General features: G+C 43.3%; 7 protein-coding genes across 9 annotated transcripts in view; 3 read left to right on the forward strand and 4 right to left on the reverse strand.

Annotated features, from left to right (window-relative positions):
• Positions 1-10,537: 10,537 nt before the first annotated feature.
• Positions 10,538-15,812, reverse strand: LOC123626550 (putative beta-defensin 108A). The gene is made up of 2 exons (XM_045535613.1): positions 15,580-15,812; positions 10,538-10,824 (listed from the first exon to the last, which is right to left on the reverse strand). Exons 1-2 carry the CDS (start codon positions 15,665-15,667, stop codon positions 10,661-10,663), a joined length of 252 nt encoding a protein of 83 aa, XP_045391569.1. The 5' UTR covers positions 15,668-15,812; the 3' UTR covers positions 10,538-10,660.
• Positions 15,813-19,000: 3,188 nt separating this feature from the next.
• LOC123626551 (putative protein FAM90A5P) lies at positions 19,001-23,031 on the reverse strand. Its single transcript, XM_045535614.1, has 3 exons — positions 22,974-23,031; positions 21,902-22,080; positions 19,001-21,170 (listed from the first exon to the last, which is right to left on the reverse strand). Exons 2-3 carry the CDS (start codon positions 22,028-22,030, stop codon positions 20,220-20,222), a joined length of 1,080 nt encoding a protein of 359 aa, XP_045391570.1. The 5' UTR covers positions 22,031-22,080; positions 22,974-23,031; the 3' UTR covers positions 19,001-20,219.
• Positions 23,032-25,206: 2,175 nt separating this feature from the next.
• On the reverse strand, positions 25,207-33,864 carry LOC123626552 (putative protein FAM90A13P). 3 transcript variants are annotated; one of them, XM_045535617.1, is made up of 5 exons: positions 33,780-33,864; positions 28,264-28,442; positions 27,608-27,807; positions 27,041-27,149; positions 25,207-26,396 (listed from the first exon to the last, which is right to left on the reverse strand). In XM_045535617.1, exons 2-5 carry the CDS (start codon positions 28,390-28,392, stop codon positions 25,446-25,448), a joined length of 1,389 nt encoding a protein of 462 aa, XP_045391573.1. In that variant the 5' UTR covers positions 28,393-28,442; positions 33,780-33,864; the 3' UTR covers positions 25,207-25,445. The 3 variants fall into 3 exon arrangements, with proteins under 3 accessions (XP_045391573.1, XP_045391572.1, XP_045391574.1); XM_045535616.1 differs by lacking the exon at positions 33,780-33,864 and adding an exon at positions 31,564-31,644; XM_045535618.1 differs by lacking the exon at positions 33,780-33,864 and having other exon boundaries at positions 28,264-29,925.
• Positions 33,865-43,871: 10,007 nt separating this feature from the next.
• DEFB109B (defensin beta 109B) lies at positions 43,872-47,219 on the forward strand. The gene is made up of 2 exons (XM_045535619.1): positions 43,872-44,082; positions 46,897-47,219. Exons 1-2 carry the CDS (start codon positions 44,028-44,030, stop codon positions 47,100-47,102), a joined length of 261 nt encoding a protein of 86 aa, XP_045391575.1. The 5' UTR covers positions 43,872-44,027; the 3' UTR covers positions 47,103-47,219.
• An 8,151-nt stretch (positions 47,220-55,370) lies between these two features.
• On the forward strand, positions 55,371-59,593 carry LOC123626439 (ubiquitin carboxyl-terminal hydrolase 17-like protein 6). The gene is made up of 3 exons (XM_045535383.1): positions 55,371-55,398; positions 55,509-56,870; positions 59,181-59,593. Exons 1-3 carry the CDS (start codon positions 55,371-55,373, stop codon positions 59,591-59,593), a joined length of 1,803 nt encoding a protein of 600 aa, XP_045391339.1.
• A 2,108-nt stretch (positions 59,594-61,701) lies between these two features.
• Positions 61,702-63,813, reverse strand: LOC123626440 (proline-rich protein 23D1-like). The gene is made up of 4 exons (XM_045535384.1): positions 63,737-63,813; positions 62,924-62,985; positions 62,637-62,704; positions 61,702-62,408 (listed from the first exon to the last, which is right to left on the reverse strand). The coding sequence occupies exons 1-4, from the start codon at positions 63,811-63,813 to the stop codon at positions 61,779-61,781; spliced, it is 837 nt and encodes a 278-aa protein (XP_045391340.1). The 3' UTR covers positions 61,702-61,778.
• A 5,019-nt stretch (positions 63,814-68,832) lies between these two features.
• LOC123626442 (ubiquitin carboxyl-terminal hydrolase 17-like protein 6) overlaps positions 68,833-69,509 on the forward strand; it is a 5,884-nt gene continuing 5,207 nt past the window's right edge. Inside the window, exon 1 of the mRNA XM_045535385.1 lies at positions 68,833-69,509. This exon is cut by the window's right edge and continues 833 nt beyond it. Coding sequence (XP_045391341.1) covers positions 68,833-69,509 — 677 coding nt within the window.

The raw sequence follows: 69,509 nt of genomic DNA on the forward strand, positions 1-69,509 counted from the left end.
GCTGTCGAAGTTGGCTCACTTCACTTCCCTTAACAATCCACATGGTAATTCTTCTTTCAAATGTTTACTGTTTTATCTTTTTTACCTCCTTTCCCCCACATCATTTAGATAGGGCTAAAGTGAGGGTTTCAGGAAAAAAGATTGTGTGGGAACTCAGTTGTGGCGCTAGTCTAATGCCCAAGTAGAGGTATAAGTTATGCTGTTGGATAATTTATTACAAGCTTGGAGTTCAGAAGAGAGGTCTGGCAGGAGAATTTAAAAGGACAGGGCAAGCTGAGACCCCCAAGGAGTGGATGGAGAGACAGAAGAGGACCAGGAACGGTGCCCCGGGGCTCTTTGATGCAAAGAGTTATGGGAAGAGATAAGGAAGCAGCAAAGGAAACTGAGGAGGTAGCTCCAGTGAGATGGGCTGAGAATCAAGTGAATGTGGTACCTGGAAGCCACGTGAAGACAGTGCATTATGAAGAAGGCACGACCATTCATGTCAAACGCTGACGACAGGGCAAGCAAGGTTGCAGTGAGAAATGCCCACTGGATCTGGCAACGTGGAGATTATTGGTTACTTTGACAAAAGCACTATCAGTAGTAGGGTGTAAAAAACAGGGAGAATGACTGATTGGGATGTATTTATGAGACAACGAGAGGAGAGGAATTGGAGACAGAGAGTATGGATAACTATTTTAAGGTGCTCTGCTGCAAAACGGAGCAAAGAAATGAGGTGACAGCTGGCACTGGAACAAAAGCAAGGAAGTATTCTTTCTTCAGATCAGAGAAACAACAGTATATTTGTATGTTGATGGTTACAATCCAGTAGGAAGAAAACTGGCAGTATAGTGAACTGTAGCGGAGAAATTCTTAAGTACACAGAGGAGATGGAATATAGTGTACACATTTAAAATATTTTTAACAATTTTCTTTGAATCTCTGGAATATCTGTTGTGATGTCAACCTGAGAGGTCATTCCTGAGATGCTTATTTTAAATATGCTCTTGTTTTTTTCCTAAGTGTCACCAGATTATTAGAGAGTGTATTAGTCTTTCAAAATGCAGCTTTTTGTTTTGTTGATCTGTTGTATATTTTTCTTTCTCACTTGTTTCATTATTTCATATTTTTGTATTTATCATTTTCTTCCCTTTATCTTCTTTAGGTTTACTTTGCTGCTTTCTTCTAAAGTCCCAAGAGGCATGCCTAGCCCATTAACTTTCAGTCATTTCCTTTTTTTGCGTCGTAGTTACGTGTTATTCATTACTGTGTGACAAACCTGTAACACACCATGATCAGCACATCTCGTGTGTTTACTCGTGTTGTTTCACTTGTCTGACGTTCCTTTAATTCTCCTCTCTAGTCCTCAGGTTCACTTTGCAAATAATTTTTTATTTATAACCATATACTGTCATGATTTCTTTTGTAAAGTCTGTTATATTTTGTTTGTTTGTTTGTTTATACTTTGCCCAGTCTCGTAAAAAGAATGAGTTTCCTTCTTCTCAAACTCCTTGTTGCCAAACAGCCATTCTTTAACTTCCCACTTATCTTGCAATAATCATTCTTTTATATATTTGTCTCTTCCCATAAACCTTGCAGACCCGGTGAAAAGCACTTAGCACTAGGTCCACCCGTCTCTCTGACCCAGCACGTGATTATGATAGCAGATGTCGCTAGCTGCAATTCAATCCTGTCACATCTAACTGCCTACAGAGAAATTTCCACGCCTCACCAAGGCATCCCAAGATACAAAGTAAGGATAAAGCAGAATGTGATCTCACTGGGCAGTTAGGTTAATGGTAGTAGAATGGTCTCTTTCCTCTTTTGCCCTGTTATAATCCTGCAGAAGCTGTTGATATTAGGTTTCTGAACCCGTAGGGCTGATTCCAGATCGTGTCTGACCTGCCAGGTAGCTTCTAAACTGCAGGTCCCTAGAGCCAGTTACGGACTTACCTGAGGGTAAGAGAGTCAGGAGGAGGAGGAGAGTGGAGAGAAGCAGACGGAGTCTCATGGCTGCGAGGCCAGTGAGGAGAGGCTTCGCCGCGGTGGAGCCTGAAGTCCCTGAGTATGGCAGGTCCGGGGCTTTTTATGGTGCTGCCTGGACCTGTGGTTTGTTCTTGGTTAGTAGAGCCTGACAAAGAGAGAGTATCTTAGTCTCCCACAGGAAATGTCCAGGGACACAAAAGGACATAAACGTGGCGATAACTCAATGGATGAGAAATCAGTTGGTTATCGCTCTTCCTTTCCCAAAGTCTCAGGGTATCCGCCCCGTCAGCTGCTCTCTTTGCTGTTTTCTCCTTGCACCTACGTCAGTCACACTTTAAGGTGAAGGCATATTTCGACCTCTTTTTAGATTTTGTGACTTTTTAAAATAGATTTTTATTTTTTATGAATGTTGATATTTCAATGAAATGATGGCTTTAAAAAAGACGGCCCACTATTTCTTTGGGTTTAGATGTGGGTGGATCACTGCATCTTCTGATTCACTTACAGCTTTTCTGTTTCACTTTTGCTCATCTTCCCCCTCCACCCAGCCCCCTCCTTGCACCATCAAACCTCACTCAGGCAACCATACCTTTGGCCATTGAAAAAATAGCATCCCGTTTATTTTTTGTTTTATTTTGCCAAATGTTATTTGCATTCATTCTATGCCTTTACCATATTATTTCATTTTTTATTCCCACTCCAACATTATTGATTGCAGGGCAGAAGGAAATATAATTTCTGTAAGATGTTGTGTGTACTGTTTTATATATGTATCTACCAAGGTGTTCTATGTTGAATAATTAGGAAATTGGCATTTTAAATGCTTGATATCAAAATTCTTTATGAATATTTAAATAAATAGAGATTTTTGTAATATTTGGTGAAATTCACTAAGGTTTTAGTTGAATAATATGGTAATTCATTAATATTTTTTCAATTTGTAGGAAAAGAATATAGGATCCAGTTATCTAGACATACATTTTCCATTATATTTTCAAAACTACATTAGATTATGACAATGAAGAATGTCTGCATTTTCTTATGCAGTATTAAGTCTCAGTGTTTCACTTAACATTTTTCTGGAAAAATTTCTCATCTCCCCTTCCCATCATCCCTCTCCCTTCATGCCTCTCTTAATTAGGTCGAATTTGCATCAACGTTTCTGGCTGACTGGTTATTTGATTTTAAATGTTAACTTTCAGTTAATGACCTTTCCTAATTCTCTCTGCTTATTGGTTACTGATTGAAGCATAACAAATTACCCCAACACAAAACGGCTTGAAACAACTTTTCTGTAATTATAGTTTCTGTAATTATTATACAGGAATTATTTCTGTATTGTCATATAGTTTTTGTAGGTTGGGAGTCTCTCACAAGGCTGCAGTCATCTCAAGGCTTGATTTTGAGGGATCTGCCTCCGAGTTCATTCACACGGTGTTGGCAGGATCCAGTTCCTCGTGGCCTGTTGGACTGAAGCCACTCTCAGCTCCTTGGCATGGACCCCACATGGGCCTCTCTCCATAGAGCATTTTACAACATGGTAGCTGGATTTACCAGAGAAAGCAAGTGAGAGAGCAAGGGATAATACGAGAGAGAGAGAGAGAGAGAGAGAGAGGGGGGGGGGGAGAGAGAGAGAGAGAGAGGAGAGAGAGAGAGAGGAGAGAGAGAGAACAAGAGGGAAGTTTTAGTCTCCTAGAACCTTATCACAGGCTGGCGACATCCATCACTTTTTGCTGTCTTTGATTCATGAGAAGCAAGCCAGTTGGTCCAGGCCACGCTCAAGGGGAGGGGACGACACAAGGGCACAAAAACCAGGAGGCAGGGCTCATAGGGAGCTGTGTCAGAAGCTGCAACTCTACAGATTGTATAAATTTTTAGTGGATGTTTTTCCCTCATTAAAAAAATTTCATTAGCAAATGCTAAACAATTCTTGTCTTTTACTTTCTTTCTTTTTAAAAAATATATATTTACTCTTATACCTTTCTTTTGACTAATTACAGAGACTAGGATTTTCAGAACAATTTAAAATATTTTAATTTGTAGGTAGAGAAAATCCTTATTTTAATACTTGCTTCTTTCATCATTGTGCATGGTGCTGATAGTTGGTTTAAAGTATATTTTCAGCAAGGCAACTGTATACACATTATTATTCATATGCATATAATGTGACATAAGATTACATATTTCATATCTCAGTCTTTTATTAGTAAAACAGTCACCTTTGGCTTAATGCTTGGTCTTTAAGAGTTCCTTTCCCTCACCCTGTTTCTCCCTAAATTTGTATCATTTTGTGTTTGTGAGTGGAAGGGGTAGTGTTGGTGATCTTTTGTTAGTGGGAAACTTGGAAATCATGTTTAAGTGGATATACTACAGAAGATAATCATTGTCAGGACTATTCAATTTAGTAGAATAAAATTTTACATTTTACGTCATAATCATAAATATTGTGTAGGAGTGATGTTAGCTTATCTGAACAGTAAACCAGCATAAGAAATATTTTCATTATCATTGTCCTTGTGGTTATTAAGGATGTGTTTTAATTACTTTGTTTTCTTATTTTAGTTTTCATTTTGTTATTAAATTGCAGGTACATTGCTTTATGATAAAATATCCTTGTCTGTGCTATTTCTACTCAGAAGAAACTATCGAGGATCTCGGGAGGGCTCATCTATAGCCAATTCTTCTTTATGTTCTGTGGAAAATAGAAACTAACTTATGTCTTACATTATCAGTGTTTAGAGTTGAACTTAAGTCTTCTAGATTTTACCTAATGAACCATTGTTTTAGTTTATTTTTGGTTTTAATGTGTTTTTCACCTACTTGATCTATCAATTACGATGAAATATAGTCTGCATCATTACTCTTTTTCCATGTATCCACTAGGTGCCCAGACCTGTTTATCTTATAGACATATAGGATAAGGTAGTGGCAACAGCAGCAGCAACAGGAAACAGTGGTACCACAGTGAGAACAGTGTTTCATGTTTTGAATCGTCACACCTTTGTTTTGACACGCAAGTGTTTTAAGTGACTATGTTGTAAACTCACTTGTAATTTCTCTGACAGATTTTAAGTAATCTGGAGAAGCAATGTTCCAGGGTAAAATATAAAGAAAAGTACAAAACTAGGGGAATGAATTTAGTCAGATTCATTTGGGCAATCAGATCTAACACTAATCAAGTCAGAAATTAGACACTTTCGGAAGATGGAGAAGCAAAAACAAGAGAGAAACCATGTGCAAGAATAAGCATGTTAACAATTACGCTGGCGTGTCCAGGAATTACTTTCATGTGCTGCGTGTCTGTGAAGTAAAGGCACCGCATGCCAAAGGGGTGGGTGTGGGTGAGTGGCCTGCACCTCTTCAGAGGTGGGACTTGGGCTTCCCTAGGAAGGCCACAGCGTGATCTTGAGGCAGGACATTGGTCTTCCTCTGGCACCTCTGGTCCTTATCACTGTGCAAAGCCTACAGCAGGGTTTCCAAATCTCAGCACTGTTGACATTTCCTAGGATGTGTAGTAGCATCCCTGGCCTCTACCTGCTAGATGCTGGCAGCACCTTTCTGGTCGTCACAACCCAAAATATGTCCGGACATGTCCATTTATGTGCTAGAGGCAAAACCATCTCCACTGGAAATACATGGTCTACAGTATCTAAATCCTCATCCCAGACTTTTCTTTCTCCCTAGCCATTTGAACTAATAATGCAGGGTTAGGTTGGACTCTAGGATTGTCAGATTGCAGCTGACTTTGAATGAACTCAAGGGAAAGTTTGGGTTATGTGAATATGTCAGGTGCAGAGTCAAATCGGATTCTCTCTGTGCACATTATACTTTGGACCACAAGAGAGAATTATGCAGTTTTTTCTGCATGACTGAGTCTCCTCCAGGTTTTTATCTGCCCTGTAGTTGTGCCAAGCCTCAAAGGGACAGGAAAGTTATGGGGGTGGAAGCTATGCTCACTCTGGAAGGTCGTGTTCTGGGTGGAGGAATACAGCAAATTCTCATAAATGATTTTTAAAACTTATTTTATTTTATATGTATTTGCTGCCTACAACACGATATTTTAAAGTATACATGCTTTGTGGGATGACTAAATCTGGCTAATTAACACGTGCATTACCTCACAGGGATCAGTTTTGTGGTGAGAATGCTCAGAGAGTGGACGTAAAGTATAAATAAAACTGTATTATTGACATTCCAGCAATGTGTTCTTCTCTAATATAAGTATTTGGATACAACTAGTTTAGTTCAAAATGCTACTTTACCTTCTTCCACACATTTTGATATGCTGTGTTTTTATTTTTATTCAATTCAAAATGCTCACTAATTTTGATTTGGAAGTTTGTTGTTTAATTTCCAGATATCTGAGAATTTTAAAAAACATTGGGTATTAATTTCTAGTTTAATTCTATTAAGGTCACAGATCATACTTTGTATGACTTAGATCATTTTTTTTTCAAGACTTGTTTTGTGGCCCAGAACATGGTCTATATTGGTAAATGCACACTTCAATGTTTATTCTGCTGTTGTTATGTGAAGTTTTCTGTAAATATTCGTTAGATTAAGTTGGTTAGTATTTTCCAGGTCTTCTAGCCTCCACTGAACTTATGTGCTTTTATTTTATTCATGACTGAAAGAGAAATGTTAAGTTCTCCAATTGTAAGTGCGTATTTAGCTATTTCTCTTCTCTGTCTCTCTCTCTTTGCTTCGTGTATTTTAAAGGTCTATTGTTAGGTGCACACATATTTGGGACTTTTATATCTTCTTGTTAAATTAACCTTGGTACTATTATGTGATGTCCTTCTACATCCCTGGTAATAATTCATGTTTTTAAGTTTATTTTATCTGATATTAAACTAACAGCTACAACTTTCTTTTGATTAGTATTTACGCGGTATATCTTTTTCATCCATTTACTTTTAACCTAAATATTTTTACATATAAAGTGAATTTCTTATAGATCACAACATAGTTGGGTTTTCCTGTTTATCCACTTACACCATCTACCTTTTAATTGGTGTGTTGGACAACTCATAAGTGAAATGATTATGGATATGGTTGGATTAAAATCTATCATCTTATTAGATACTATGTTTTTCTTCCTTCTGTTTTATTTTAACTTTTTGTCTTTTTAAAGCATGTTGTCTTAAGTCACTAAGTTTTGGGGTAATATGTTATGAAGTAATAGATAATTAATACACAACCCACCTCACATATAGTATAAGAAATCCTACAACTGTAAGCTCCCGATTTCTCCCTCATATATTTGTTGCCATATCTTTTACTTCTACATATGTTTGTTGCTACTATTTTTGACTTAGTAAATTATTTGTAAGATAATTAGAAATTTAAAAGACCTTTTATATTTACTTTCATTTTAGCTATTTCCATAGTTTTTCATTTCTTTATGTAGATAATGTTTTTGTCCAATATTATTATATTTTCTGCTTAAAGAACTTCCTTTCACATTTCTGTATTGAAAACTGATGGTAATGAATTCTTTCAGGTTTTGTTTGTCTGAAAAAATATTTCTCTCTCACTTTTTAAAATAATGTATTCTTTGTATAGAAAATTCTGAGTTGACAGGTTATTATTATTATTTTTTTTGGCACTTTAAAGAGATGTCATTTTTTTGTTTGTTTGTTTGCTTGCTTGCTTGCATAGTTGCTCATGAGTAGCTGACGTAATTATTATCTTTACCTCTCTGTATACAATTTTTTTCTCTGGCTGGTTTTAAGACTTTTTCTGTTCTACTTTGTTTACAGCAGTTTGAATATTACGTGTGTGTGTGTGTGTGTGTGTGTGTGTGTGTGATTTATACTGCTTGGAGCATTTTATATCCAATTTTTCAGATTTTTGAATCTGTGATTTAATGTCTTTCCTTATTCTGGAGAGTTTTCTAGTAATTATCTCTTTAAATATCCCGCCTGCCTTGTTCTCTCTTTCTCCTCCTTTTGAGATTCTAAATACACATGCATTAGACCATTTGATATTGTCCACAAGTCTTGAATACTGTGTTTTTAGCATCTATTTTTTCTCTTTGTATGTCAGCGTGGGATTTTTGATGGAGTGTGCAGGCACTGGTGGTGGCAGGATGCTGGTTTAACCCCCCAGCCGCAGACAATGTGCGTGGGTGCTGGTGGTGGCAGTCAGCAAGTGGGCCTAAGCCCAGGTGCCCCAGTAGTGTGTGTGAGTGACAGCTGCAGTGAGCAGGTGGTTGGACAGCCTGCTCGGATGGTGGTAGTGATTGTGGTGGTTGGGGTGGGCCTGTCCTCAGGCCGTGGGACAGTGCCCAGGGAGGCCAGTCCCCAGGCCCTTTGGAGGTGACAGCAGGTGTGTGGTGGCCCTGCTGCTGGGGGCCAAGGTTGCTGTCGGTAGCAGCAGCCCCAGGCAGGCAGCTCTCAGCCTCTGGAAAGTGCACACTTTGGCTCCTTTTGCACCCTCTGTGGTGCCCTGCACTGCCCCTTCCCCAGGGCACAGGACACTACATGGCTAGAGTGCTGGGGGCCAGGCTGCACTGCTGGTCCAGCCCAAGTGGAGACTCTACAGCTCTCTGAGTGGATGTAGGGGGATGTCAGTGAGCTCCGGGGATGTGGAGATGAAGGGGCTGTTGAGCCCCATAGCAGGACATAGTCTGGTGGGGGCTGGACTATCCAAATGGTGCCAAGCTGCAGCTGTTTGGGTCTCAGGGAGTGTACAGGACACAGTGTGAACTGCCTCTCTGGGACAGTGATGTCACATGGACTCCAGGCAGATCCCTAAACCAGTTTCAGGGCCTTCGAGGGCTGAGGGCCTCTCCCGTGGCTGAGGCTGCAGGGAGTCCGCAGTGGGATGTGGACCACTGGGCACCTCTCACTTGCCTTCCCCATGCTGGGGACTCCCTCCCATCCCTGCGTCGGTCCTGGCTGGGCTGGCTGCTTTGCTTCTCTCAGAGGTTCCCTGTCGCTTCCCTGCTGAATCCCAGTATTCCCTGTTAGGTGCTCTGTTCAATGTGTGGTTGTCTGCTCTCGGTTTTGGTCTTTGCAGAGGAGGTGAGTGCTGGGGCCTTTATTCAGCCACCTTGAAGCTCCCCCAACAATGGAAGAATGAAATTCATTGCGATGGCCTTAATATACTTGTCCTAGCTGCTTCTCTTCCAGGCAGGTGCTTGCCCCAAGGAGTAAATAACATACAGTGCAACAATATATTAAAGGGTCAGTTGGTGATGTAATTTCCCGAGTAGTTCTGAGGAAAATTGGCACTTCTACAAGAGCAGAGGTGGTCGGAATTTGTATAAGTCTCTGAGAGTTTGAGTCCAACATTTTGGACTTTCTGAGAGTTTGAATGGGCCAAAGTGGCACAACTTTACATTCCCTGTTGGCCAGATCAGACAAAGCGGAGCATAAAATCCAGTCAATATCCTTGTAAATATCTCGATTCTATACTCTTTCAATGATCAGGGCAAGGCCTCCGTAACTTTACACAAAAGAAAACTCTTATCAATGAGAGTGTCTTTATAGGAAGCAACTAAAACTATGTCTACATTGAACAAGATGATGACGTGTGGAGGAAAGACTTGGTGGCTGTGGTGGGCAGAATAATGCCCCCTCTCCGCTGTAGCGGTTCACGCTCTGATCCCTGGAACTTGTGACTGTGTCACCGTACGTGCCAAGGGGAATTGAGACCACAGGTGGAACTAAGGCTGCAATCAGCTGACCTTCAAATAGAGAGATTACCTTGGATTATCCAGATGGGCCCAATACAATCATGAGAGTCCTAAGAAAATGAAAGAGGAAGCAGATGAATTGAGAGTCATGGGATGTGAGAAGGACCTAACCCACCGTTGCTGGAATAAAGGTGGAGAAAGGCAACCACAGAGCCTCAGAAGGGAGCTGACTGCCGACTGCTCGATTTTGGCCCCCTGAGGTTCCTGCCAAACTTCTAACCTACAAAACTGACAGATAATAAATTGTTGTTTTAAGCTACCACATTTGTGTTAATTTGTTGCAGTAGCCATAGGAAGGCAAAGCAGTGGTTCATGACACAGAAAAAAATGCTGACGGGTCATGCCCAGTGAAAGTCAGGAACTAGAGAAATTCTCTGCATCTCTGGCAGGAATTCATAGACAGAGCCAGAGCACTGCTTTTGAAGAGGCTGCAGAAGTGGCTCACGCCTGTAATCCAAGCACTTTGGGAGGCCAAAGTGGGAGAATTGCTTGAGGTCAGGAGTTCCAGACCAGCCTGGGCAACACAGTGAGACCCAGTCTCTACAAAACATTAAATAAAAAATGAGCTGGGCATGATGGTGATTGCCTGTAGTCCCAGCTACTCGGGAGGCTGAGGCAGGAGGGAGGATGGCTTAAGCTCAAGAGTTCAAGGCTACAATGAGCTGTGATCATGACACCCTACTCCAGCCTGGGTGACAGAGGGAGATCCTGTCTCAAAGAAAACAAAATAGCTATAATAAAAGTTTCCCCACCCTCCCCCAGGTCATGTTCAACCAGGAGGGCATCCAGACCAGATAGAAGGATGGATTTTGCAGGGAACCAAGCAGTCATCAAGTGATCATATATAATATGAATTTTTAAAACAAGTTTTGTGTTTGCTAGCTTTGCTTTATTGTTTATTGAGGACTCAGAATCCCTGTGGAAAGAAAAGGACAGACAAAGGCAAAGAGGGAGAATATAAAACATCCAAAAGAATAAAAGCCTCCAGCTTCATTTATGGTCAGGTGTAGTACTCTCAATGCCAGGATGGTGCCCCAGGGCCAGGCAGCAGTGTTGCTTATTTAAACATCTCCCAACGTGGATTTCTGTTTCGAGGCAAAACTCCTGGCAGGAGCCATTTGGACGCTCACAGATCTCCTTGAACTCGCCCCTGGCTGGACACAGAAGAGGGTTATTGCACCATCTGTTAGTCTCCCTGGATTTTCATTGAATTACATGGAGGTGGGGTACAGTGTCTGGAAACAATCTTGTGTGGATGTTTTTGGTTGCATTGTTATTTGATTTCTTAAATGAATACTTAATAATCTAGTGTTACACAAGAATTTGAATCTTTTGGTGTTCTTGAAGAATCTGACAATACTGGATGCACCTACGTAACAAAAGGCTGGAGCGGAGAAGCCCCCCCACCCCTCACCCCCACCGCCTTTTAAGTTCCAGGGCATGTACACTCCTGTGTATTTGTCTTACTCCTTATTTTCTTCTGTCACTCATGGCAGAGACTGGTTTGTTTTTAACATCATGTCTTATACTGCTGATTTTCCTAGAGTAGAAGAAAGCTTTTAGAAAAGAATAATATTTCTCTCTTTCTCCCCCTGATTTCTCTCCACATACACATTTATACACAAATATGTATGTTAGGTTATATATATATATATATATATATATATATATATCTTTCAAAAGTAGAACTGAAATATAGATCTAAACAATTATATACTTTAAGGAAATTGTTAGAAAGGACATTTTTCTAGAGAAGGGAAAACTTTTCCTTCATGTTTAACACACAAATACGTCTGTGTCTGTATTTGTTACATCCTGTGGCTTCATCTACTCCTCACCTCTCTGCTGCTGGTTTTGAGGTTGCAGTCTTGCTCTAGACACCACTGCATACGTTAGGAGTGAAACATTCAAGTTCTTCTTAAAGGCTGAACAACTAGTTTAAAACATTGAGTAGTATTGGATTTATGTCCTAAGGTCTCACTGTTCTGAGGATGGGCCACAGTTTCAAAAGTGCTTTAATTCTGAGCAGACTCCAGGTGTGACAAAGTGTACCATTTCCATGACAACTTCTGTAGCTCTTTGCTGACAACAAAAGAGGTATCCAAACCAGCGCTTCTAATTATTTTTCCTATTCTGGAACACAGAGACTGATTCTTCAATAGCTTCAAATCAGTACACAGCATTTATGATACACTCAATAAATGCCTATTGAATTGAACTGAACTGAAATCCAAATGCATTAGGTTGAATTTACCTCTTCAGTTGTCACAAATGAATTAGTTAATGGATGTGAAGATCAAATATGCAACACCCTATTTTTACCTAAAATGTGAATTGGGAAATAATTTTAAGAGTATTTTTATTTTAAATGAATGATCATTCTAAGTGTTGAGCACTTGGTAGAAACCAGCTGAAATCTGAGTTTTTGATCCTTAAGCTTTATATTAATATGTCCTTTTATCTGTAACTAGTCAAGTACTATATATATATATAGGGCCCATTTATCTTGGGCTAAAATTGGCCTTGTGCAGCCAGAAGAGTCACATGAGATTAGTATGCTATAGAGGATGAACTGTTGCCATGTCTTGCACTATGTGGAAAATCACTCTTGAATGTCCCCCTATTGTGGGAATTCTTGCATTCTACTGTGGGTGTAGAATCTGACCTCATTTCTTGATGATGAATTTCTTGAGGGCAGGAATCACATCTTATTCTTCTCTGTATGTATATCTTAGAATCTGACTCAAGTCTTGGCATATAATAGGTATTCAGCAAATGACTGAGAAATAAATGATTGAGATATAGCTATTTCCCATCCCATAACCTGTTTGCAGAAATTAATTACCCTCAGTTCACAAGTCTTGGAATCATATGTGCTATTTTGCTACAGCTGGCTCTGTTGAGCTTAAATTTTCAAATCGCAAAGGAGCTTTGTAAAAATATGGTGTTCTGTTGCTCGTTTATAAGAGTTCAAGTCATATTATGGGCATTTTATTCTTATTAACTTTTTTGTTTTTAATTTGTTCTTTGCTAGTGAACCTTGTATGTTGCATATTGTGGGCATACTGTCATTGCCAGCTATTTGCTTTAGAAACAAATGTTAGAGTTACAATAAACAGTGCACATTATTTTGCTTAGTCACTTACCTTATAGATGAAGAAATGAGACCAAGGGAAAGGAAGACCAAGATCACCTAGTGATCTACTGAGGAAGATGGAAGAGACAGAGCTAAAGCTTGGGGATCCTGAGCTACATTCTATTTCCTCTTCTTCCTCACTCTCTGTATCCTCCTCTCTTCCCCCAGCCTTTCAAAAAAATTGCAGTCCTGCTGCAAATGTCCACCTAAGGACCCCCAGAGAGGACCCCACCTTCCATGCAGACTGCTGTCTTTAGCAGAGTCCTGTATTCTCTTCTCTAGTCTTGTTGCATTCCATTTTGGCTCTATTTTGATTGGGTGACTATGAAAACAAACAAAAATGAATTAGGTTTTCTAAATTTGGAAGTTTTAAAGCTTGATTAAAAGCATCGATTTTTCTGGGGATATGAGTACAAAACATATATTTTAAAATATTTTAAACTTAGTTTTAAAATCCAAGCCATACGTTTAGCAAGGGTGACTACTTAATAAGTACCGAGCAGATGGGTCTTTAGCAATCAGAAGGATAATTATCTTCTAAGTCGAAGTCACCAGTTTTGTGTGCTACTGAGTTAATATAACTGCATGTGGCGTCCCCTTTAACCAGACTTCAGGGAGTCGTACGGCAGAAGCAGCACGACAGAACCCAGGGTGGGATGTGCAGGGAAAGCCAGGAAGGAAAGAGAAGCCTTCACTCTGGTATGGAGCCCACTCTTGAGGGAGGCACTTCACTTTTTAGGGCCTTAATTTTTTCCTCTATACAACAAGAATAAGCAGCTAGGTCATCTTTAAGGCCTTTTAGAATCTTGTCAGTGACTGATTTCACAGCGTCTGCAGTCCTCATAGCTTCTCTGCTAATTGTAACGAGGCTAACTGCTCTTTTGTTTTATGAAAAATACTTATGCATTTGTTTAAAAACTACTCATTCTTCTCTTCACAAAAATGAAAGCATTTTAAGGTAATTTATAAAACGTTCAGTGAGTCTTTCACATATCAGCTCTGTGGTGGGGTAGCTTAGCCCATTCATGGGGGTGTAGCTCCCGATCAGCCTGTCCTTCCTCCCCAAACCCATGTGGAACGTGGAATGGAGGACACACTTCACACACATGCAAAGACTAAACACACACACAACACACACACACGATTACCAAGGGAAAGGTGCAGAGGAAAGCCTGGGACGGACAGCTCAAATACTCTGCATATTCACTGTGGCCATGATTTTCCTTCCACAGCCTGACCTAGGATCCCTAAGACTTTGCCTTAGGCTTTCAAGCCTTGTGTTACTTGTGGGTTTTGGCTTTCTTTTGGTCATATATTATTTCTCTAATAGCTCTAATTAATAAAACCTCTTTTTCATTTTTCATCCTATACCCATGCTGTGTTTTAGGAGCTTGCTAACTTTTCCCTGGACTATACAGCCATCAAAGCGACCAGCCTATGGCTTCTTGGGAGTCAGAGGTCCTGTGTTTTTGTTCTTTGCTTGTTTCCTTGTAAGGGCGCCACATACAGTGGATGCTTAACAAATATCTGAAAAACAGAACTGGTTTTCTACCTCTGTTCTCTCCCCAATTCAATCTCTTCCTTTTACTTCTTCCAGATTAGTTTTCCTGAAGCAAAAGGGGCATCATCTCACAAACCGCCCCTCATCTCTCAGACCTGAGGGCCCAGCTTCCCATTAACACTGCATAGACCTTCAAAAGTTACCAGCACAGATTAAGACAGGAAGGTCTGGATTCACCAAGAATAGGCATGCCTCCCATCATATTTTCTGTTGTGAATGTTGGGTAATGTCTTTTTTCAAACAACATAAAGCACACCCATTGACAGTTCCTGAAAATATAAAAGAATTGTCCACCTTCTCACATATCTGTAACCACTTTCTGACTCCTTCCCAACCCTCAAGTTCCTGAATTCTACGAAAAGATAGGAAGATATTCCACCTGATGTAAGGCAATAAGTTGCTTATTCTTTTTTGGATCTACATATTCAGGAACTCCAGGCAATATCCAGATCTATTTTCGATATCTGGTCACTTCCGTGGGTAAAAGCAAAACGTCCTGCACACACTACCGCAAAGCATGTCTGTGCAAGGTGTCTTACACCTGTTATTCACACATGCATGCTGGATGCAGAATACACTCTGTTGCAGGTTCCTCTCTGGTTCTTCTGTTTAAGTTCTACATTAGAAGACTAGATGTTGAAAAGGAAGAGGGAAAGCCAGGAATTGGGATGGAGCCTTAAGGGACAAAATCAAGCCCAAGGCACCATCAGTATTATGGGGTAATGGTATGAAGACTTCTTAGAGTACAGTAATCTTTTAGAGTACAGTAATCCACCCCACTACCTCCACCAGTCCCTTCTGCCTGAGACCTCTCTGGCTTTGAAGTAGCTCCTACAGCAGTGAATTAGCATAAATCACTTTTTCTGAAAGGAAGTAGTTTTGCAGACAAATATTTAGTAGAATAATACCCTATATTTTTGTTGTCAAGATCTAGAAACTGCTAGTAAACCTAACTAAATTCACATTTAGTGATGGAGTAAAGAGGGTTTTGAGCACTTGAAACACAGTTGCTTTCATTTCATCTAACAAAGTTGCTGTGGAGAACTAATGAATCAGGTGGCTGCAGGAATCTTGGCTGAGGGGTCTTCTAGATTCCCTATGAAACCCCCTTTTAGCTCATAGGTGATGGTGATTTCATTTTGCATATTGGATCCCTGTAAGGTCTCAGGCACTCTACTCTTACCAAGCCTTCTGCAAAGTGTATTTTGTTACCTGGTAGAACTTGGCTCATAAAGAAGAGAATGGTAAAGAAGAGAACAGGAATCCTCATGGCTGCAGAGAGAAGGAGGCCTGGCTTCATTTCCAGGAGTTGGAGAACACTTCCGTCTGCGGCTCTCTAGCGCCAGTGGAATGTTTCTGTCTGGATACTAAGTGCCCGTCTGTGCTCATTAGTGATGCTCGTGGACAGAGCTGCTCTATGTGTGCAGAATGGTTCTTGTGGGAACACTGAGAGTCCTTGTTTTGTTGGACATTCAGTTCATTAGAAGGATGTGGGCGCACAGTTTGACCAGAAAACCTTGTTAAATGGGAACATAAGCTACAAATGTTTTGGCAAAAGATTAGTTTGTGAATAAACATCCATCTACATTAAGTTACAATGAGTTAGGCTATGTCGAGAAACCAGTTGGTTTAAGTAAGGACTAAACATTTTGTTAGCGAATACTTCCCAGACTTAACTAACCCTAATAACAATGAATCACCCTACTCACTCCTGATCTGAACCTCACATCGGGGAGAAACTATACAAAGGCCTTCTATGTGGCAAACCCTGTAGTGAATATTTTCACATTATACAACATGAGAAAACTCACAGAGGAGAGAAACCATATGGCTGTCATGTATGTGGAAAAGCCTTTAGTCAGTGGTCTATCTTTAGATGACATGACACAACTCACCCTGGAGAGAGACTATATGAATGTCATGTGTTTGGGAAAGCCTTCAGTCAACAATCTGGCCTTAGATCACACAAGAGAAATCATACCGGAGAGTAACCATATAAATGCCATCTATGTGGGGAAAGCCTTCACGCAAAGTACTAACTTTAGGCAACACAAGACAATTCACACTCAAGAGAACATTGAGAATCTCTTCTGAAAATATTTTAATGTTAGATGACATGGTATTATAAATGATGAATGTAAGAAATGTTCACAAGGCTCTAGCCATAGTTTTAAAATCTAAACACATCATAGGACTTAATTGAAGAAACACTGTAATCAATATGAAAGATCCTTCAGGTATCCTTATTCCTCAGTCTGTACAAGTAAATTTACATGGAAGGGAATCCAGTATAAATAACATCTATGTAGCAGTAACTTGTTAGTGGTTTGATCATAGGTGACACAAGAGAACCAAAACTGTCAATATAATTAATTTTAAGGTATTGAGCAACAGCTACGACTTAAAAGGCACCAAAGAACATATAGAAGACGGAACCCCTATGTGTGTAATTAATGTTGGAATGCCTTCGTTTATTGTTAAATAAAATGAGAAAAAACCCACTTGGGGGAATAATTGGTCTGTAGATAAGGAGAAACACTATTCTTCCAAGCACCAGGCTTGTTGTGTGCAAGAAAACTCTATGAAGAAATAGTTGGAAAAACAGGAAATATGAAAAGAAAGGCTTTAAAGCAGCAGTGAATCCTCTTGTGAAATACAAAATATGTCATACTGGAGAAGCTATTTAGTGAAAAATCATGAGACATCCATTATTCATAGAGCAAGACTCCTGGCACATGTGAGGTTTCACCGTGCATGAAACTCTCGTAGTGCCACAAAAGGAGAAAGTCCTCACTGGTCACGTATTCCTTAGTTAACACTGAGTTTCTCACACTGAGGAGGTATCAATCATAGAATCAATGTGCAGAAATGGCCTGCTAGATTTCAGGTCAGAAAAATGGGTCAAAGACAGAATGTGGACTCTCAAAATATACCTTTAACACAATTTATCAAATGATTCTGAATTCTGAGAACTTCCAGAATTAAAGCACCGAAAAATCTGAAAACCGAAATTCAGCGACTCCAATTCAGCTCTTGCACTGTCACACCACTGCCGGCAGAGGGCGTGCGGGTCCGCCTTTCTTGACCGCATTGGCGCATGCGCGCTCCGCCCGCGGAAACCCAATGTGGATCCATCCCGAGGGAGAAGCTCCCCGTCCTGAGCCCTGACTGCGTCTGAAGACGACCCGAGGCTTCTGCGGGTGGCTGTAGCGATGGAGGCGTCCGAGGCCAACTGCGGACCCAGGTGCAGAAGACGGGGCGACGAGGCCCGAAGAACCCGGTTGTGAACCGGAAATGCCGCAACTGACTCCAGCAGGAAATGACTGTTCCGGGTCGGCAGGAAACCGGTCGTTCCGCAGGGGCGTGGTCTACACGCAGGCGCGGTGCCCCTCCCTTGTGGCGTTTCCGGGTCAGTTTCTACTTCCGCTTGGTGGATTAAGAGACTTCCGGTTTGTCTCCACGCGATTGTGTGGTGTGCGCGGTGGCTCTGGGCTTTTTCCACCCACTTCAAGTATTGATAAAATGGTTCTCATGTTTTATGGCAACAGCTTATTGTTGTCAGGCCATTTATGTTATTCCCTCTGAACAGCGAGAAACCGGTTGACCCTTAAAGGCCATTTCCGCGCACGGATGGAGAAGAGGCGCTGTCCGCGCAGCCGGTGCGACTGCGGCCCCGGGCTCGGAGGGCGACGGGGGTCGCTGTGGGCGGTGGGGAATGTGCGGTTGCACGTTCCATCTGCCAGACCTCGGCTTCCGTTTCCTTTCCCTGTTCACCGGGGCGGTGGAGAAGGAAAGCACCGGCTCAGCCGCAGGGACTTCACAGGGCCAGGACCTGGGCAGTGAGGGCGGAGGGCAGAAAACTGTCTGAGAAGAGCAAAATTACTGTCTGTTTATATACACACATCTACTGTTTACTTCCGTCTCTTCATTTAGTTCTTTTCTGTGTCACACATGAGATGATTTATCAATTCAAATACGTTTGACGTCAATGTGAATAATAGCTCATAATTTAATTGATTCATTAATTTCTGTATTTGTTGTTATTTCCCATTTGTCTTTATTTTTATTCCCAGAGTATATGAAAAATTATATTAAATTGGAAAAATATGACTTGCTGTAATCCATGTTTTAGTTTTCTCTTTATGAATATTTCATAGTCAATATTGATAATGAAGCTCATAAAATGTATTCTTCTTGGGAGATCTGTGGAAATTGCTTTTATCTAATGAAAAATTAATTTTTCAATATTTCTGGGAACACCTATTAAGGAAGTCTATACTTTCCCATCGACATGAAAACAATAGTAGTGGTTTTCATTACTACCAGGTAATTAAACTTTGATGGCTACAACTACCAGGCAATTGATCTGAGATGTTTAGAAATTAAAGTCTTGGCAACATAGGGAGGCCCCAACTCTACAAAAAAAAAAAAAGTAGGCAGGCATGGCCTCACTGGCCTGTTTTTCCAGATAAGCCAGGATGATGTCTCAGGCCTTGGAGTTGGGGGTTGCAGTGAACTGTGATCTTGCCACTGCACTCAACACTGGGTAAAGAGTCAGACCCTGTTTCCCCGGGAAAAAAAGAAACCAGAGTACCTATTGGATATGTCATATTGGGATGAACTTTATTAACATTGAAAAAGATTTAAAAGCTACAGGTTTACAATCAAATTTAATAACCATGTATACACAATGTCACATTCAATGATTATGCAGTATGAGCAGGTATCTCCAAAAAAAATGTAGACTTCCCAGCCTACTTGATCCCCACAAGACTCTATGGGAATTACTTTGATAACCTACTAAAATACATGAAACAATCTATACACACAGAAGGCATGGAAAAGTAAAAACATCATACCTATCTTAAAAATTTACTCGTATTTCAATCAGTGAAAGTCATGAATGTGATTCATAGATATCCCACAACACCCAAAACCAAACATCTCATGTCTGTTCACAAGGGGTAATACAGCACAACTGTTAAATCATGAAACCCAGTAATAAATCTAGTCCTCTCCAAAGCAGAATCATACAATTCAATACCTAAAATTCAGCAATTCCCGCTAAATTTCATGTACTTTAAACATATGCACATACAAAGTTCCTCCAAATATTCGAAATGTTGAGAACACTTGCAAATGCAAAACAAAGTATTTAGCAGATGTGGCCACATCCAGGAATGGAGCCAGCACTGCCCAGGGGTCCCAGGTGCATATACCCAAACCTGACCTCTTCCTTTCTTCCTCTGGCTAGTGACTGAGTGTGTGTGTGTGTGTGTGTGTGTGTGTGTGTGTGTGTGTGTGTGTGTGTGTGTGTATGTGTTCTCTCAGAGGGGTCAATTGTCCTACTGAGATCATTAGAACAGAACCAGAGACCTCAAGCCCGGCTTGTTCCTCCTCTTGCTACTTCTGGCCCCCCAGCCCAGGCAAGGGACATTGCTGAGGCCAGGCACAGCTTCAGAGATTCAGTTCACAGGAATTATCTAAAAATTCTCCAAATTTAGTCATTCAAATCCCAAATACAAAATCATTTCCCAGTTTGCTCTTCACATTATAATTTACAACTTACTCTTACATGTCAACTCAGTTTATTACACAATTAACTTCATTAAAAAAAGTTTAAAAGCCTCTTAAACAAGTGCCATTTCAACACAATTTGAGTTTCCATAATTCAAGCATGCAGTGTCTGTCTGTGTCCAACATTATCTGGGGTTCCACCATTGGCACAAGCTCCAAGGCTGGAGAAGGTGATTCTCCAGACCCAGGCTGCTCCCTCCACCATCTCCTCCTCAGCCCAACAGTCCCCTCCCAGGCCATGAGGCTGGAAGCTGAGTCTCCCTCCACCTCGTGTCTCACTCTGACTCACTGTCCTCAGAGGAGGCAATACGAAAGTTTTCAAAGAGGACATTCAATGGGACACAGACACACTTATCCTCACACTTCTCTAGGAAGTGTGGTCTCAGAGCAGGAGGGCCTGGCTTCTCAGGAGGGAGGCAAAAGGCAGATGGCAGGAGGCTGGAGATCCACTGTCCATTGTCCAGTCTCCTGAAGGTCATCCTGAGGGGCTGGCCTGGAGCAGAGCTGGGTGACAAGAGACGGGACTCGGTGCAGGCCTGGAGAGGGTTCAGGGGAGCTCTGCGCTGTGGAGGTTGCAACCCAGCGCTGGGTACTTGGGCTGCTTTCTTCTTGGTCGATTCAGGTGACACTTTTGCTTGAAGTCCAGCTGCTCTTGGTGGAGACTGGTCATTGTTCACAGGGCGCAGCTCCGATCTGCCAGTGCTCTTCTGAGGGGTCTGCAAGGGGCTGTGTCTCGGTTTCTTTTGGGGATGCTGGCAAGTCTGGCTGGGCCTCTGGGCAGATCTCTTGCCTGGTGCCCTGATGTTGAGATTGAAGACTTGGCCCAACCTACGTGTGGCAGGCGGTGGGCAGGGCTGTGAGATCAGAGCAGGACACTTGGCTCCTGCCTGGGGCTGCAGGACCTGGCTGAGACCAAGGATTTTTGTGGCATCCTGGGGAGCTGAAAGGGAGACATCATTTTCCCTGTGGTGTGCCAGCTTGTCAAAGATAAGAGAGTCCTGGCCATAGTGGTTTAATGCAGGCTTGGGGGTGTCAGTGAGAGCCACTGCCTGTCCTCTATTTCGTCCACTACTGGAGAAGGTGCTGACTTCAGGTCTTGTGATGGGAAACACTGAATGGCCCACAGAGCTCAAGTCAGATTTCTTGACAGGTGGGTGACTAGTAAGAAGAGGGTCTAGGAGAGGCCTCTTCTTGGCTGTGTAGACCGGCATTGGCCTACTTGGGATCTGTAGGAAAAGAAAAAAAACATTAGAAATTCTTCACCATCAAGTGAAAATGAAAATGAATCAATTAAAACATCAAGGAGAAAATAACATTAAATGTCAAAATAAAAAAATTCAAAACAGTCACATATGAATGGGTACTACAATTATGCTGATTAGTGCAAGAAAAATTTAAAAAAATTAACCTGATATATATTGCTGTCATATTGGAAAATACAGTCTTGGAAAATATCGTCTGTTGTTCATCAAGGTTAAGGTTAAAAACCTCTGTGGTACACTTTTCCATGAAGTGTATCCTGCCAATGCTTTTTAGAAGTCAGTTGGGTAGATAAAAAATGTGATACATAATTTGAAAATACTTATTGATATTGAAAATGGATGTGCCTTGAGGTAATAGTCTACATCTTGGAGGCATCAAATTACAGTGTTCCACATGCCCCTCCAGGAATATCGTTAGCAGGCCTGCAAACAATCTTAGTAAAACAAAGAAAAGGGCAAATGGAACATGAAAAGTATACAGACATGGAGAAAATTCCTGCACATAAAGTGCAGGCAACTGAGAACACTCCTCAGAGTCTCTGATGGACCCACCTGCCCAGTTAGAAGGCCTCCAGCCACACGATCCATGCATGGGGGGGGGGAAACTGGGCTATGGTGTGAGAATCATCTATGATCAGTTCCCGACTCTGAGGTGCATGTGTCCCCTGATCCCCAAAGAAGACGTTTCCACTTACCCTGGGATTCTCCTCCTCGGGTCGGGGAGCCCTGGGCCCTGAGCGTCCCCTCTGCTGCTTCCTCATGGTCTGGGCTTTGCTGAGTGTGTTGTTCTCAGGCTGTGGGTAGCGACCTGCCTTCCACCTCATCTCCCGGCAGCTTCAGGTCAGACTTCCTCAGGTGTTCACCTTTGGATGCGCTGAATGACAAAAAGAAATTGTGAAGAGCACTATAAATTGACGTAGTGAAAAACATCCTCCCAACATCTTCTTCCCTAGAAGGAAGATGTATCAACCACTTCCTCAAATCCTTTCCTCACTCAGGGGCCTCACATTAACTGATGTGTTATCTTCCTCTCCCATCACTCCCTATCTCCAGAACAGGGCCCTGCCTTAGGCCAGACACATAGAAACGGTCAATTTAGATTTTGCCCTTGAAGAGTTGATTCCAAAGAGTTTGAAAAGCCCTAGGGCACTTCCCTCTGTTCGTGAAATGAAAGACAGCATTTTCCAAGAGCTACAAAATAATTGAAGCTACAGAAAATTTCATCCACAATCCTGGAGCACACATATTTCAAAATCGTCAATCAAACATGCCTTTCTATTAACTTTTGAACTGTCACTTTGGATGCCAACATATGCAATTTCCTAGCTCAAATTCACATGCAAATGGATATTTTCCCCTTCTAACCTGCAAGTTGATGGTCCACAGTCTTTCAATTACTGCCCTATCTCCAGAACCCCACCATGTATGTGGTTTCTAAAAAATGCACAATGAAATGTTTGAAGAAACAAAGGACCAATGAGATATTTAGCCTTTCATGTCCACGGACAAAACCACCAGATTTCCAAAACTGTTTACCTGTTTACCTACAAAGTCAGGAGGCTGGGTATATTTCCTTAGGAATGTCAATTTTTCTGAAATAATTGACATCTCACTGACATATTTTAGGCCTATTTTCAAAGAAAATCAATTAAAACAAACAAAAAAAAAACCTACCGCATGACCTAAAACCACAACATCATCTATTTCTTTTGCTGTACTATTTTTCCAAAGTCCAATCGCAAGAAGAAACTAGTGAAAGTTACAAACCTTAAATGCGGCGTTCACCTGCTGTCTGTCAGTAGGTTCTCAGAGCAGTGGAGCCCAACGTGATGCAGCAGCCAGGACTCTTGGGCAAGAGCCACTGAGGGAGGCTTCCTGTCCAGGCTGACTTTTATGCAGTTGTGTGGGATGGCAGTGGGAGACGTGACCTAATCTAAACAACTTAATCCAATTACGTTTCAATTAATGGTCTCCAGAAACAAGCACTCTACTTTGTTGTTTACCATTTTGCAGTAGATTGGAAACCAATATATTGGTATACCTGCATGGTTTTAAGAACATATACTCTGTGTAAGAAAAATAAATATTTGTACATATATCTGTTTCCCCTTGCACTTTGCATTTTTATTGAGCTAAAATGTACATAATATATAATGTAGCATTTTAATTGTATTTCCCTTTGGCATTCTGTGACACTCAGTGCATTCACCTTGAGGTGTAACCTTCACCACCATCCATCCCACAGCCAGTTTTCTTCATCCATTCATCTACTGTTGAGTATTTGGGTGGTTTTCACTCTTTGCTTTTGTGAATTTCGCTAGTATGAACCAAGGTACACAAATACCTCTTTGAATGTCTGCTTTACAAGCTTTTGACTGTGTATCCAAGAGCAGCGTTTCTGGCTTAGACCATAATTCTCCGTCTAATTTTGTGAGGAATGGTCGTGTGGTTTTTCACAGGACTTTCATCCTTTTCTCATTCTCAATAGCAAAGTGCAGAGATTCTAATTTAATACATCCTTAACAACGGTTCTCAATCTCTGCTTTGATTCGCTGATTGATAGATTTCATCTCAGCAACCCTCAGCAGAGCAGAGCATTACCTTTTTGTATTTTCATTAGTGTTTCCCTAATAGGTTATGATGTTGAGCCTCCCTTTATGAATTCCTTGGCCATTTTAAAGCTTCTCTGGTAAAATGTCTATGTTTATATATGGTTTGGTTTTAGTTGGTTTCTTTTTGAAGTCACAGTTTTTTTACTATTTTGGATACTCCTTCTTGATCAGAAATATGTTTTGCAAATATCTTCTCCCATCCTGTGGGTAGTAGTGTCACTCGTTTTATAGTGGCCTCGATGCATAAAACTTTTAATTTTCACACATCCCAAGTTACTTATTTTCTTATGCCTGTTTGTTGGTGACATGTCCAAGAAATGCTCAGAAAATCCCATGCCATGAACATTTCCCCCATGTGTTCTTCTGAATGTTTGATGGTTTACTTTGTACAGTTCGTCGTTCATTAATTTCAGGTTCTATTTCAGTATTTTGTGTCCAGTGATTTTATTTTTCTGTGTAGTTTTTTGTGTGAGGTCCAACATTCTGCGCTCTTCTGAATCTCTCAGTTTCACTCCACACTATTAAGAAAGACTGCTCTCGTGCACTGGAAAGTTTTGACACCCTGGTATCAGTGATTCAAAGCAGTCCAGCACACGTGGCAGGGTTATGTCTGGGGTGTGTGTTCTCCTCCATCGGTAGCAGCAAGCTGGCATTTTTACCACCTCGTGCCTCCAGAATCCTGCACCCGTGAGGGGAGATGGGAGCTCCCCACTCCTGAGAGCAGAATCAGCGGCAGTGACCATTTTTCCTCACACTGTGCAGCGTCTACTCATGCCCTTCTCCTGCCTTCCATTTCTCCCCTCTTCCTTCCTCCCTTGGGACGCATATTCATCTATCACCCTCTGTGGAATTAACTCCCTTAACATCTCGAAGTTCCCAGCACTCGGTGTACACAGAGGAGGGTGTGAACACGCATCGGGTGCCCAGGGAAGTTTGCATCATTTCCCAAAGGCCGCCTTCCTCAGAATCCTATTTTGATCTGAGTTGACTATGACTCAGCACAGGAAAGTGATCTGGGCAGGCAATGAGTCATCTACCCCAGAACCAAGCTTATTGTCCAGGAACGTGAGGGTTGTTGGGGGGTACCAGGTGCTGGGCCTGCTTTCCCAGCTCAGTGCAGCTGGAAGGGGGTTCTGGGGGACCAGGACCAGCAGGAGCTGAGTCCTCATACCCAGGTAAATGCACAGGTCTGTCCCACAGTTTTAGTGGCATTTCATGAGGTGGAGATGAATTTTGCCTGAGATTCAGAATGGTTCATGAGCCAAAGGACATGCCACCGTCCTCATTACCCTCCATAAACTTCCACCAGTAGAAATAAATTCGATGTAACTGGCAGTGGTGAAAAGAAGAAACACGACACAATATGTTATAGATGTGAGAATTTTATTAACAGTGAAGCCAACTGGAAATGGACTTTTGTGCAGTGCCATTAGAAAACTACAATGTACAAGGCGAAGAAATATCCCAACCCTGCTTTCCCCTGGCAACTTCCAGAGTCAAATACTCCCCCCTCGGGAGAGGCCAGGGCTTCAGAGACGCAGATCCCTGGCATCACCCAGACACCCCCCCAAGGATAGCCATTTGGACCCAAGCACAGAACAGGCCGAGCCTCTCTCCCCATGGTGTCTCACTCGGAGTCACTGTCCCCAGAGGAGGAGGAAACCCAAAGGTCCTCATACAGGACGCTCAGTGGGACCCGGGCACAGTGACCCTCAGACTTCTCTGGGACTTGAGGGCTCTGAGCAGGAGGGCTTGGCTTCTCAGCGGGCAGGGAAGAGGGAGCCGGCAAGAGGCTGGAGCTCCACTGTCCGTTGTCCAGTCTCCTGAAGGCCATCCTGAGGGGCGGGCCTGGAGCAGGGCTGGGTGACGGGAGACGGGCCTCGGTGCAGGCCTGGACAGGGTTCAGGAGAGCTCTGCGCTGTGGAGGCTGCAGCTCAGCCCTGGGCACCTGGGCTGCTTTCTTCCTGGTCAACTGAGGTGACACTTTGGATTCAAGTCCAGCTGCTCTTGGTGGAGGCTGGTCTGCCTGCAGAGGGCGCAGCTCCGGTCTGCGAGCACTCTCCTGAGGGGTCTGGAAGGGGCTGCGTCTCGGTTTCTTTTGGGGACGCTGGCAAGTCTGGATGGGGCTCTGGGCAGATCTCTTGCCTGGTGCCCTGATGCTGAGATTGAAGTCCTGGCCCGACCTACGTGTGGCAGGCGGTGGGCAGGGCTGTGAGATCAGAGCAGGACACTTGGCTCCTGCCTGGGGCTGGAGGACCTCTCCCAAGCCAGGGGTTTTGGAGGCAGCTTGGGGAGCTCCAAGGGAGCAGTGGGCACCCGAGCTGTGCGCCAGCTTGTCGAAGGCCAGAGGGTCCTGGCCATAATGCTTGGATGCAGGCTCGGGGCTGTCTGTGAGAACCCCTGCCTGTCCTCTATTTGGTCCACTACTGGAGAAGGTGCTCAGTCCCTGCGTTGTCATGGGAGACACTGAAGAGCACGTGGAGCTCATGTCATCCTTGGCCTGTGGGTGACTTCCAAGAAGAGGGTCCAGGAGAGGCCTGTTCTTGGCTGTGTAGACCGGCATGGGTCTGCTCGGAATCTGTAGGAAAAGACAACACACACACATTAGAAATTCCTCACGAAGAAGCGAACATGAAAATCAACCAATAAAATTAAAAAAGCAGGAAATCCACTGAAATGTCACAATAAACTAATTGCCAGCAGTCATTTTAAATATGGACAGGACTCAACCTCAGGTGGTGAGGACAGTTACAAAATCAAATGGATACGTGACTAGGTCACATTCCACAATGCCATTCTTTCAATTAGTGTCCCCTCTTGAAAAACATATTTCATGCCACGGAGTGTAACTACCTAACGCTCTTCAGAATGCACCTTGATGGCTAAGGAGATGAGATAGAGAATTTGGGAATATTCATCCATTCGAAGATGTATGTTTCTGGATGTAAGATTCTGCCTGTTGGAATAATGCGATAAAAAATTCCCCCTTGTCCCTACACACATACCGTTGGTTGGTATGGACGTCAACTCACTAAAACAAGGAAATAGGGAATATGGCATCTGGGAAATGCATATAGTGGAATCAATTGGCCCCAGTGAATTTTTCACTAATCTCACACAGAGGGGTAAGGACTAGAGTGTGCACACACAGCAGGGTCTGCAGTGACACACAGCAGGGGGACCCATCAGAGAAAAGGAGCAGGGGACCAGGGGTACACTCACCCTCAGGTAGGCACAAGGTTGCGGCAGTTCCTTCCAGTCCTGCAGCTGCCTCCCCCGGGGTCTCGTGGGAGACGTCTTCAGGACAGCCTTCCTCTGCTGCTGCTCCTGCCTGCAGAACAAACAGTGTGAGTAAAACCCACTGATTTCCTGTCCACACGTGGGAGAAACGTTCCTGGGGCCCCGGCCCACTGAGTGTTTGGGTGTGACACACGTGTGGAAAACCCGTGACCCGCGCTAATTCTGCACCTTCCCTCGTGTGGGATCCCTCCCCTGCTCCAGGCAGCCCTGTAGGTTTCCCCATTAAGAACTTTGCTTCGACTCCGTGCCCTTTCTGCCTGTCATGTGCAAAATCTCAACAGCTGCCCTGGCCCCTCACCCTTACTGAATCTCCAGGAGTAGAAAGAGCTCCTGGGCCTGGAGACCTGCAAGAGAGGGACCTCCTGTCTCTTTGTCCCCAGTGTTTCTGTATTTGCCTGGACAAGGCTGTGCACGTGGTGTGAGGCGGAGAGACACCTTCTCCTGGGCTTTCAGTGCCCAGGCAGCGGCTACACCTCCCACATGGCTCACCTTGGACTCTGCTCCTTGTCCCTCTCACTCTGGTTGAGGGCCACTGGGTTCTGGAGATTCTGGAGCTTCCGTGGCAGCAGGTTCTCCTTCCCCCTGTTGGAGCCCAAGGGCTGTGGCTCCAGGGCTCCATTCCAGCACTTCATGGGGCACCTCGTGCTTCTGGCCGTGTGTCCAAAGGCCCCACAGTCCTTGCACTTCACCTGTGGGTGAGAAGGCCAGTGATCAGGGAGCGAGGCAGCAGCAATCACAGGCAGCTGTCCAAGGGCAATCAAAGGACAGATTTTGCATTCAGAGCTTAATATTGGTTTTAGGGAGGTGACCTGGACAAGTACCCAATGACCTGCTGTAGGATATTCAAGACAGAAGGTCATTTCCCAAAGCCCACGTTAGGAAGGACAGTAGGAGGAGAGAGTGAAGGTTCTAGGGGTGGGGACAACGAATGAACTTTCAACCCCAGGACAAACTCCTGGCTGCACCTGAACTAACTGGGAAGTGAGTTCTCTCCTCAGAGTCTGTGATAGACTCACTTGCCCGCTTAGTCTTTTCCGTTGGATGGGAAAAGAAAACTGGGTTATGGTGAGAGAAGTTTCCATGATCAGTCCCCGACTCTGAGGTGCATGTGTCCCCTGATCCCCAAAGAAGACGTTTCCACTTACCCTGGGATTCTCCTCCTCGGGTCGGGGAGCCTTGGGCCCTGAGCGTCCCCTCTGCTGCTTCCTCATGGTCTGGGCTTTGCTGAGTGTGTTGTTCCCAGGCTGTGGGTAGTGACCTGCCATCCGCCTCATCTCCCGGCAGCTTCAGGTCACACTTCCTCAGGTGTTCACCTTTGGATGCGCTGAATGACAAAAGGAAATTGTGAAGAGCACTATAAATTCACGTAGTGAAAAACATCCTCCCAACATCTTCTTCCCTAGAAGGAAGATGTATCAACCACTTCCTCAAATCCTTCCTTCACAGACAGGCTTCCCCTTAACTGATGTGTTATCTTCCTCTCCCATCACTCCCTGTCCCCAGAACAGGGCCCTGCCTTAGGCCAGACACATAGAAACGGTCAATTTAGATTTTGCCCTTGAAGGGTTGATTCCAAAGAGTTTGAAAAGCCCTAGGGCACTTCCCTCTGTTCCTGAAATGAAAGACAGTATTTTCCAAGAGCTACAAAACAATCGAAGCTACAGAAAATTTCATCCACAATCCTGGAGCACACAAATTTCAAAATGAGCGATCAAACATGCCTTCCTATTAACTTTTGAACTGTCACTTTGGATGCTAACGTATGCAATTTCCTAACTCAAATTCACACTCAAATGATATTTTTCCCTGCTAACCTGCAAGTTTATGGTCTACAGTCTTTGAATTACTGCCTTATCTCCGGAACCCCACCATCTATGTAGTTTCTAAAAAATGCACAATGAAATGTTTGTAGAAACAAAGGACCAATGAGATATTTAGCCTTCCATGTCCATGGACAAAACCACCAGATTTCCAAAACTGTTTACCTGTTTACCTACAAAGTCAGGAGGCTGGGTATATTTCCTTAGGAATGTCAATTATTGTGAAATAATTGACATCTCACTGACATATTTTAGGCCTATTTTCAAAGAAAATCAATTAAAACAAACAAAAAAAAAACCCTACCGCATGACCTAAAACCACAACATCATCTATTTCTTTTGCTGTACTATTTCTCCAAAGTCCAATCGCAAAAAGAAACTAGTGAAAGTTACAAACCTGAAATGCGGCGTTCATCTGCTGTCTGTCAGTAGGTTCTCAGAGCAGTGGAGCCCAATGTGATGTAGCAGCCAGGACTCCTGGGCAAGAGCCTCTGAGGGAGGCTTCCTGTCCAGGCTGACTTTTATGCAGTTGTGTGGGATGGCAGTGGGAGGCGTGACCTAATCTAAACAACTTAATCCAATTACGTTTCAATTAATGGTCTCCAGAAACAAGCACTCTACTTTGTTGTTTACTATTTTGCAGTAGATTGGAAACCAATACATTGGCATACCTGCATGGTTTTAAGAACATATACTCTGTGTAAGAAAAATAAATATTTGTACATATACCTGTTTCCCCTTGCACTTTGCATTTTTATTGAGCTAAAATGTACTTAATATATAATGCAGCATTTTAATTGTATTTCCCTTTGGCATTCTGTGACACTCAGTGCATTCACCTTGAGGTGTAACCTTCACCACCATCCATCCCACAGCCAGTTTTCTTCATCCATTCACCTCCTGTTCAGCATTTGGGTGGTTTTCACTCTTTGCTTTTGTGAATTTCGCTAGTATGAACCAAGGTATACAAATACCTCCTTCAGCGTCTGCTTTACAAGCTTTTGACTGTGTATCCAAGAGCAGTGTTTCCAGCTTACACAATAATTCTCCATCTAATTTTGTGAGGAATGGTCATGTGGTTTTTCACACGAGTTTCATCCTTTTCTCATTCTCAATAGCAAAGTGCAGAGGTTCTAATTTAATACATCCTTAACAACGGTTCTCAGTCTCTGCTTTCATTGGCTGATTGATAGATTTCATCTCAGCAACCCTCAGCAGAGCAGAGCATTACCTTTTTGTATTTTCATTAGTGTTTCCCTAATAGATAACGATGTTGAGCCTACCTTTATGAATTCCTTGGCCATTTTATAGCTTCTCTGGTAAAATGTCTATGTTTATATATGGTTTGGTTTTAGTTGGTTTCTTTTTGAAGTCACAATTTTTTAAATATTTTGGATACTCCTTCTTGATCAGAAATATATTTTGCAAATATCTTCTCCCATCTTGTGGGTAGTAGTGTCACTCGTTTTATAGTGGCCTCGATGCATAAAACCTTTAATTTTCACACATCCCAATTTACTTATTTTCTTATGCCTGTTTGTTGGTGACACGTCCAAGAAATGCTCAGAAAATCCCCTGTCATGAACATGTGCCCCATGTGCTCTTCTGGATGTTTCATGGTTTACTTACAGTTCCTCGTTCATTAATTTCAGGTTCTATTTCAGTATTTTGTGTCCAGTGATTTTGTTTTTCTTTGTAGTTTTTTGGGGGAGGTCCAACATTCTGCGCTCTTCTGAATCTCTCAGTTTCACTGCGCACTATTAAGAAAGACTGCTCTCATGCACTGGAAAGTTTTGACACCCTGGTATCAGTGATTCAAAGCAGTCCAGCACACGTGGCAGTGGTTATGTCTGGGGTGTGTGTTCTCCTCCATCGGTAGCAGCAAGCTGGCATTTTTACCACCTCGTGCCTCCAGAATCCTGCACCTGTGAGAGGAGATGGGAACTCACTACTCCTGAGAGCAGAATCAGCGGGAGAGACCGTTTTTCCTCACACTCTGCAGCGTCTACTCATGCCCTGCTCCTGCCTCCCATTTCCCCCCTCTTCCTTCTTCCTGTGGGATGCATATTCATCTATCACCCGCTGTGGAATTAACTCCCTTAACATCTCGAAGTTCCCAGCACTCGGTGTACACAGAGGAGAGTGTGAACACGCAGCAGGTCCCCAGGGAAGTTTGCATCACTTCCCAAAGGCCGCCTTCCTCAGAATCCTATTTTGATCTGAGTTGACTGTGACTCAGCACAGGAAAGTGATCTTCTGGGCAGGCAATGAGTCATCTACCCCGGAACCAAGCTTATTGTCCAAGGATGTGAGTGTTGGTTGGGCGAAGGACCAATGAGATATTTAGCCTTTCATGTCCACGGACAAAACCACCAGATTTCCAAAAATGTTTAGCTGTTTACGTACAAAGTCTGGAGGCTGGGTATATTTCCTTAGGAATGTTAATTTTTGTGAAACAACTGACATCTCACTGACATATTTTAGGCCTATTTTCAAAGAAAATCAATTAAAACGAAAAAAAATAAAAACCTACCCCATGACCTAAAACCACAACATCATCTATTTCTTTTGTTGTACTATTTTTCCAAAGTGCAATCACAAGAAGAATTAGTGAAAGTTACAAACCTGAAATTCGGTGTTCACCTGCTGTCTGTCAGTAGGTTCTCAGAGCAGTGGAGCCCAATGTGATGCAGCAGCCGGGACTCTTGGCAAGGGCCACTGAGGGCGGCTTCCTGTCCAGGCTGACTTTTATACCGTTGTGTGGGATGGCAGTGGGAGGCGTGACCTAATCTAAACAACTTAATCCAATTACGTTTCAATTAATGGTCTCCAGAAACAAGCACTCTACTTTGTTGTTTACCATTTTGCAGTAGATTGGAAACCAATACATTGGCATACCTGCATGGTTTTAAGAACATATACTCTCTGTAAGAAAAATAAATATCTGTACATATACCTGTTTCCCCTTGCACTTTGCATTTTTATTGAGCTTAATATATAATGCAGCATTTTAATTGTATTTCCCTTTGGCATTCTGTGACACTCAGTGCATTCACCTTCAGGTGTAACCTTCACCACCATCCATCCCACAGCCAGTTTTCTTCATTCCTTCACCTACTGTTGAGTATTTGGGTGGTTTTCACTCTTTGCTTTTGTGAATTTCGGTAGTATGAACCAAGGTATACAAATACCTCTTTGAGTGTCTGCTTTACAAGCTTTTGACTGTGTATCCAAGAGCAGCGTTTCTGGCTTAGACCATAATTCTCCGTCTAATTTTGTGAGGAATGGTCGTGTGGTTTTTCACAGGACTTTCATCCTTTTCTCATTCTCAATAGCAAAGTGCAGAGATTCTAATTTAATACATCCTTAACAACGGTTCTCAGCCTCTGCTTTGATTGCCTGATTGATAGCTTTCATCTCAGCACCCTCAGCAGAGCAGAGCATTACCTTTTTGTATTTTCATTAGTGTTTCCCTAATAGATAAAGATGTTGAGCCTCCCTTTATGAATTCCTTGGCCATTTTATAGCTTCTCTGGTAAAATGTCTATGTTTATATATGGTTTGGTTTTAGTTGGTTTCTTTTTGAAGTAACAATTTTTTTACTATTTTGGATACTCCTTCTTGATCAGAAGTATATTTTGCAAATATCTTGTCCCATCTTGTGGGTAGTAGTGTCACTCGTTTTATAGTGGCCTCGATGCATAAAACCTTTAATTTTCACACATCCCAATTTACTTATTTTCTTATGCCTGTTTGTTGGTGACATGTCCAAGAAATGCTCAGAAAATCCCCTGTCATGAACATGTGCCCCATGTGCTCTTCCGAATGTTTCATGGTTTACTTACAGTTCTTCGTTCATTAATTTCAGGTTCTATTTCAGTATTTTGTGTCCAGTGATTTTGTTTTTCTGTGTAGGTTTTTGGGTGAGGTCCAACATTCTGCACTCTTCTGAATCTCTCAGTTTCACTGCACACTATTAAGAAAGACTGCTCTCGTGCACTGGAAAGTTTTGACACCCTGGTATCAGTGATTCAAAGCAGTCCAGCACACGTGGCAGGGTTATGTCTGGAGTGTGTGTTCTCCTCCATCGGTAGCAGCAAGCTGGCATTTTTACCACCTCGTGCCTCCAGAATCCTGCACCCGTGAGGGGAGATGGGAGCTCCCTACTCCTGAGAGCAGAATCAGCGGCAGAGACCGTTTTTCCTCACACTCTGCAGCGTCTACTCATGCCCTGCTCCTGTCTCCCATTTCCCGCCTCTTCCTTCCTCCCATGGGACGCATATTCATCTATCACCCTCTGTGGAATTAACTCCCTTAACATCTCGAAGTTCCCAGCACTCAGTGTACACAGAGGAGGGTGTGAACACGCATCGGGTGCCCAGGGAAGTTTGCATCATTTCCCAAAGGCCGCCTTCCTCAGACACCTATTTTGATCTGAGTTGACTATGACTCAGCACAGGAAAATGATCTTCTGGGCAGGCAATGAGTCATCTACCCTGGAACCAAGCTTATTGTCCAGGGATGTGAATGTTGGTTGGGCGAAGGACCAATGAAATATTTAGCCTTTCATGTCCACGGACAAAACCACCAGATTTCCAAAACTGTTTAGCTGTTTAGATACAAAGTCAGGAGGCTGGGTATATTTCCTTAGGAATGTTAATTTTTGTGAAACAATTGACATCTCCCGGACTTATTTTAGGCCTATTTTGAAAGAAAATCAATTAAAATGAAAAAAAATAAAAACCCTGCCCCATGACCTAAAATCACAACATCATCAATTTCTTTTGTTGTACTATTTTTCGAAAGTGCAATCACAAGAAGAATTAGTGAAAGTTACAAACCTGAAATGCGGTGTCCACCTGCTGTCTCTCAGTAGGTTCTCAGAGCAGTGGAGCCCAATGTGATGCAGCAGCCCGGAGTCCTGGCAAGAGCCACTGAGGGAGGCTTCCTGTCCAGGCTGACTTTTATGCAGTTGTGTGGGATGGCAGTGGTAGGCATGACCTAATCTAAACAACTTAATCCAATTACGTTTCAGTTAATGGTCTCCAGAAACAAGCACTCTACTTTGTTGTTTACCATTTTGCAGTAGATTGGAAACCAATACATTGGTACACCTGCATGGATTTAAGAACATATACTCCGTGTAAGACAAGTAAATATTTGCACATATACGTGTTTCCCCTTGCACTTTGCATTTTTATTGAGCTAAAATGTACTTAATATATAATGCAGCATTTTAATTGTATTTCCCTTTGGCATTCTGTGACACTCAGTGCATTCACCTTCAGGTGTAACCTTCACCACTATCCATCCCACAGCCTATTTTCTTCATGCATTCACCTACTGTTGAGTATTTGGGTGGTTTTCATTCCTTGCTTTTGTGAATTTCGCTAGTATCAACCAAGGTATACAAATACCTCTTTGAATGTCTGCTTTGCAAGCTTTTGACTGTGTATGCAAGAGTGCCATTTCTGGCTTAGATGATAATTCTCCATCTAATTTTGTGAGGAATGGTCGTGTGGTTTTTCACAGGACTTTCATCCTCTTCTCATTCTCAATAGCAAAGCACAGAGATTCTAATTTAGTGCATCCTTAACAACAGTTCTCAGTCTCTGCTTTGATTGGCTGATTGATAGATTTCATCTCAGCAACCCTCAGCAGAGCAGAGCATTACCTTTTTGTATTTTCATTAGTGTTTCCCTAATAGATAACGATGTTGAGCCTCCCTTTATGAATTCCTTGGCCATTTTATAGCTTCTCTGGTAAAATGTCTATGTTTATGTATGGTTTGGTTTTAGTTCGTTTCTGTTTGAAGTCATATTTTTTTACTATTTTGGACACTCCTTCTTGATCAGAAATATATTTTGCAAATATCTTGTCCCATCCTGTGGGTAGTAGTGTCACTCGTTTTATAGTGGCCTCGATGCATAAAACTTTTAATATTCACACATCCCGATTTACTTATTTTCTTATGCCTGTTTGTTGGTGACACGTCCAAGAAATGCTCAGAAAATCCCCTCTCATGAACATGTGCCCCATGTGATCCTCTGAATGTTTCATGGTTTACTTTATACATTTAATCTTTCATTAATTTCAGGTTCTACTTCAGTATTTTATGTCAAGTAATTTCATTATTTTTTGTCTGTTTTTGTGTACGGTCCAACTTTCTGGGTTTCTTCTGAAAATCTAAGTTTCACAACACCCTAATTTGTAAAGGCTGCTCTTCTGCGTTGAAAGGTGTTGACACCTTGTATTAATCATTCAATCCAGTCCACCACTCATGGCCGTGATTTATGTGGGGTATAGTTTCTATTCATTTGGTCTCTTTGTCTGATCTTATGCCAGTAACACACTTGACTTAATAAATGTGGTTTGTAGTAAGTTTTAAAATCTGGAAGAATGAGTCCAATTCGTTCTTATTAAGTATAATAAGGCATATTAATACTTTGTAAATGTATATGAATGAAAATATGCATTATCACACACACACACACACACACACACACACACACAGAGGCAACCCATGTCGCTTCCTCCCATGTTATTCCTTTTCTTTGTTTTGGAAGAAGCCGGACACCCATCACCCCAACTCAGTGGAACTCTCAGTGTATTTATGGAGACTACTGATATCGAAATCTGCTTCAGGTGTTCAATAAATAGTATTGGCCTTTAGGCCCACAGATTTTCACTAGAATACCAGAGACCCCACTGTAAACCGTCTAAGACATTAATGGATTGGATTTAATTGCTGCACATTTTACATAGTGAGTGGGTGTGTTGGGTCTGGTTTGTGTGGAGGGTGTGGTTGGTTGGATGAACCATAAAAGGGCTGAGGACATGAGCAACCTGCCATTTGACACTGTCTCTCAGGGGAAGAATCTTTCTGTAACTTGAGGTCCCAGCAGAGATGCCTTGTGATCATTACTCCTTTAGACGTGAAGGTTGCTTCACTCAAATGGGGAGGTGAGCCTCAGTTCAATGCCTTTCCAAAACTCAAACTTTCTCTACCAAATTCATCTGATATTACAGTCCACTGGAATCTTCATCTACCTATGACCTCATCCCTTTCAACTAAGGCAGATCTCCACCTGTATTCTAAAAACGCTACTGTGACAAAGCAATTCGCTCTCAGGAGCAAACATCTGCTGATGTGGAAGAGACCTTATGAGGTTGGTGCTGGGCTGTGGAATTTGGGAAACACCTGCCACATGAATGCTGCCCTGCAGTGTCTGACATACACACCACCCCTTGCCAACTATATATTGTCCCAAGAGCATTCTCTAACCTGTCGTCATCAGAAATTCTGCATGCTGTGCACTATGGAAGCTCATGTTACACGGGCGCTGCACCAGCCCGGCCAGGTTTTGCATTTGCGAGTGTTCTGAACATTTCGAACATTTGGAGGAACTTTGTATGTGCATATGTTTAAAGTATACGAAATTTAGTGGGAACTGCTGACCTTTAGGTATTGAGTTGTACGATTCCGCTGTGAAGGTATTGGAGAGGATTGGATTTATTATTGGGTTTCACCATTTTCTAGTTGTGCTGTATTACCCCTTGTGGATAGACATGAGATGTTTGGTTTTGGGTGTTGTAGGATATCTATGAATCATGTTCATGACTTTCACTAATTGAAATATGAGTAGATTTTTAAGATAGGTATGATGTTTTTACTTTTCCGTGCCTTCTGCTGGTATACATTGTTTCATGTATTTTAGTAGGTTATCAAAGTAATTCTCATAGAGTGTTCTCGGGATGTAATAGGCTAGGAAGTCTACATTTTTTTGGAGATACATGCTCATACTGAATAGTCAGTAAATGTGACATTGTGTATACATGGTTATCAGATTTGGTGGTAAAGCTGTAGGTTTTAAATCTTTTTCAATGTTAATAAAATTCATCTCAATATGACATATCCAATAGGTACTTTTGTTTCCTTTTTTCCTGGGAAACAGGGTCTGACCCTTTACCCAGGGTCAAGTGCAATGGCAAGTTCACAGTTCACTGCAACCCCCAACTCCAAGGCCTGAGACATCATCCTGATCCAGCTGGAAAAACAGGCGAGTGAGTCCGTGCCTGGCTAATTTTTGTGTTTTCTTTTCTTTTTTTTTTTTTTGTAGAGTTGGGGTCTCCCTGTGCTGCCCAGGGCTTAATTTCTAAACATCTCAGATCAATTGCCTGGTAGTTGTAGCCATCAAAGTTTAATTACCTGGTAGTAATGAAAACCACTACTATTGTTTTTATGTTGATGGGAAAATATAGACTTCCTTAATAGGTGTTCCCAGAAATATTGAAAAATTAATTTTTCATTAGATAAAAGCAATTTCCACAGATCTCCCAAGAAGAATACATTTTATGAGCTTCATTATCAATATTGACTATGAAATATTCATAAAGAGAAAACTAAAACATGGATTAAAGCAAGTCATATTTTTCCAATTTAATATAATTTTTCATATACTCTGGGAATAAAAATAAAGACAAATGGGAAATAACAACAAATACAGAAATTAATGAATCAATTAAATTATGAGCTATTATTCACATTAACGTCAAACGTATTTGAATTGATAAATCATCTCATGTGTGACACAGAAAAGAACTAAATGAAGAGACGGAAGTAAACAGTAGATGTGTGTATATAAACAGGCAGTAATTTTTCTCTTCTCAGACAGTTTTCTGCCCTCCGCCCTCACTGCCCAGGTCCTGGCCCTGTGAAGTCCCTGCGGCTGAGCCGGTGCTTTCCTTCTCCACCGCCCCGGTGAACAGGGAAAGGAAACGGAAGCCGAGGTCTGGCAGATGGAACGTGCAACCGCACATTTCCCACCGCCCACAGCGACCCCCGTCGCCCTCCGAGCCCGGGGCCGCAGTCGCACCGGCTGCGCGGACAGCGCCTCTTCTCCATCCGTGCACGGAAATGGCCTTTAAGGTCAACCGGTTTCTCGCTGTTCAGAGGGAATAACATAAATGGCCTGACAACAATAAGCTGTTGCCATAAAACATGAGAACCATTTTATCAATACTTGAAGTGGGTGGAAAAAGCCCAGAGCCACCGCGCACACCACACAATCGCGTGGAGACAAACCGGAAGTCTCTTAATCCACCAAGCGGAAGTAGAAACTGACCCGGAAACGCCACAAGGGAGGGGCACCGCGCCTGCGTGTAGACCACGCCCCTGCGGAACGACCGGTTTCCTGCCGACCCGGAACAGTCATTTCCTGCTGGAGTGAGTTGAGGCATTTCCGGTTCACAACCGGGTTCTTCGGGCCTCGTCGCCCCGTCTTCTGCACCAGGGTCCGCAGTTGGCCTCGGACGCCTCCATCGCTACAGCCACCCGCAGAAGCCTCGGGTCGTCTTCAGACGCAGTCAGGGCTCAGGACGGGGAGCTTCTCCCTCGGGATGGATCCACATTGGGTTTCCGCGGGCGGAGCGCGCATGCGCCAATGCGGTCAAGAAAGGCGGACCCGCACGCCCTCTGCCGGCAGTGGTGTGACAGTGCAAGAGCTGAATTGGAGTCGCTGAATTTCGGTTTTCAGATTTTTCGGTGCTTTAATTCTGGAAGTTCTCAGAATTCAGAATCATTTGATAAATTGTGTTAAAGGTATATTTTGAGAGTCCACATTCTGTCTTTGACCCATTTTTCTGACCTGAAATCTAGCAGGCCATTTCTGCACATTGATTCTATGATTGATACCTCCTCAGTGTGAGAAACTCAGTGTTAACTAAGGAATACGTGACCAGTGAGGACTTTCTCCTTTTGTGGCACTACGAGTGTTTCATGCACGGTGAAACCTCACATGTGCCAGGAGTCTTGCTCTATGAATAATGGATGTCTCATGATTTTTCACTGAATAACGTCTCCAGTATGACATATTTTGTATTTCACAAGAGGATTCACTGCTGCTTTAAAGCCTTTCTTTTCATATTTCCTGTTTTTCCAACTATTTCCTCATAGAGTTTTCTTGCACAGAACAAGCCTGGTGCTTGGAAGAATAGTGTTTCTCCTTATCTACAGACCAATTATTCTCCCAAGTGGGGTTTTTCTCATTTTATTTAACAATAAACTAAGGCATTCCCACATTAATTACACACATAGGAGTTCTGTCTTCTATATGTTCTTTGGTGTCTTTTAAGTCGTAGCTATTGCTCAATACCTTAAAATTAATTATATTGACAGTTTTGGTTCTCTTGTGTCACCTATGAGCAAACCACTCACAAGTTACTGCTACATAGATGTCATTTATACTGGATTCCCTTTCATGTAAATTTACTTGTACAGACTGAGGAATAAGGATAGCTGAAGGATCTTCGATATTGAATACAGTGTTTCTTCAATTAAGTCCTATGGTGTGTTTAGATTTTAAAACTATGGCTAGAGCCTTGTGAACATTTCTTACATTCATCATTTATAATACCATGTCATCTAACATTAAAATATTTTCAGAAGACATTCTCAATGTTCTCTTGAGTGTGAATTGTCTTGTGTTGCCTAAGGTTAGTACTTTGGGTGAAGGCTTTCCCCACATAGATGGCATTTATATGGTTACTCTCCGGTATGATTTCTCTTGTGTGATCTAAGGCCAGATTGTTGACTGAAGGCTTTCCCAAACACATGACATTCATATAGTCTCTCTCCAGGGTGAGTTGTGTCATGTCATCTAAAGATAGACCACTGACTAAAGGCTTTTCCACATACATGACAGCCATATGGTTTCTCTCTTCTGTGAGTTTTCTCATGTTGTATAATGTGAAAATATTCACTACAGGGTTTGCCACATAGAAGGCCTTTGTATAGTTTCTCCCCGATGTGAGGTTCAGATCAGGAGCGAGTAGGGTGATTCATTGTTATTAGGGTTAGTTATGTCTGGGAAGTATTCGCTAACAAAATGCTTAGTCCTTAACTAAACCAACTGGTTTCTCGACATAGCCTAACTCATTGTAACTTAATGTAGATGGATGTTTATTCACAAACTTTAATCTTTTGCCAAAACGTTTGTAGCTTATGTTCCCATTTAACAAGGTTTTCTGGTCAAACTGTGCACCCACATCCTTCTAATGAACTGAATGACCAACAAAACAAGGACTCTCAGCGTTCCCACAAGAACCATTCTGCACACATAGAGCAGCTCTGTCCACGAGCATCACTAATGAGCACAGACGGGCACTTAGTATCCAGACAGAAACATTCCACTGGCGCTAGAGAGCCGCAGACGGAAGTGTTCTCCAACTCCTGGAAATGAAGCCAGGCCTCCTTCTCTCTGCAGCCATGAGGATTCCTGTTCCCCTCTTTACCAGTCTCTTCTTTATGAGCTACGTTCTACCAGGCAACAAAATACACTTTGCAGAAGGCTTGGCAAGAGTAGAGTGCCTGAGACCTTACAGGGATCCAATATGCAAAATGAAATCACCATCACCTATGAGCTAAAAGGGGGTTTCATAGGGAATCTAGAAGACCCCTTGGCTGAGATTCCTGTAGCCACCTGATTCATTAGTACTCCACAGCAACTCTGTTAGATGAAATGAAGGCAAGTGTGTTTCAAGTGCTCAAAACCCTCTTTACTCCATCACTAAATGTGAATTTAGTTAGACAGGTTTACTAGCAATTTCTAGATCTTGACAACAAAAAAATAGGGTCCTATTCTCCTAAATATTTGTCTGCAAAACTCCTTTACTTCCTTTCAGAAAAAGTGATTTATCCTAATTCACTGCTATAGGAGCTACTTGAAAGCCATATTGGTCTCAGGTAGAAGGAACTGGTTGTGGGGGGCAGGGGTCTCTTTGAAAAGATTACTATAGTGTAAGAAATCTCTAAACCATTGCCCCATAATACTGTCGGTCCCTTGGGCTTGACTTTGTCCCTTAAGGCTCCATCCCAATTCCTGGCCTTCCCTTTTCCTTTTCAACATCTAGTCTTCTAATGTAGAACTTTAAACACAGGGACCAGAGATGAACTTCCAACAGAGTGTATTCTCCATCCAGCATGCATGCGTGAGTCACAGGTTTAAGGAACCTTGCACGGACACGCTTTAGAATAGTGTGTGTAGGACACTTTGCTTTTACCCATGGAAGTGACCAGGTATCGAAAATAGATCAGTTATTTCCCTGGAACTCCTGAATATGTAGATCCAAAAAAGAATAAGCAACTTATTGCCTTACATCAGGTGGAATATCTTCCTATCTTTTCGTAGAATTCAGGAACTTGAGGGTTGGGAAGGAGTCAGAAAGTGGTTACAGATATGTGAGAAGGTGCACAATTCTTTTATATTTTCAGGAACTGTCAATGGCTGTGCTTTATGTTGTTTGAAAAAAGACATTACCCAACATTCACAACAGAAAATATGATGGGAGGCATGCCTATTCTTGGTGAATCCAGACCTTCCTGTCTTAATCTGTGCTGGTAACTTTTGAAGGTCTATGCAGTGTTAATGGGAAGCTGGGCCCTCAGGTCTGAGAGATGAGGGGCGGCTTGTGAGATGATGCCCCCTTTGCTTCAGGAAAACTAATCTGGAAGAAGTAAAAGGAAGAGATTGAATTGGGGAGAGAACAGAGGTAGAAACCCAGTTCTGTTTTTCAGGTATTTGTTAAGCATCCACTGTATGTGGCGCCCTTACAAGGAAACAAGCAAAGAACAAAAACACAGGACCTCTGACTCCCAAGAAGCCATAGGCTGGTCGCTTTGATGGCTGTATAGTCCAGGGAAAAGTTAGAAAGCTCCTAAAACACAGCATGGGCATAGGATGAAAAAGAGGTTTTATTAATTAGAGCTGTTAGAGAAATAATATATGACCAAAAGAAAGCCAAAACCCACAAGTAACACAAGGCTTGAAAGCCTAAGGCAAAGTCTTAGGGATCCTAGATCAGGCTGTGGAAGGAAAATCATGGCCACAGTGAATATGCAGTCTTTGATCTGTCCGTCCCAGGCTTTCCTCTGCACCTTTCCCTTGGTAATTGTGTGTGTGTGTTGTGTGTGTGTTTTGTCTTTGCATGCATGTGAAGTGTGTCCTCCATCCCAGGTTCCACATGGGTTTGGGGAGGAAGGACAGGCTGATCGGGAGCTACACCCCCATGAATGGGCTAAGCTACTCCACCACAATGTGAAGAGCTGATATGTGAGAGACTCACTGAACGTTTTATAAATTACCTTAAAATGCTTTCATTTTTGTGAAGAGAAGAATGAGTAGTTTTTAAGCAAATGCATAAGTATTTTTCACAAAACAAAAGAGCAGTTAGCCTCATTACAATTAGCAGAGAAGCTATGAGGACTGCAGACGCTGTGAAATCAGTCACTGACAAGATTCTAAAAGGCCTTAAAGATGACCTAGCTGCTTATTCTTGTTGTATAGAGGAAAAAATTAAGGCCCTAAAAAGTGAAGTGCCTCCCTCAAGAGTGGGCTCCATACCAGAGTGAAGGCTTCTCTTTCCTTCCTGGCTTTCCCTGCACATCCCACCCTGGGTTCTGTCGTGCTGCTTCTGCCGTACGACTCCCTGAAGTCTGGTTAAAGGGGACGCCACATGCAGTTATATTAACTCAGTAGCACACAAAACTGGTGACTTCGACTTAGAAGATAATTATCCTTCTGATTGCTAAAGACCCATTCTGCTCGGTACTTATTAAGTAGTCACCCTTGCTAAACATATGGCTTAGATTTTAAAACTAAGCTAAAAATATTTTAAAATATATGTTTTGTACTCATATCCCCAGAAAAATCGATGCTTTTAATCAAGCTTTAAAACTTCCAAATTTAGAAAACCCAATTCATTTTTGTTTGTTTTCATAGTCACCCAATCAAAATAGAGCCAAAATGGAATGCAACAAGAGTAGAGAAGAGAATACAGGACTCTGCTAAAGACAGCAGTCTGCATGGAAGGTGGGGTCCTCTCTGGGTGTCCTTCAGTGGACATTTGCAGCAGGACTGCAATTTTTTTGAAAGGCTGGGGGAAGAGAGGAGGATACAGAGAGGGAGGAAGAAGAGGAAATAGAATGTAGCTCAGGATGCCCAAGCTTTAGCTCTGTCTCTTCTACCTTCCTCAGTAGATCACTAGGTGATCTTGGTCTTCCTTTCCCTTGGTCTCATTTCTTCATCTATAAGGTAAGTGACTAAGCAAAATAATGTGTACTGTTTATTGTAACTCTAACATTAGTTTCTAAAGCAAATAGCTGGCAATGACAGTATGCCCACAATATGCAACATACAAGGTTCACTAGCAAAGAGCAAATTAAAAAAAATTAATAAGAATAAAATGCCCATAATGTGACTTGAACTCTTATAAATGAGCAACAGAACACCATATTTTTACAAAGCTCCTTTGCGATTTGAAAATTTAAGCTCAACAGAGCCAGCTGCAGCAAAATAGCACATATGATTCCAAGACTTGTAAACTGAGGGTAATAACGAATTTCTGCAAACACATTACAGGATGGGAAATGGCTATATCTCAATCATTTATTTCTCAGTCATTTGCTGAATACCTATTATATGCCAAGACTTGAGTCAGATTCTAAGATATACATACAGAGAAGAATTAGATATGAATCCTGACGTCAAGAAATTCATCATCAAGAAATGAGGTCAGATTCTACACGCACAGTAGAATGCAAGAATTCCCACAATAGGGGGACATTCAAGAGTGATTTTCCACATAGTGCAGGACATGGCAACAGTTCATCCTCTATAGCATACTAATCTCATGTGATTCTTCTGGTTGCGAAAGGCCAATTTTAGTCCAAGACAAAAGCTCTTACTGTGCTGCCTGACACACAATAGGTGTCTAAAGTGTGACCAACGACTGACATAGGTGCAAGGAGAAAACAGCAAAGAGAGCAGCTGACGGGGCAGATACCCTGAGACTTTGGGAAAGGAAGAGCGATAGCCAACTGCTTTCTCATCCATTGAGTTATCGCCACGTTTATGTCCTTTTGTGTCCCTGGACATTTCCTGTGGGAGACTAAGATACTCTCTCTTTGTCAGGCTCTACTAACCAAGAGCAAACCACAGGTCCAGGCAGCACCATAAAAAGCCCCAGACCTGCCACACTCAGGGACTTCAGGCTCCACCGTGGCGAAGCCGCTCCTCACTGGCCTCGCAGCCATGAGACTCCGTCTGCTTCTCTCCACTCTCCTCCTCCTGACTCTCTTACCCTCAGGTAAGTCCCTAACTGGCTCTAGGGACCTGCAGTTTAGAAGCTACCTGGCAGGTCAGACACGATCTGGAATCAGCCCTACGGGTTCAGAAACCTAATATCAACAGCTTCCGCAGGATTATAACAGGGCAAAAGAGGAAAGAGACCATTCTACTACCATTAACCTAACTGCCCAGTGAGATCACATTCTGCTTTATCCTTACTTTGTATCTTGGGATGCCTTGGTGAGGCATGGAAATTTCTCTGTAGGCAGTTAGATGAGACAGGATTGAATCGCAGCTAGCGACATCTGCTATCATAATCACGTGCTGGGTCAGAGAGACGGGTGGACCTAGTGCTAAGTGCTTTTCACCGGGTCTGCAAGGTTTATGGGAAGAGACAAATATATAAAAGAATGATTATTGCAAGATAAGTGAGAAGTTAAAGAATGGCTGTTTGGCAACAAGGAGTTTGAGAAGAAGGAAACTCATTCTTTTTACGAGACTGGGCAAAGTATAAACAAACAAACAAACAAAATATAACAGACTTTACAAAAGAAATCATGACAGTATATGGTTATAAATAAAAAATTATTTGCAAAGTGAACCTGAGGACTAGAGAGGAGAATTAAAGGAAAGTCAGACAAGTGAAACAACACGAGTGAAGACACAAGATGTGCTGATCATGGTGTGTTACAGGTTCGTCACACAGTAATGAATAACACGTAACTACGACGCAAAAAAAGGAAATGACTGAAAGTTAATGGGCTAGTCATGCCTCTTGGGACTTTAGAAGAAAGCAGCAAAGTAAACCTAAAGAAGATAAAGGGAAGAAAATGATAAATACAAAAATATGAAATAATGAAACAAGTGAGAAAGAAAAATATACAACAGATCAACAAAACAAAAAGCTGCATTTTGAAAGACTAATACACTCTCTAATAATCTGGTGACACTTAGGGAAAAAATAAGAGCATATTTAAAATAAGCATCTCAGGAATGACCTCTCAGGTTGACATCACAACAGATGTTCCAGAGATTCAAAGAAAATTGTTAAAAATATTATAAATGTGTACACTATATTCCATCTCCTCTGTGTACTTAACAATTTCTCCGCTACAGTTCACTATACTGTCAGTTTTCTTCCTCCTGGATTGTAACCATCAACATACAAATATACTGTTGTTTCTCTGATCTGAAGAAAGAATACTTCCTTGCTTTTGTTCCAGTGCCAGCTGTCACCTCATTTCTTTGCTCCATTTTGCAGCAGAGCACCTTAAAATAGTTATCCATACTCTCTGTCTCCAATTCCTCTCCTCTTGTTGTCTCATAAATACATCCCAATCAGTCATTCTCCCTATTTTTTACACCCTATTACTGATAGTGCTTTTGTCAAAGTAACCAATAATCTCCACGTTGCCAGATCCAGTGGGCATTTCTCACTGCAACCTTGCTTGCCCTGTCGTCAGCGTTTGACATGAATGGTCATGCCTTCTTCATAATGCACTGTCTTCACGTGGCTTCCAGGTACCACATTCACTTGATTCTCAGCCCATCTCTCTGGAGCTACCTCCTCAGTTTCCTTTGCTGCTTCCTTATCTCTTCCCATAACTCTTTGCATCAAAGAGCCCCGGGGCTCCATTCCTGGTCCTCTTCTATCTCTCCATCCACTCCTTGGGGGTCGCAGCTTGTCCTGTCCTTTTAAGATCTCCTGCCAGACCTCTCTTCTGAACTCCAAGCTTGTAATAAATTATCCAACAGCATAACTTATATCTCTACTTGGGCATTAGACTAGCGCCACAACTGAGTTCCCACACAATCTTTTTTCCTGAAACCTTCACTTTAGCCCTATCTAAATGACGTGGGGCAAAGGAGGTTAAAAAGATAAAACAGTAAACATTTAAAAGAAGAATTACCATGTGGATTGTTAAGGGAGGTGAAGTGAGCCAACTGCAACAGCAGATACATGCATCTGCAAGCTTTCGGTGAGCTAGAGCCATACACGATCTTGATCCTGTTTCACCTTACCTTATATCTTATAAAACTCATTCCTTTTCCAATATGCTCCACCCACACAGGTTTCCTTGCTGTCCTCCAAATAAACTAAGCAAGGGACGGTCCCTGTGGACTTAAGGCCACATGTGGCCTTCTAGGTCCTTTAAGTGAAACCTTTGACTGAATCCAAATTTTACAGAGCAAATGCTAGATTGTTTTTTAACGTACAATAAAAATATAGAAGATGAAAAAAAAATGAGTTAATAAAAATAGAAGGATTTTGTTAAAATAGAAGGCCGAAGGTTCCCCACCCATTATTTTTGGTATGGTCAGATTTTCTTCACTGCACGTAAGTTCTGTGAGAATTAAGAAATGTTTCTCCCATTTTTACTGTTCTATTATTAGTACAAAAAATGCCTGGTAAATAGAAACTTAGTAAGTATTTGTTGAAGACCCACATAAAGAAGTAAAGTAATGAAGAAATTAGTGTACTTAGGACATACATTTTTTTCTATCCTCTTTTGTTTTATTTGATACTTACCAAAGTTCATTTTTGAAGTCTAAATTAGACATGCCCAAAAATTACAAGAAAAAAAGGGTTTTTTTCTTAATATTTGAGCTTCTGGTTAAAGAAGAAAGTGAGTGAGCATGAGGGTCAGAATGGGGGAGCAATGGTCCACCCTCTTTGGGGAAGCCTCTAGCAGAAGAAACTGGATCATTTGTCCAGCATGTTTCCCCACATATTTAATAGAAATGCTCGTCCAAGAATTACTCTGTTAAGAGTGCATATGGTTTAGTACTCCATCCATTGACTAATTATCTGACTGGATCTCTCCCGCTGCAGTAAGAAGTGGTATGTCTTCTTCTGAAGGCCACTGTCTCAATCTGTCTGGCATCTGCAGAAGAGACACCTGCAAAGTATCAGAAGATATAATTGCCGGCTGCCGAAGAAGGTGGAAATGCTGTAGAGTGTGGTGGATTCTTCTACCAATTCCAACACCAATTGTATTTTCAGATTATCAAGAGCCTCTTAAGCCTAGGTTGAAATGAAACTAGGAAAAGCATCCAAAGGAAAGTTTTTTTGTATCTAAGAACATTAGAATATACATATTAAACACTTCCGGCTTCATAACCAGCTTCTATTTTCCCTTGTCAATTAAAATAAACAAATATTAATTTCAAATATACTCAGAGCCTATTTCTTTTTGATTGTTTTGCAGATCCAAACAGTATCTTTAAAAGTGAGAAACCACATGTATTTTTAAAGGAGTTTTTCAAATAGTCACAGAAAAAAATGAATGATTAACAAAGAAGTTGTGAAGATGAAGTTATAATTATACAAAACATAAGTAATCACACAGAGAGAACAAGGAAATGCGTAAAGAAATTCCACACAGGCTGGACACAGTGGCTCATTCCTATAATCTTAGCACTCTGGGAAGCCGAGGCAGGAGGATCACTTGAGGGCAGGAGTTTGAGACCAGCCTAAGCAAGAGCAAGACCCAGCCTCTACAAAAAATTACAGAATTATTACAGTTTCATGTCTTAGGTTTAAGTCTGTTATCCATTATGAATCCTCCCATGGAATGTATATTTTCTGAGCAGCTACAGGAGAGTTAAACTCTCTGGTGCGCCCTAAACACCTGAACTCACAGTAGATGCCCAGTGAAGTTTGCTTTAATGAAGGGATGCATATTGTTTCCCAAAGGCTGCCTTACTCAGACTCCTATTTTTATCTGAGTTACTAAGAATCATCAAAACAAAGTAAACTTTTGGTGAAGCAATGGGTGATCTTCCCAGGGAACCAAGCTTATTTATACTGGGGTGTGAGGTGAGGATTGGGTGTGGAGACCCATGTGCTGGACTTGATTTCCCAGCTCAGTGAAGCTAGAAGTGGGGTCTGCTGGCACCAGTGCCAGCAGCACCAGGGTCCTCGTGACCATGTAAATCCACAGGCTCATCTCCCATTTTTAGTGGCATTTGATGCCGTGGAGATGAATTTTACCTTAGATTCTGAATTATTAATCAGCCAAAGGACCTGCCACCATCCTCATTACTTTACATAAATAAACTTCCATGAATAGAAATAATTTGTAAAATAATTTGCATTGCTAAGAAGAAAAAATATGATACACCGTGTTATAAGTGTGAGAATTTTATTAACACCAAAGCAAACTCAAAAAGAATATTTACAGTGATATTAGAAAACCACAACGTATAAGGACAAGAGAAATATCCCAACCCTGGTTTCCCCTGAGAACTTCCACAGAGTCAAAAACTCCCCCCTTGGGACAGGCCAGGGCTTCAGAGGTGCAGATCCCAGGCATCACCCAGACACCCCCCAAATACAGTCATTTGGACCCAAGTACAGAAAAATTTCTCAGTCTTCTGTTCGCATGAGAGTTCACAACTTTCTCCTGCATGTCAATTCAGTTTCTTACACAATGAACTTCATTAACAAATATTTTATATGCCTGTAAATAAGTGCCACTTTAAAGGCGCTTTGAGTTTATGAAATTCACATAACCACTGTCTGTCTGTGTCCACTATTACCTGTGGTCCCACCATTGGCACAAGCTCCAGAGCTGGGGAAGGTGATTCCCCAGACACAGGCTGCTCACTCCACGGTCCTCTCCTCAGCACAACAGTCCCCTCCCAGGCCAAGAGGCTGGAGGCTGAGTCTCCCTCCCCCTGGTGTTTCACTCCCAGTCACTGTCCTCAGAGGAGGAGGAAACCCGAAGGTCCTCATACAGGACACTCAGTAGGCCCAGAGCACAGTGACCCTCAGACTTGTCTAGGACATCAGGGCTCTGAGCAGGAGGGCCTGGCTTCTCAGCAGACAGGAAAGAGGGAGCCGGCAGGAGGCTGGAGCTCCACTGTCCGTTGTCCAGTCTCCTGAAGGCCATCCTGAGGGGCGGGCCTGGAGCAGGGCTGGGTGACGGGAGACGGGCCTCGGTGCAGGCCTGGACAGGGTTCAGGAGAGCTCTGCGCTGTGGAGGCTGCAGCTCAGCCCTGGGCACCTGGGCTGCTTTCTTCCTGGTCAACTGAGGTGACACTTTGGATTCAAGTCCAGCTGCTCTTGGTGGAGGCTGGTCTGCCTGCAGAGGGCGCAGCTCCGGTCTGCGAGCACTCTCCTGAGGGGTCTGGAAGGGGCTGCGTCTCGGTTTCTTTTGGGGACGCTGGCAAGTCTGGATGGGGCTCTGGGCAGATCTCTTGCCTGGTGCCCTGATGCTGAGATTGAAGTCCTGGCCCGACCTACGTGTGGCAGGCGGTGGGCAGGGCTGTGAGATCAGAGCAGGACACTTGGCTCCTGCCTGGGGCCGGAGGACCTCTCCCAAGCCAGGGGTTTTGGAGGCAGCCTGGGGAGCTCCAAGGGAGCAGTGGGCACCCGAGCTGTGCGCCAGCTTGTCGAAGGCCAGAGGGTCCTGGCCATAATGCTTGGATGCAGGCTCGGGGCTGTCTGTGAGAACCCCTGCCTGTCCTCTATTTGGTCCACTACTGGAGAAGGTGCTCAGTCCCTGCGTTGTCATGGGAGACACTGAAGAGCACGTGGAGCTCATGTCATCCTTGGCCTGTGGGTGACTTCCAAGAAGAGGGTCCAGGAGAGGCCTGTTCTTGGCTGTGTAGACCGGCATGGGTCTGCTCGGAGTCTGTAGGAAAAGACAACACACACACATTAGAAATTCCTCACGAAGAAGTGAACACGAACATCAACCAAGTAAAATGAAAAAGAAGGAGGAAATCCACTAAAATGTCACAATAAACTAATTGCCGGCAGTCATTTTAAATATGGACAGGATTCAACCTCAGGTGGTCAGGACAGTTACAAAATCAACTGGATACGTGACTAGGTCACATTCTGCAATGTCATTTTTTCAATTAGTGTCCCCTCTTGACTCATTTGAAAAACATATTTCATGCCACGGAGTGTAACTACCTAACGCTCTCCAGAATGCACCTTGATGGCTAAGCAGATGAGATAGAGAATTTGGGAATATTCATCCATTCGAAGATGTATGTTTCTGGATGTAAGATTCTGCCTGTTGGAATAATGCGATAAAAAATTCCCCCTTGTCCCTACACACATACCGTTGGTTGGTATGGACGTCAACTCACTAAAACAAGGAAATAGGGAAAATGGCATCTGGGAAATGCATATAGTGGAATCAATTGGTCCCAGTGGATTTTTCACTAATCTCACACAGAGGGGTAAGGACTAGAGTGTGCACACACAGCAGGGTCTGCAGTGACACACAGCAGGGGGACCCATCAGAGAAAAGGAGCAGGGGACCAGGGGTACACTCACCCTCAGGTAGGCACAAGGTTGCGGCAGTTCCTTCCAGTCCTGCAGCTGCCTCCCCCGGGGTCTCGTGGGAGACGTCTTCAGGACAGCCTTCCTCTGCTGCTGCTCCTGCCTGCAGAACAAACAGTGTGAGTAAAACCCACTGATTTCCTGTCCACACGTGGGAGAAACGTTCCTGGGGCCCCGGCCCACTGAGTGTTTGGGTGTGACACACGTGTGGCAGCCCTGCAACCTGCACTAATTCTGCACCTTCCCTCGTGTGGGATCCCTCCCCTGCTCCAGGCAGCCCAGTAGGTTTCCCCATTAAGGACTTTGCCTTCGACTCCGTGCCCTTTCTGCCTGTCACGTGCAAAATCTCAACAGCTGCCCTGGCCCCTCACCCTTACTGAATCTCCAGGAGTAGAAAGAGCTCCTGGCCTGGAGACCTGCAAGAGAGGGACCTCCTGTCTCTTTGTCCCCAGTGTTTCTGTCTTTGCCTGGACAAGGCTGTGCACGTGGTGTGAGGCAGAGAGACACCTTCTCCTGGGCTTTCAGTGCCCAGGCAGCGGCTACACCTCCCACATGGCTCACCTTGGTCTCTGCTCCTTGTCCCTCTCACTCTGGTTGAGGGACACTGGGTTCTGGAGATTCTGGAGCTTCTGTGGAAGCAGGTTCTCCTTCCCCCTGTTGGAGCCCAAGGGCTGTGGCTCCAGGGCTCCATTCCAGCGCTTCATGGGGCACCTCGTGCTTCTGGCTGTGTGTCCAAAGGCCCCACAGTCCTTGCACGTCGCCTGTGGGTGAGAAGAACAGTGGTCAGGGAGCGAGTCAGCAGCAATCACAGGCAGCTGTCCAAGGGCAATCAAAGGACAAATTTTGCATTCAGAGCTGAATACTGGTTTTAGGAAGGTGACCTGGACAAATACCCAACGACCTGCTGTAGGATATTCAAGACAGGAGGTCATTTCCCAAAGCCCACGTTAGGAAGGACAGTAGGAGGAGAGAGTGAAGGTTCTAGGGTTGGGGACAAGGAATGAGCTTTCAACCCCAGGACAAATTCCTGGCTGCACCTGAACTAACTGGGAAGTGAGTTCTCTCCTCAGAGTCTGTGATAGACTCACCTGCCCGCTTAGTCTTTTCCGTTGGATGGGAAAAGAAAACTGGGTTATGGTGAGAGAAGTTTCCATGATCAGTCCCCGACTCTGAGGTTCATGTGTCTCCTGATCCCCAAAGAAGACGTTTCCACTTACCCTGGGATTCTCCTCCTCGGGTCGGGGAGCCCTGGACACTGAGCGTCCCCTCTGCTGCTTCCTCATGGTCTGGGCTTTGCTGAGTGTGTTGTTCTCAGGCTGTGGGTAGTGACCTGCCATCCGCCTCATCTCCCGGCAGCTTCAGGTCACACTTCCTCAGGTGTTCACCTTTGGATGCGCTGAATGACAAAAAGAAATTGTGAAGAGCACTATAAATTCACATAGTGAAAAACATCCTCCCAACACCTTCTTCCCCTGGAGGAAGACATATCAACCACTTCCTCAAATCCTTCCCTCACAGACGGGCCTCCCCTTAACTGATGTGTTATCTTCCTCTCCCATCACTCCCTGTCCCCAGAACAGGGCCCTGCCTTAGGCCAGACACATAGAAACGGTCAATTTAGATTTTGCCCTTGAAGGGTTGATTCCAAAGAGTTTGAAAAGCCCTAGGGCACTTCCCTCTGTTCCTGAAATGAAAGACAGTGTTTTCCAAGAGCTACAAAACAATCGAAGCTACAGAAAATTTCATCCACAATCCTAGAGCACACAAATTTCAAAATCATCAATCAAACATGCCTTCCTATTAACTTTTGAACTGTCGCTTTGGATGCTAACATATGCAATTTCCTAACTCAAATTCACACGCAAATGATATTTTTCCCTGCTAACCTGCAACTTTATGGTCTACAGTCTTTCAATTACTGGCCTATCTCCAGAACCCCACCGTCTATGTAGTTTCTAAAAAATGCACAATGAAATGTTTGAAGAAACAAAGGACCAATGAGACATTTAGCCTTTCATGGCCATGGACAAAACCACCAGATTTCCAAAACTGTTTACCTGTTTACCTACAAAGTCAGGAAGCTGGGTATATTTCCTTAGGAATGTGAATTTTTGTGAAATAATTGACATTTAAACTCGAGTATTTTATGTCTCTTTTCAAGGAAATACAATTAAGAAGGAAAAAAAAACCCTTACCCCATAAGCTAAAACCACAATATCACTTTTTTTTTTAAATTCTACTATTTTTCTGAAGCATAATCTGAAGAACAAATTAGTTAAATATACAAACCTGAAATCCAGGGGTTCACCTCCTGTCTTTCAGTAGGATTTCAGAGGAGTTGAGTCCATGCTGGAAAATCTCTGCTGGGTGTGAGCAGCTTCCAGGACTCCTGAGTAAGGGGCACTGAGGGAGGCTTCCTGTTCACGCTGACTTTTATACAGTTTCATGGTGGACAATTGTAGGTGTGACTTAACCTAATCACCTTAATCCTATTATATCCCACCTAATTGTCCCTGGAAACAATTCACTCTACTTTGTTGTTTACCGTGTTGGAAGTATTTTTTAAAAATATAGGTACCCCTACATGGTGTTAAGAATATGTATTTTTGTAAGAATAAATAAATATTTGTACATATACCTGTTTCAGTTTGCACCTTGTATTTTTTACTGTGCTAACATATGTATAACAGGAAATATACCATTTTAATTACATTTAAGTGTGTGGTTTTGTGACACCAAGCACATTCAGAATGATATTCCACCATCACCATTATCCATCTGTCCAGAACTTCTCATTTCCCCACCTGAAACTGTGCTGCCTTTCAACAGGCGCTCCACATTTTTCTCCCCAGAATCCCTAGCAAACCACAATTTTTCTTCCTGTGGATGTGATTGCTCTAGAAAACTCCTGTGACATGAATTATAAATTATTTGTCCTTTATAGCCTGGCTTAGTTTTCATCTTGCTTTGTGACTCGAATAATCACTCCTAAAAAGTCTCTAGATGGCCACACAGACCCACATGTATCTCGTTCAGTTTCATGGTCGTTTACTGCCTATTTGTGTAGAAGCAATGGGCATTCTGTTTGAATCCCTCTCATTTTGGTTGACACTTGTGTTATTTCCAAATATCCTCCTTAACAGTGTGTCAGTAAACACTTTCATTTCTTTTTAAGCCTAAAGGATATTATATCACACAAACACACACAAGCACACCCCATATTTTGTTTATAGATTCAACTACTGATGGATATTTGAGTTGTTTCCACCTTTCTCTCTTGTGAATATTGCTAGTATGTACAATTGTTTACAAATATGTTTCATCTCTGCTTTTAATCTTTTATTTACATACGTAAAAGTGGAGTTTCTGAATCCTATAGTTATTATAGGTTTATGATTTTACTGAGTGGCCATACTGTTTTACACAAGGGTGGCACCATTTTCTCATTTCTAGTAATAATACTTAAGAGTTCCATTTCTCTACATCCTTAACAAAACTTCTTATTTTCTCACTGATTGATTGGTTTGTTTGATTTACGTAATCTTGGCCTACCTAATGGAGTGGGTAGGAGTACCTAATGGAGCAGTATCTCCTCGTAGTTTGATTTGTATTTCCTGAACACATAATGATGTTGAGCAGCTCCTCCCAGATTTATTGGCCATTATGTATCTTCTTTGGAGAGATGTCTATTTAAATAGTTTCCTCACTTTAGTTTGGATTTTTTCTTTTTATTTCATTTTTACAAATAATTTATTTAATTCTCAAGTATTAATTTGAGATGCCTGAATTCATAATGGAATCTTTTTAAGGAGGAGAAATCTACTACATGCAAAAAATACAGACTCAAACCTTCTTTATGGTCATAAAGAACTGTCTTGAAAGGGGCATGTGAGCCAAAGCCCCATGCGCCCATTTCCCAGGCTACACCATGTTGGTTTTGTCACCTCCTCCTAATCGTTCTAGAGACAAGATCTCACTTTGTCATCCAGGCTTGAGTGCAGAGGTGAGTTCATAGCTCACTGCAGCCTCAAACTCCTGGGCTCAAGGGATCCTCCTGCCTCAGCCTCCTGAGTAGCTGGGACTACAGTCCTGAGTAGCTGGGACTACAGGACTGCCTCACCATGCCGGGCTAATTTTACTAATAACATTTTTAGTAGAGATGGGGTCTCACTCTTACTCAGGCTGCTTTACATCTCCTGAGCTCAAGCGATCCACAGGCCTCAGCTCCCAGAGTCTGGCATTACAGGCCAGATCCACCTTGCCCTGCCTTTCTTCTAAATCATTTATACTTTATTTTCTACATTTACTCTTTCCTCAATTTTGATTTAAATTGTGATATTGTTTTAGGTGATGATCGAAATTTACGTTGTTTTGTGGATATCTAAGATTCACAGCAGCACTGTTTGAAAACACTATCCTTTCCATACTGAAAGGTTTTGATACCTTTGTACCAATCATTCACTTCAATTGACCATAGAAGGAGGGGTTATTTCTGGGCCATCTGTTCTATTCCCTTGGTCTCTGTGTCTGACCTGCCACCAGTGCCATTATGCCTTAGTAACCTTAGCTTTGTAGGAAAAATTAAAATCAGGAAATGTGAGTCCAACTTCTTATTTAATATCTAATGTTCCTCCATTATTATTTTCAAAGAGCTAAAACAAATATATGCCCACCACCCCACCCCTGTTCCTCTCTCAGGATATTTATGCATAATCCTGATAGTTCAATCTACTCCAGGTGTTCTCTAAATGGTAATGGGGATGGCGCTAATAGGATTATGTGGGGAATTCCAGAGAACACACCCTGAGGCCTCCTAATCTGATTAAGTGCTTGGACTTGATTGGTGCATCACTGTACCTAGTGAGTGGGTGTGAGGAGTCAGATGAGCCATAAAAAGGCTGCTGTGGAGACAAACCTGCTATTTGAAGACAGTCTCAGAAGAGGAAGTGTCCTTCTTCGAGTTGAGATCCCAGCTGGGAAGCCTTGGAATCATTACTCCTGGAGACATGGAGGCTGCTTCACTCCACAGGCCAGGTGAGTCTCGTTTCAATGTCTTTCGGAAACTCAAACCTTCTCAGCCAAATTCACCTGATGTTAAAGACAACCCCAGTCTAATGAGAACTCATCATTGTTATCCCCAACAGATCCCGACCTGTATTCTAAAGAGGATCCTGTGACAAAGCAATTGGCTCCCAGGGACAAAATTCTGCTGATGTGGAAGAGACCTTATGAGGTTGGTGCTGGGCTCTGGAATGTGGGAAACACCTGCTACATGAATGCTGCCCTGCAGTGTCTGACATACACACCACCCCTTGCCAACTATATGCTGTCCCAGGAGCATTCTCTAACCTGTCGTCGTCAGAAATTCTGCATGCTGTGCACTATGCAAGACCATGTTACAAGGGTGCTGCAGCATCCTGGAAATGTTGTCAAGCCCTCGCATGCACTGGCTTCTGGCTTCCATAGATACAACCAGGAAGATGCCCATGAATTTCTGATGTTCACTGTGGATGCCATGAAGAAAGCTTATCTGTCTGGGCACAAGCCCTTAGATGGTCACTCTGAGGACACAACCCTAATCCATCAAATATTTGGAGGGTACTGGAGGTCTCAAATCAAGTGTCTCCACTGCCATGGCATTTCAGACACCATTGACCCTTATCTGGATGTTGCTCTGGATATCAAGGCAGCTCAGAGTGTGAACCAAGCTCTGGATCAGTTGGTGAAGACTGAACACCTGGATGGAGAGAATGCCTATGACTGCAGTAGTTGTCTAAAGAAGGTACCCGCCTCCAAGTCCTTGAATTTGCACACTGCCTCCAAGGTTCTAATCCTTGTATTGAAAAGGTTCTCAGATATCACAGGCAACAAAATTGCCAAAGAAGTGCAATATCCCGAGTGTCTTGACATGCAACCATACATGTCTCAGCAGAAGAGAGGACCACTTATTTACCTCCTCTATGCTGTGCTGGTGCATGCTGGGAGGAGCTGTCAAAGTGGACATTACTTCTGCTATGTCAAAGCTGGGAATGGCCAGTGGTACAAAATGGATGACGATAAAGTAACTGCCTGTGACATATCTTCTGTTCTGAGTCAGCATGCCTATGTCCTCTTTTACATCCAGAAGAGTGAATTGGAAAGGGATGGTGGGCATGCGTCAATAGAGGAGAAACCAAGAGCCCTTGGGGCTGAATTCACAGATATTGGAGCAACCCAAGGGGGACTCAACAGGGACTCCTGCATTGGAGTTCCTGAGTTGGAGGCACACTTTGGGAAAACAACAACTAGAGAACTGTCCTTACATCAGTGGAAATGCCTCCAGGAGCAAAACCGATCAGAGCCTGAATTCAACTTCAGAAAAATAGAATCTACCCTGCCTTCCAGTGGAGTCATGTCTCATCAATTGAAGTACAGGGGTGAGCTGAAAGAGAATCACACTGAGCAGGACAACTACCTGCTGCACAAGCCAGCCAGGAACATGACAGATCAGATGTCCCTGAGCACTGGTAAAGTCCCCTGTCTGGGAAGGAGGGCCAGAGATAGCAAGAAGCAGGGCACGAGTTTTCTGCTTGTGTTGATCATATTGATGTCATGGTTGATGTGGGTGGTGTATAAGAGGAGATTTCAGGGGTTTGTGCATGTCCCCCGCCCTTGGTCAGACTTTGGATTTTGATGCAGACAGTATTTGGATACGTAGGCTTTTGGGGGTTGGAGAAAATCTGTGTAATTGGGAATGAGAGGCCCTTTGCCTTAGTGATGGAAGTTTTTATGGAGATGCAAATGTCTTAGGCACAAGCCCTTCCTGGGGTTTTGGCTACATATTATTCATATCTTCAAAAGTTGTCCTGACTGCCACCTTGATCATTAGACATTATCTGCCAGTTTTTCTTGAGAGGCAAAACTGGATGGAACTGACAGAATCTTTCCCTTATCTGAGGGTGAGGCTCTGCCCTGGGTCCCTGCCCCACCTCACCAGTCAGTGACCCAGATCTGACCCCTTCCCACCCCATTCGATGTGAAGACTCAGCTAACAATTCAATTCTAGACTGTGGGGTTAAGCTTTCATTTGCTTATTCTTCTGATGTCATTTTTCGTGTGTTTCTTTAGTTGTACAACTGTATGTGTGCCAGCAATGTACTAGAGAAGGCATGTGGAAGTGATTTTGTCAGATGCCTCCTAAAGGTATAATCGTATATGGGAGAAAATCTGATAAAGTCTGATAAATATTCCCAGACTTTCCGGGAAAACACAATCCTCTGAAACTTCCTTGAGAACATGTGCATCTCTATTCTGTAAAACCCTGAATAAAAGTGCTTGTTTCAACCTATTTAACAGGACATGGTATGAAAAACTGTCATAATCTTTGATCTGATGGAGAAAATTTATGAAGTTGTTATTCAAAATTGTTTTCTCTTCACAAATCTGAGATGCTTTTCCCATTGAAATGACCACTGGTATTTCTTTCCCTGTTTTATGTGACTGTTACCGAAAATTCGGCACTTGTTCCCAAGGCCACATCAGAAGAACGTAGGCAGTGGTTTTAGGAGAGGGAAAGAGGAGATTATTAATTTGCCAGCACATGAGGAGACTGGGAGACTCCTGTCTCAAAGTCCCAGCATCCCCCTTCTGAGCAGAAGTACAGAGGTGTATTTATTTATTTATTTATTTATTGAGACAGAGTCTCACTCTGTTGCCTGGGCTAGAGTGCCCTGGCATAAGTCTACTAGCTCACAGCAACATCAAACTCCTGGCCTCAAGTGATCCTTCTGCCTCAGCTTCCCAAGTACCTGGGACTACAGGCATGCTCCACCATGCCTGGCTAATTTTTTTGGTATATATTTTAGTTGTCCAGCTAATTTCTTTCTATTTTTAGTAGAGACTGGGTCTCGCTCTTGCTCAGGCCGGTCTCAAATTCCTAAGCTCAAATGATCCACCCGCCTCAGCCTCCCAGAGTGCTAGGATTATAGGCATGAGCCACCACGCCCGGCCTTAAGGGTTCTGTTCAATCCCATCTTCAGCTAAGACAATCTCATGACCTCCACCAGATTAATCCAATCTTCACCCAAGGTGGTCTCGTGCCCTCCACCCGGACAATCCCCTAGAGCCATCATTTCCTATAGCACAACAAACAAAACACATTCCCCTTCCCCTCCAGACCACTGGCCTGAGGCAGGAATGCAGGGGGATGTTTTAAAGGAACATAACACGTTTTTGCCCATCTGCAAGCCCTTTCTTCTGTTATATGACCCATACCATTTTATGAGGTGAGTTTCCTCTTTCACTGATGTAGAGGAAACCTGAATTGATGTTCTATTTAGGGGTCTTGCCAGCAGTGTCCTCCCCGGTCAATCTCTCTCCACATGAACTAGATAAAATCTGTCCTTGACCCTGTTCTCACCTGTAAAGACAGTGCCATAATTTCCATCTGTCCTGCAGTGTCTCCCACAAGAAGAACTGAGCTGAAGTCCTCTTCAAGCTCCTGGACAAAATAAGAAACTTCAAGTTTCAACCCCTGATGCCGCTGTCCACATCCCTGCACTCTCCCCGGGATGTTGACTCCTGTGAACATGACAGCAATGGAACTCATGGTTGTTCCCTTGAAGTTCCTTAGGTGGCTTTTAACCCCCAGATGATCCAGGATCCCAAAGTCAGCCTCAAGTAAGATATCTGCCCAAATCCACACCCAGTTTTGTCAGAATCCCTAAATAAATTCAGACTCAGCCCTTTCTCACCCTGCAATAAATACACTCAGAGTGCTGAACTGGGGTCATCAGACCCTTAGTCTCCACTTAGTATAAATACATGTGGACTCAAAGAGACACCCCTAGAGAACAAGACAAAACTTACCCAGAAAGCTGGTGCTCACCTGCAGCCTCCACGGCTCAGAGCTCTCCTGAACCCTGTCCAGGCCTGCACCGAGGCCCGTCTCCCATCACCCAGCCCTGCTCCAGGCCAGCCCCTGAGGATGGCCTTCAGGAGACTGGACAACGGACAGTGGAGCTCCAGGCTCCTGCTGGCTCCCTCTTCCCTGCCCGCTGAGAAGCCAGGCCCTCCTGCTCAGAGCCCTCAAGTCCCAGAGTCTGAGGGTCACTGTGCCTGGGTCCCACTGAGCATCCTGTATGAGGACCTTCGGGTTTCCTCCTCTGGGGACAGTGACTGGGAGTTAGACACCAGGTGGAGGAAGACTCATCCTCCAGCCTCATCGCCTAGGACAGGCCTGTTGTGCTGAGGAGGGGACCATGGAGGGAGAAGCCTGGGTCTGGGGAATCACCTTCCCCGGCTGTGGAGCTTGTGCCGATGGTGGCCCCCAGGTCATGCTGGACACAGACAGACATTTCGTGATGGAATTGAGTAAACTCAAATTGTATGTAAAACGAAACTCACCAAACTAGCATTTAAATTATTTTAGTTAATTTATATTTATAATAAACTGAATGGGGGAATGCATTAACCAGTGATATAAATTGGAAGGTGTGCAATCAATCTGTATTTGATGTGTCAGTGACTGAGATTTGAAAACTCTCCGTAGAGAACTTGCCTCTGGGACCTGCATTTTTTAAACTGTTTCCTGTCCTGAAAGAAGAGTCTTCATCTGTGGACGTGTGTCACTGAAAACAGTTATGGGGGATATTCTCTTGATGTGTTACATTCATTATTAAAGTTTATTGTACAGCATCTTTTTATAATCTGTTTCAGTGTTAATAAAAGTCATCGTAATATGGCAGATCAAATAGGTGCTTTGCTTATCAAACATCTCAATCAATTTCTTGTTAGTAGTAATTGTCAAACTCCATTTACCTCAGAGTATCCAGAACCTTGCAGGTCCTAGAGCTTTGTTCAAATACAGAACCCAGAAATAAAAGCAGGCCCCAGTGCATCAAAACGTGCATCTGAGCAATGTCTCTGAGTGAAGTTCATGTATATTTGAGTATGATAAACACTGTATACAGGTCTCAATTTGGGCCCAGCTGTGTCCAAACCCTTGCTAAGTGTCCAGCCGGGCCAACCCCCAGGACTACAGGTGCTGACACTGGCTCCCAGTCTGGACTTGGAAGGAGGAGCCCAAGAAAAGCCCTTGCAAACTTTGGGAGGGGTTTGGTGACATTTTGCCGGAAATTGAAGCCAAGTAGGTATCAGAAAGGGGAGGTTTGATCATTTCTGCCACAGTGTGTCCTTCTAAAGCCAGGACCAGGTCAGGGGCTGTTCTTGACTTATGAATGTCCAAGAGTGCTTTGAACTATTTCAATTCTTCTGGACCATTCTTCTTATTGATAAGTAAGATCTTCATTTTTCACTTCCTGGTTTTTCATTTTTATGTGAATTTTTCCCTTCCTGATCCAGATTCTGACAGTTATACCCCAGATCCACCCTGCACCAGGACACACACCCGACACTCCTCATGCTGTCCTTGTAGTCAAAGTGGGTCATAACTTTTGGTTAAATGCATATGTAGTGTTTCCATTACGAAGATCCTTTAATCTAAATCACATTGAGGTCTCAACTCACAAGGTACCTCGTGGAAGAGCCTTTCCCTTTCGCTTCAAAATACAGTGATGCCCCCACCCCCACCCACGGTGCCGAGTCCCTATTTCCTCCATCACATGAAATTACCGTGTGTATGGCCCTCTCCCTACATGACAGCTAGAAACTCCTTTGTCCCGCTCAAATCAATGTCCCCAGTTTTGCCAAGAAATGTGTGAGATACACAAGTGTTAGTCCATGAGCACAAGAAGAATAAATAAAAGAACCAAAAACAAAGCAAAGGCAATAGTGAATGGGCACACGATCTCTCCCGAGGCAGAGGGGAGTGTGTCAGTTGGAAGCAAGACAGAGCAGCCACAGACTCCGATCACAGCCCGAATGTTTTTAAAAATTTTTATTTTTAATTTTTATGGGTATAAGAGTGAAAAGCATTCATAGGGCACATGCGATGTTTTCATACAGGCATACAACGTGAATTAATCAAATGCGGCATCCATCACCCCATTAGCTGTTACTACCCGTATTACGGACCAAGCAGCACAAGGACGGGGTGGCGGGGCAGTGCTGACCGTGAGGATGAGCCGCTGTGTTCAGAAGAATTTTTGGTCGCCGAGTGCTGGGAGCAGCCTCTCACACAGGGCTGTCAGGGCGTCTGTGGAGTGTAGTGGGACCCGTGTGTTTGGGTCAGGAAGGAAAATTCTTGGGGACACTGTGTGCCAACTGTGACAGGAACATGTTATCTTAAATCCCTGCCGTTCCCCCTCCCTACAGCGTGTGGGGCCCTCTGACGCCCAGAACAAGGGATGATGGCAGGTCACAGCCAGGGAGAACCAAGATGTCACTGGCACGGCTCTCCCTCCACATCCTGGGGGCGCACTGACAGGGACTCGGTCAATCCCTGACCCAGCAAAGCAGGGTGGCTCTCGGGTCCATCACTTTGGGAACAGACATCGCCGTGCTCTGTTGGGCGGCCTATAGTGAACCCTGCGGCACATCCGGGGCCCTGGACTTGGTGAAGGGGGCAGAGGTCGGAGGGCAGAGCTGGGCACAGGCTCCAGACCAAGGAGGTTGAAGCTGCCATCGGTTTGCCGAGGGAGTCTCACGGGACTAGGAGTGGGTGGGAGCGGGAAGCGCTGGGGGCCAGACATCAGGAAGCATGGAACATAGAACGGGGTCATCAGGAGAGAAGGGCTGATCCCAGCGACCTCGTTTCCAGGGGGCCTCACAAAGGGCTGGAGGTCAGGGGGAGCAGCCTCCTCTTCTACCTGCAGGGCAAGCATCTCCTCTGCCCCCATGGCCAGGGCATCTCCATCTTGAATGTGGAACCCCCAGGTGACATCAGCAGGGCAGGGCAAGATGTAGTGGGTCCCAACCAGTAACTGCCAACCTTCCAGTGACCTGAGGACATGCTCAGGGACCACCACCAGGACCACATTGCCAAGGGTCACCTGCACGGCTGTCTGCGAGGCCAGGGTGATGACTTCTTCTCCCAGGCTCAGCTGCAGCCCTGCCCCTGGTTCCAGGACCACCACGAGCACCTCTGTGCTCGAATCACAGTGCTCCTGTGGAGAGACAGCCCTGAGTGCTCTCACTCCAAAAGAGGCTACAGACGGTGCTGATGGGGAGGGACCCACCAGCAACTCCACCCTCTACTACTTTAAAACACCAATTCCCTCCCACAGTTTGCTGTCATGCTGACTCTCCCGAAATGCACACCCCTGCATGCCCCCTCGACCCTGGATTTTAGGCAGCAATGTCCAATCTTTGCCATCCAGGAAAGAAGAGCTCACCTGGGCTGGTTCTGGGAGCTGGCATGGATCCAAGTGAGGAGGTCCTTCAACCGCGGGTGATTCTGCACCTGTGGGGACAGCAGAGGGAGGGAGAAGGCTGTGGCTCTGCAGGGTGTGAGGCTAAGGGTGCGACCTGCAGAGGCCACCCACAGAACATCTGCCCACGAGGACCTAGGATGCCTGTCCCTTCACCCTGGAGGAAGCACCCTCTCCTTTCCTGACTTTGCGCATGTGACTGTGGGTTCTGGGCAGTGGGAACTTCAGGAAAAGCAGGGAAAACGTCTTACCTGTCCTGGGGCGGTGCTCCAGTTGCTGCCGTTTGGGTGGATTCAGTCGTGCAGGAGTCGAGCTGCAGAACAGAGAGGGACCAGTCAGGATTCCACACAGTGACAGAGTCCCTTCTCACAGCCCACAGCTGCGTCTGTCATCCAGCCCACATTCTCACTGGGGCCCTTGGCCACATGCACTTCCACTGAACTCCAAATACGCACCGCACTCGACATGCCCTAAAGCCCAGCTCCCACCCTCGCCCCTTCTGAAGGGTCTTTGCTGAGTCGGGGGTGGCATGTGATAAAGGGTGGTGACCACAGGAAGCAGTTTGCTGCCTCAGGAGCTCACCCACATGAGAGGGAGGACATGTCATTTGGTCTGCGGACTTCAGTGGGAAAAGGTGTTATTCTGGGTATTTGACCCTTGCGTCTATGCAGTTAGAGTGCGTACGGAGTAGAGATGGCAGGAACACTTGCCTCTCCCAGGAGCACGAGCTAGAACACTTAGACCATGGCCACACTCGTCGTTTTCACACGTAGGAGACATGACTTCCATTCAGAGCGGAGGCATGGATTGACAGTACGGGCAACCCGAGACAGGGCCACTGACGGAAACGCAGCCCCCCCCCCCAGCAGGGGGCTAACTCTGCAGGGCCCATGCCTCCCCGGCTGTCCTCATTCAGAACATTCAACGCCACGGCATTTCAGGATGCCATCTCTGCCCCAGCGTGGTTCTCTAGCACACAATCACGCGTGCACACACACACACTCACACTCACAGTCACACATCAACCTACTGGGAACCCAAGGCAGACACACACTCAAACACACCTGCTCTCTGCTGCATGGTCAGCCTCCTTTCCGGTCCCGGACTCGCTGGGGCTTCTTGGGCGTCGGTAACCATACATGGTAAAGGTTCTGTGCACGGGAATGTGTCTGCCAACGTCAGTCTTTATCCTATTTTTTGAAAATCTTGATCTTTACCTTAAATGAAGGACAGATGTCAGCTTACAGCTGGGCACACACAGCCAGGGCCTGGGGGAGAGTGTTCCCTGCCTGTGGCAGGTTGAATAGTGCTCTGAGGGCGAGGTCTCTGGCAAGTCCTTTTAGAGTCCTTAGGAAGGCATGGAGCTCGGGGATTGGTCAGCAGGGCCGGGTGTGATTGGTTTGTGCTGCGGATTATATAATGGGAGGGGCCTTCAGGGGGGAAGGTGTCCACATAACTCCATCATGTGGGGGCACCCCCAGAATCAGCCTCATCTGTTCAAAATCAAAATCGGTGCTATGTGTCCTCTACCCTGAGTCATCCCTAATCCATTAGGATTTCATGTTAGTGATATTCACTTTCTATCATGCTCTGTTCATTAGTTGGGCAGGATAATTACTCTCTATGGGATTCTTCTGCACAATCCTCCCTAGTATCCTCGGGGGATTGGTTCTACATCCCCTGGGGATATAAACGTGTGTGGATGCTCACGTTTCTGATATAAAATGTGCACATAACCTCTGCACATCAACCCAAACACTCTAAATCATCTCTAGTTTACTTATAATACACATAATAACATGCCTACACCCCACTTCATTTGTGTGTATTCAACATAGTACTTACAGTTGCAGTGTAAATTCAAGTTTTGCTGTTTGAAACTTTGTGGAAATTTTATTTTCTGAACATTTGCAATCTGCAATTGGTTGAATCCACAGAAGTGAATGGATAAGGAAGGCCAGCTACATTTTTTAAATATTGAAATTGTATATATTTTTTCATGCGAATCACAGTTCAAAATGAATCTCCTGGGGAAAATGATCCAAACATATTAAGCTCCTAACATAAGACAAGTAGGTAAAAGATACCTTGACCTAGTTTCTAATATATCGCTATACATTGATCTCTCTTTGCAATTTTATTTAGTGCCTGTGTACCCTAAGAGACTAATTGCAGAATCATAAGTCAAGTGTCCCTTTGACTATTCCTAATTATGAATCCATAAAATCTCCTTTTTCATGCTCATCTAAACTTCCCTCAGATGGCCAGACACAAAAAGACTGAAGTCATAATTAACAACCCTTTTGAAATTAAAAATTCTCTGGCAAAATAAAGGTTGGCTTCTATCCCGGGAAGGTAGGGAACGTGCCCAGTAATCACCAGGAACACAGTGGATGGAAAACCTCTGACATTGATCTCCTACCCCACCAGGCTCCTGAGCTCAGCTCTTCATTCTCTCTGGGGAACTGCCGTAAATTTTTGTATGGGTTCCCTTTCTCTTTAGCTGATAATCTCATCAGTTTAATAATGAGCTGTTAAAATTTGAATTGTCATTTTGACATTAAAACATACAGTTTCCAAACAGAAAATCACATGCAAATGTTATTTCTTTTCCTACTAAACTGGAAGTTTGTGGTCTACAGCCTTTCAATTACTGCTCTATCTTCAGAACCCCACTACCTATCTAGTTTCAAATAAATGCATAATGACTATGTTTGAATAAATGATGAACAAATGAAATATTTAGGCTTCCCATGTGCATGGTCAAAACCACTAACTTTCCAAAACTGTTTATCTGTCTACCCACAAAGTCAGTGGGCTGGGAATATTTGCTTAGGAATGTGAACTTTTATGAAATAATCGATATTAAACTGAAGTATTTTATGTCTCTTTTCAAAGAAATACAATTAAAAATGACAAAAACCCTTATCCCATAAGTTAAAATCACAATGTTAAATAAATATATATATATATTTTTTACTTTAGCATTTTCCTGAAGTATAGTCTGAAAAACAAATTAGTGAAAGAAACCAACCTGAAATCCAAGTGTTCACCTCCTGTCCTTCAGCAAGATTTCAGAAGACTTGAGTCCATGCTGGAAAATCTCTGCTGAATGCGATGCAGCAGCCGGGACTCCTGCATAGGGGCACTGAGGGAGGCTTCCTGCCCTCGCTGACTTTTATACAGTTCCATGGCTTGGCAGTTGTAGGTGTGACCTAACCTAATCAACTTAATCCTATTACATTTCAATTAATGGTCTCCAGAAACGAAGCACTCTGCTTTGTTGTTTGCCATTTTGCGGTAGATTGAAAACCAATGCATTGGTACACCTGCACGGTTTTAAGAACATATACTTTCTGTAAGAAAAATAAATATTTGTACATATACCTGTTTCATCTCCCACTTTGCATTTTTATTGAGGCAAAATGTGCTTAATATAAAACATACCATTTTAATTGTATTTCTGAGTGTGATTCTGTGACACTCAGTGCATTCACCTTGAAGTGTAACCTTCACCGCCATCCATGTCAGCGACCTCTCATTTTCCCAACTGAAACTCTGTAAACTTCAAACCTTAACTCCACATTTTCCCTCTGGGAAGTCCTTCCAAACTACAATTCTCCCTTCTGTCACTGTGGATGAGAATGCTCTAGAAAACTCATATGCCATAAGTCCTAAAGTATTTGTCCTTTGGTGACTGGCTGATTTTTCACCTTGCCTTGTGCCTCAAAGAATTGTTCCTAAAATGCCTCTGGAGAGCCAGATGGAGCTCTGTTTCCTGCACTTTCATTTCCATCTTCTATTTACTTGTACAGACACAGTGAATGCTGTTTTCACCCCTCTAATATTGGCTGATAGCAGCTTTGTTTCCACCATTTCTCCTCCATTAGCAACTTGAAAATAGACAACTTTATCTATTTTGAAGGTCAAATGATGTTACATTGACACACACAGAAACACACACACACAAACACCCACTTTTTTTCATCCATTCATCCACTGTTGAATATTTGGGTTGTTTTCACCCTTGTTTTTGTGAACTTTGATAGTATGAACAAAGATGCATGAATATTTCTTTGGGTGTCTGCTTTTCAATCCTTTGTCTGTATACATAGGAGTGATGTTTCTGGATCATGTGATAATTATGTCTTTAATTTTGTGAGAAATGGTCATGTTGTTTTGCACAGGAATTTCATCATTTTCTCTTTCTCAATACACAGTGTATACATTTTTCTACAACCTTAACAACACTTAATCTCTGCTCTGATTGATTGATTGACTGATTTAATCTTAGCCACTCTCACAGTAGCAGAGCATTATTTCATTATATTTTGATTAGTGTTTCCCTAATAAATAAAGATATTGAACATCTCTTTATGAATTCATTAAGTCTATTTTATACTTTTTTCCTTTTATTTTTTTTTTAAGTTGCAGAAAAGTTTTAATATTCCGGATACTGGTCCTTTATCAGCTATGTATTTGGCAAATATTTTCTCCCATCCAGTATGTTTTATTGTCACTCATTTTATAGTGGCCTTTATGAATAAAAGTTTTAATTTTGATAAACCCTAATTTACTTATTTTTTTCTTTTATGCCTGTTCTTTGGTGTCACATCCAAGAAATCCCCAGAAATTCCATGCCATGAACACATCCCCCATGTGGTCTTCTAAATGTTTCATAGTTTACTTTGTACATTTAGTCTTTCATTAATTTCAGGATAAAGTTTAGTATTTTGCGTAAGGTAATTTTATTATTTTGTGTAGTATTTTTCATAAGGTCCAACTTTTAGGGTTTCCTGTGGATATCTAAGTTTCACAACACTGTATTTTGTAAAGACTGCACTTTCTCCATAAAAGTTTTCACACCCTTGTATCAGTCACTCAAACCAGTCCATCACAGATGGCAGGGGTTATATCTGGGCTACCTATTCTGTTCCTTCCATCTCTAGGTCTGATATTATGCCAGCAACACATTGACTTATTAATGCAGTTTGTAGTAAGATATAAAATCAGGAAGGATGAGTCCAGTTTCTTCTTATTCAGTATCCTAAGGCATTTTAGTACTTTGAAAATGTAAATACATGGAAGTATGGATAAACACACACACACACACACACACACACACACAGAGGCATACACACATCACTTCTTCCCATGTTATTCCTTCTCTTTCTTTTGGAAGAAGCCAGACAGAGGGATACCCATCACCCCACCACCCCAACTCAGTGGAACTCTTATTTATGGAGAATACTGATATCTAAATCTGCTTCAGGTGTTCAATAAATAATAATGTGGATAAGGCCTATGAATACCAGAACACCAAAGTCCCTGTTGTAAAACCCCTGAGGCAATTAATGGATTAGATCTAATTGTTGACCTTTTACGTAGCGAGTGGGTATGCTGGCCATGGCGGGAAGCATGAACCACAAAAGGGCTGACAAGATGACTAAACCTGCCATTTGAAGTCTGAGAAGGGGAAGCATCGTTCTGTAACTTGAGGGATGAGTGGGGAAATTTACGTTGTTTTGTGAATATCTAAGTTTCACAGCAGCACTGTTTGAAAACACTATCCTTTCCACACTGAAAGCTTTTGATACCTTTGTACCAATCATTAACTTCAATTGACCATAGAAGGAGGGGTTATTTCTGGACCATCTGTTCTATTCCCTTGGTCTCTGTGTCTGACCCGCCACCAGTGCCATTATGCCTTAGTAACCTTAGCTTTGTAGGAAAAATTAAAATCAGGAAGTGTGAGTGCAACTTCTTATTTAATGTCTAATGTTCCTCCATTATGGTTTTCAAAGAGCTAAAACAAATATATGCCCACCACCCCACCCCTGTTCCTCTCTCAGGATATTTATGCACAATCCTGATAGTTCAATCTGCTCCAGGTGTTCTCTAAATGGTAATGGGGATGGCGCTACTAGGATTATGTGGGGAATTCCAGAGAACACACCCTGAGGCCTCCTAATCCGATTAAGTGCTTGGACTTGATTGGTGCATCATTGTACCTAGTGAGTGGGTGTGGGGAGTTGGATGAGCCATAAAAAGGCTGCTGTGGAGACAAACCTGCCATTTGAAGACGGTCTCAGAAGAGGAAGTGTCCTTCTTCGAGTTGAGATCCCAGCTGGGAAGCCTTGGAATCATTACTCCTGGAGACATGGAGGCTGCTTCACTCCACAGGCCAGGTGAGTCTCCTTTCAACGTCTTTCCAAAACTCAAAACTTCTCAGCCAAATTTAGCTGATGTTAACCATCACCCCAGTCGTTACCCACCTGAGTACTCATCATTGTTATTCCCAACAGATCCCGACCTGTATTCTAAAGAGGCTCCTGTGACAAAGCAATTGGCTCCCAGGGACAAAATTCTGCTGATGTGGAAGAGACCTTATGAGGTTGGTGCTGGGCTCTGGAATGTGGGAAACACCTGCTACATGAATGCTGTCCTGCAGTGTCTGACATACACAGCACCCCTTGCCAACTATATGCTGTCCCAGGAGCATTCCCTAACCTGTCATCCTCAGAAATTCTGCATGCTGTGCACTATGGAAGCTCATGTTACACGGGCACTGCACCAGCCCGGCCAGGTTATCAAGCCCTCACTTGCACTGGCTGCTGGGTTCCATAGATACAAGCAAGAAGATGCCCATGAGTTTCTGATGTTCACTGTGGATGCCATGAAGAAAGCTTGTCTGTCTGGGCACAAGCCCCTAAATGGTCACTCTGAGGACACAACCTTAATCCATCAAATATTTGGAGGGCACTGGAGGTCTCAAATCAAGTGTCTCCACTGCCATAGCATTTCAGACACTTTTGACCCTTACCTGGACATTGCCCT

The sequence above is a fragment of the Lemur catta genome, chromosome 22, assembly GCF_020740605.2.
Source record: "Lemur catta isolate mLemCat1 chromosome 22, mLemCat1.pri, whole genome shotgun sequence".
NCBI classification, from domain to species: Eukaryota; Metazoa; Chordata; class Mammalia; order Primates; family Lemuridae; genus Lemur; species Lemur catta.

What these genes read in the sequence shown, in the direction of transcription:
- LOC123626550 (XM_045535613.1), bottom strand. Translation starts at nt 15,667, where the DNA reads ATGAAGCCAGGCCTCCTTCTCTCTGCAGCCATGAGGATTCCTGTTCTC. An exon ending in TATGAGCCAAGTTCTACCAG is followed by an intron (nt 10,825 to 15,579) that starts GTAACAAAATAC and finishes TTCTGTGTCCAG; the next exon opens with CCAGGGGCGAGTTCAAGGAG.
- LOC123626551 (XM_045535614.1), bottom strand. Translation starts at nt 22,030, where the DNA reads ATGAGGTGGAAGGCAGGTCGCTACCCACAGCCTGAGAACAACACACTC. An exon ending in CCGAGGAGGAGAATCCCAGG is followed by an intron (nt 21,171 to 21,901) that starts GTAAGTGGAAAC and finishes CTTTTCCTACAG; the next exon opens with ATCCCAAGTAGGCCAATGCC.
- LOC123626552 (XM_045535617.1), bottom strand. Translation starts at nt 28,392, where the DNA reads ATGAGGCGGATGGCAGGTCACTACCCACAGCCTGGGAACAACACACTC. An exon ending in CCGAGGAGGAGAATCCCAGG is followed by an intron (nt 27,808 to 28,263) that starts GTAAGTGGAAAC and finishes TCTCACCCACAG; the next exon opens with GTGAAGTGCAAGGACTGTGG. An exon ending in AACCTTGTGCCTACCTGAGG is followed by an intron (nt 26,397 to 27,040) that starts GTGAGTGTACCC and finishes CTTTTCCTACAG; the next exon opens with ATTCCGAGCAGACCCATGCC.
- DEFB109B (XM_045535619.1), top strand. Translation starts at nt 44,028, where the DNA reads ATGAGACTCCGTCTGCTTCTCTCCACTCTCCTCCTCCTGACTCTCTTA. An exon ending in CCTGACTCTCTTACCCTCAG is followed by an intron (nt 44,083 to 46,896) that starts GTAAGTCCCTAA and finishes CTCCCGCTGCAG; the next exon opens with TAAGAAGTGGTATGTCTTCT.
- LOC123626439 (XM_045535383.1), top strand. Translation starts at nt 55,371, where the DNA reads ATGGAGGCTGCTTCACTCCACAGGCCAG. An exon ending in TGCTTCACTCCACAGGCCAG is followed by an intron (nt 55,399 to 55,508) that starts GTGAGTCTCGTT and finishes TATCCCCAACAG; the next exon opens with ATCCCGACCTGTATTCTAAA. An exon ending in TCAGATGTCCCTGAGCACTG is followed by an intron (nt 56,871 to 59,180) that starts GTAAAGTCCCCT and finishes GTGGACTCAAAG; the next exon opens with AGACACCCCTAGAGAACAAG.
- LOC123626440 (XM_045535384.1), bottom strand. Translation starts at nt 63,813, where the DNA reads ATGTATGGTTACCGACGCCCAAGAAGCCCCAGCGAGTCCGGGACCGGA. An exon ending in GGAGCACCGCCCCAGGACAG is followed by an intron (nt 62,705 to 62,923) that starts GTAAGACGTTTT and finishes CTGTCCCCACAG; the next exon opens with GTGCAGAATCACCCGCGGTT. An exon ending in AGCTCCCAGAACCAGCCCAG is followed by an intron (nt 62,409 to 62,636) that starts GTGAGCTCTTCT and finishes GTCTCTCCACAG; the next exon opens with GAGCACTGTGATTCGAGCAC.